Here is a 72,089-nt window from a genome sequence, read left to right as displayed (position 1 = left end):
GGACAGCAATCAGGCAAATAAAGGTCATAGAGCAACAAAATAGTTAAAGATCAATGAACAGGATCAAAGACAAGGATCATAAGTCAACATCAAAGATTAATGATCTGGATCAAATGTGAGTAATCAGGATCAAAGTTTAGCGATTGAAATCAAATACCAGCAATTGTAATGAAAGTTTAGTGATCAGCATCAATGTTGAGCTATTAGGAGCAATGATCAACTCAAAGAGAAGCCATCATGATCAAACATCAATGAACATAATCAAAGATTAAGCACAAGGATCATACATGATCAAAGATTCATGATCAATTGTAAGCAATCAGGGTCAAACATTAGCGATTGCGATCAAATATCAATTATCATGATCAAAGTTTAGGACTCATCATCAAAGTTGAGTTATTCAGATCAATGGTAAGCTCGAAGAGCAGCAATCGTTATCAAACATCAATAAACTGGATCAAAGTTCAAGCATAAGGATCATACATAATCAAAGATTACCAATGTGAGCGATCAGGATCAAATGTTCAGAGATCGGGATCAAATAATCAGTGACTGGGATCAAAGTTCAGCAGTCCGTATCAATGTTCAGCCATAAGAATCACAGGTCAATGGTCAGGATCCAGGTTCAAAGGTCAGTGAACAGAAGCAAAAGCCATATTCAAAAAAGGTCAATGATCACAATTTATGGTCAGGAGGAGGATCGAAGTGTAGTAATCAAGATCGAAGTTCAGTGATCAGGAATGAAGGTCAACAAATAGAATCAAATATCAGTGATCAGGATGACGACTCAATAATCAGTGTCAAAGTTTATCAGGTGTACTTTTAAAGGTCAGTTTTCAAAACTACATTTCAACAACCAGGATCTAATTTTAGTGATGAAAGGTGAGGAACATGACCTAAATTCATTGATTTAGATGTGAATTAAAAGAGAATGTGGGGTGGTGGATTGGACTCTTTAAATTGTCCATAGGTGTGTGTGTGGGTGGGTCTGTGTTTGTTTGTCTGTTTGTGGCCCTGCGACAGACTGGCGTCCTGTCCTGGGTGTACCCCGCCTCACGCCCTATGACTGCTGGGATAGGCTCCAGCCCCCCGTGACCCATAACTGGATTAAGCGGTAGAAGATGAATGAATGAATGAATGTGGGGTCTTGGCAGAGTTAGCAGAGGAATGCGCTCCACAGAGTGCCCTTCTAGCTTAAAACCGCTTTGGGGCAATTAGACTCCAGCAGTTCAAAGGAATGTTCATGTCACCCAGGGTTCAAAGAGCCTGTATATAAAAGTTCTGCAGCTCCACGAAGCCCCACAGTGGCATCCTCCTTTACCGTGATGCCTAAATTGTCACTGACTCCTATGGAGTCAATGAGTCGTGCTCTGTTTAATCACCGCACCAGCAAAAGCCGGGGCAGGTGTGACACACACAACTCCGACATGGGTCACTGGACATGATCCAGAACAGCATGAGATACTCCAACATGCTCACTGTGGTGTGTCTTCTCCAACAAGGGCCAAAACAAACAGTGATGTCAGGGAGAGACGTCTTGCACGTGTGAAGTGGCTGCAGTTATTAAAAAATTCCTTCTTCCTCTTCCTGACCTCCTGCTCAGGTCACAGTCAGAAGACTATTGAAAATGCACAAGTAGTCCATCCTGCAGTGTGCTGCAGGTAGGCGTCAGACGGGATGTGCATTATGCATATTTGTACATGAAAATGAGTTATTTCCATATGTTAAAACAAAATGGTTCCTTTCAGCTGAACTGGCGTCATATCCTGTTAATTCAACAGACAGGTGTGATCACGAACAACAGGATGACAGGCTTCACTGCCTCTGCTCCCTGCTGACTTCCTCTCACACCCCAAATCCACATTCAGCCACACCCTGAGCAGGCAGACATACATACAGTGTACAGTAAGCGTGCACAACATGAGCCAGCGGGCATGAACGCGCTGCGTAGGCCAGCGGGGTGAAAGTGGGCTCTCACTCCGGTTTTACTCTTAAATGCCTTCGCCGGCTCATCTGCTTAGGCAATCATAGTTAACCCCAAACGGTCACTGATAACCCCAAAACCTAACCTGTGACCTTTGACCCCAACCTCAGGGCTGTTCAAACAAGACACCGGCCTCCAGGGATTCAACACACATATCTTAATGGTTTTTTTTTAACCTTCTATATTGTGTTTTCTCATTCACTTTCGCTCTGTTTTTGTATGTTGTTCTCTGGTTTTAGAGTGAGCTCATGGTAATCCTTTGAGTCTGTTTCCTGCGGAGTCCATCCTGACTGAGTTTTCACAGAGAGAAAGGAGCCGGTGAAGAGGGACCTGGAAAAAAGTGCTTTAAAAATACTGACAACACCTCAGTTCTGTCATGACGTCATAGATGAAACAACAATTACCAAACTAGAAAATGATCTACCAATTTTCACTTTATCCCCATCACAACTGTGTGACATCATACGGTGAAAATATTCCCAAAACAAATAGAAGCACAGTCTATCTCACAATGTTAAAACAGCTGACAAAAGTGTGCATTTGAGGAAGATGTACTGTAGATCCCTACAAAAATGCAATTACCCTTGCTTTGACTGAAGAACCAAATCCACAAAATTTCATCCAGCCATTCATTTTCTGAGTTACACCGTCTCCAGCAGCATCTAACAAAGTAATTAACAACAAAACAACAAAAATGGGTTACTTGTTCATATGGCGTTTGACCTTAGTTGACCTTTGCAAGTTTGAACTCAGCTCAAAACGTTTAGAACCATTTTGGTTTAAACATGGCAGAAAGGTGTGTTTTTCAAAAATAAAATGGTTCACTTTTGGGCAGAAGATGATGCAGCTGACCTTTAATTTCATATTGCACATACTGAAACTACTTTCTTATTTTGATGGAAAAAAGTGAAGGTTTAACCAGGAATGTTAAACCAAGTCTACAAAAACGTCACAGTGTAGAGTAGGTAAACAGTTTGGATAGAATACAAAAATGAATATGAGTTATATGGATGTATAATAAAAAATTAGACAAAACAAGCATTCATTATTTGTTTTATATGACACCTAAATAGAATCACATGATTTTACTTATTTTCTTGATATATTACTTAACATTAGAGAGGTGTTTGTTCTCTGACCAGGAGTCAGAGAGCAGCAAAACCCACCAATTCACTCAGGCTGGCAGGAAGTTTAGCTGACACACTGCTGAACAGATCGAGAACCTGAGGAGCTTATAGCGGTGTGTGTGGAAGTCATACAGTCTATGGTGGAAACACACTTGCTTTCTTAAATCCAGTGAAAAGCTGTAGCAAGAACTCGTCCAGTTCTTTATCTGAAAGGGCTTCAACAGTCACTAAAGATGTCCTCGTGAACACTGTGGCTAAAATTTTTACGAGACACTAATGAGAATCAGAATATCTTTAATTGTCTGCATAAAATTGAAGTTGAGCCTCTCATTTCAGTGCTGTTTATGAGACACTAGAGATAAGAACAAATAAAAACAAACTGATAGCAGACAGACACAATATAAGTTAAAAAAAAAAAACAACTATATAATTAACATTAAAGAATATTGCACATCTGTATTGAGTGTTCAAGTATTATCAGGTTTGTTCAGCGTTCAGTGCAAAGACAGCCCTGGGGTCAAAACTGTCCTTCAGTCTGTTCGGTTTGGACATGATGGTTCTGAAGCATCTCCTTGAGGGTAACAGCTCAAACATGTGATGACCAGGGTGGGATGAGTCTCTGAGGATGCTGTGGGCTCTCCTGAGGCAGTGGGTGCTGTATATGGCCTCAAGAGCAGGGAGAGGGCAGCCAGTGAGTTTCTGGGCAATGTTGATGGCCTTCTGGAGCGCTTTACTCTCAGCAGCAGTGCAGCTGGCGAACCACAGCGTAATTCCAGAGCTCAGGTTCGACTCTATGGAGCACTTTGGAGCATTGCAACAGAGAGTAACAGATGTTGGGAGAAAAATGCACGGCAAATAGCACCAAAAATGCACACAAGTAATGTCACAATATGCAATAAGAAAAAAAAAAAAGAATGGCACGACACAAGGATTTATTTAGGTTTCATAAAGAATAGTGGTGGTGGTTCATCTTTCATAGGGGAAGACAACAATCTTCATTTGTCATCCGGCCCTTTGGTTGCATGACTTCAAAGGTGGCTGATGAGGCCAATCTGTGCCCAAACGTTCCTGGAACACTGTGGACAGGACAATGAGGTGAGCTGATGATGCAACATGCTTTGCTGTTTGATATGCTGAGCTTCATAGCTTCATAGATCCCTTCATAACTGCTTCTCTCCAAGCTGGTCAGTTGTTCAACAGTCCAGGGTCTCCATTGTCATATTTTGCACTTCATAATGCACCACATATTTTCAATGGGTGACAGGTCTGGACTGCAGGCAGGCCAGTCTAGTACCCGCACTCTTTTACTACGAAGCCACGCTGTTGTAGCACGTGCAGAATGTGGCTTGGTATTGTCTTGCTGAAATAAGCAGGAATGTCCCTGAAAAAGACGTTGCTTGGATGGCAGCATGTGTTGCTCCAAAACCTGGATGTACCTTTCAGCATTGATGGTGCCATCACAGATGTGTAAGTTGTCCATGCCATGGGCACTAACACACCCCTATATCATCACAGATGCTGTCTTTTGAGCTTTGCCCTGGTATCAATCTGGATGGTCTTTTTCCTCTTTTGTCCAGAGGACATGACGTCCATGATTTCCACAAACAATTTGAAATGTGGACTCATCAGACCACAGCACACTTTTCCACTTTGCGTCTGTCCATTTTAAATGAGCTCGGGCCCAGAGAAGGCGGCGGTGTTTCTGGATGTTGTTAATGTATGGCTCTCGCTTTGCATGGTAGAGTTTTAACTTGCACTTGTAGATGTAGCGACGAACTGTGTTAACTGTCAATGGTTTTCTGAAGCGTTCCTAAGCCCACACGGTAAGATCCTTTACACAATGATGTCAGTTTTTAATGCAGTGCCGTCTGATGGATTGAAGGTCACGGGCATTCAATGTTGGTTTTCGGCCTTGCTGCTTACGTGTACAAAGTACTCCAGATTCTCTGAATCTTCTGATTATATTATGGACTGTAGATGATGGAATCCATAAATTCCTTGCAATTGAACATTGAGAAACATTGTTCTTAAACTGTTGGAATATTTTTTCACACAGTTGTTCACAAAGTGGTGATCCTCGCCTCATCTTTTGGGGGAGAGGATCCAAAAGGCATCCCCAAAAGGCAAGGAGCCTTTAGGGGATGCTCCTTTTGTACCCACAGTTATGACACTCACCTGTTTCCTATTAGGTATTCTTTGAGCATTCATCAACCTTCCCAGTCTTTTGTTGCCCCGTCCCAACTTTTTTGAAATGTGTTGCAGGCATCCATTTCAAAATGAGCAAATATTTGCAAAAAAAAAAAAAAAAAAAAAAAAAAAAAAAGTTTATCAGTTTGAACATTAAATATCTTGCCTTTGTGGTGTATTCAGTTGAATATAGGTTGAAGAGGATTTGCAAATCATTGTGTTCTGTTTTTATTTACATTTTACACAACGTCCCAACTTCATTGGAATTGGGGTTGTACGTAATATCCATAATTTCTCAAAAATATTAGTCCTATCAACTTTCCGTTTTTGCGGCATTTATCCTTGACCCAAAATACATAAGCATAACAAACGGCAAATGTCAGTTGCTCCGTGATCGAACCCAAACCCATGCTCGCACAGGCGCACGCATACGAGACACTATGGCAGAGGCCATTTGGCTTTTAGTATATAGATAGCAATAGGGCAGCACAGTCTCATTTTGAATCCTGCGTGATATTGTGGGATTTGACCGCTTATGGGGACCTCCGCTCCCATTGTGCAATATATACACATAACCTCGCACGGATAAATGATATACTGTTTTGTTTTCGGCTGCAGTCACCGACGCAGTTGTGAAAAGTTTTTTTTTTTTTTTTTCGGTTTCCAGTAGAGAAGAAAAGGCTAGGCAGATGTCAGACATTGTGTTGGTAAGTGTTACCTACACAGCTAACCAGAGTAGCTCCGTTCTCTCGCCTGCAAAACCGCCTTGACACGTATGAGCTCCAGGCCATAACCAAACCACAGCACATGTCCACTTTCCACCGCAACGTCCTTTGCATTTTCACTTTGTTTGCATGTAATTTGTCCAAAAAGTCAGAGAAAATGTGTCCCCCCCCGGAAGTAGAGAAATTACTTCATATTTTACCCCTTTAGACTGTGCTGCCCAATTAACAAATTAGTCAAATTGCCTACTGCATATGTAGATAAGTGAGTGGTGACATTGTACAATATAATAGCACATATAATGTACAACAGCTGATGATTGTTAATTAATATGTGCACATCCCCTATAAAATGCTGTGGTATATTTAACATTTGTGTCCATCACTACCCTTTAGGCTCTCTTCCAAACACTCGGTAAGCCATTAGATCCCACTCAAAAGATTAAGTGGTTAATGAAGGCTCAAAGAGAGCGATAGAAGGTAATGGGGGCAATAACACTAATTGGTGCCGATTGCAGTGTTTCTAAAGTGCTATATGTGTGTGTGTGAGTAAACAGAGGCCTGTTTCTTTTCAATGAGCTCAGCCAGTGTTCTCTCTTTCTCACAGCTCAGCCTAGCAACAGGCTGTGCTTCCATTTTACTGTGTTTTGACCAAATAACTCAGCTGGCCATCACAACTCTGCATTGGTCACTCATCCTTTTGTTTCCCCTCCTTTCTGCCTCTGCCAGACAGAACTCCTTGTGTCAGGCGGAGAGGAAGGAAGGGAGAGGGCGGCACGTGATTTAAAACCCATGCTATCCTCCCCTTTATTTGACCTCTTTTATTTATTTTTTACTCCCCTCTTAAAGGCTTTGAGATCATTTATAAGTGATATAGATGTGTACGGGTCATGGCAGTTATCACCACATTTTGTTTGACGACACAAACTGGGGGCCCTTGTTCCCCAGGCGTTGTGCTCTCAGCGGCACTTCGGGTTATGCGTGACTCATTAGCTCCTGTCACCGCTATGACGTGTGCTCGAAATGTCCAGACGCTGCCCACAACAGAAGAAAGTAGGCCTGGATTAGGGATTTTGGGGGCCCAATGGTGCCTTGTTTTACCAACAGCTCCAGTACAGGCTGCATTGTTATGCAAGAGTTTATTGAGGATGAATGGATTTCAGCACAGGCTCACTGAATGCTCGAGCAAATGACTGAACGAAAGTAGCAGCTAGGTTAATCCCAAAGGGAGTCCCCTAGGAGCCCGGCCCGCTTAGCTCCTCCATGTTTTCTTTTCAGCCTTAAATGTTGGCTCTTGCAGAGGTGAGCAGGAATAGACAGGAGAAGGTTGGGTTCTGTTGGTCCAGTAGCAGAGCAGGGTGGATAATCCCCGTAGCTCAAAGGCCAACCAAAACTCCAGGGGGTACACTAATTTTTCTACTTTGTTAACCTCTCATCTGTTAATCTTCTTTTCACTCCATGTCTACTCTCCTCTTTACTAGCATAACCACCCCAGGCACTGGACCAAAGGTTCTACTGTCTCTCATTGAGTGACATCATTGCTTGGCATAGAGAAATAGGGGTGAATAATGAGGTTTATTTGGTTGACAAAACTGTGTATTTGTGTGGATATGCATAGTATATGTGTGTGCAGAGGGGAATTTACACGACTTTTGTGTACGTATTGTGGAGATGAAGCAAACAACAACAACAAAAACCCTTTCTTCATAAGTGACAACATTTAAGAAACGGCTTTAACTAAAACCCAAAACTACATTTGAGGCAACAGAATGGTCAAGTGCGCCATTATTATTAGCATTTGAATTGTAACACCATCAAAAATGCTTGCGATAAATGAAATGTCTGATGTTTCAACGTACGTGACAGTGTTAGATGCGAGAGTTTGGCAAATATACCCCACCATGCTTAGGTGTAGTAAAGGACAAAAAATGTTTTCCTGGTCTGTACAAAAGTACAAAACGGAGAAATGTGCCATGACCTGACAAACTGTTCAAGTTTGGAATTTGGGCAAATCTACGCATATTTGATGCTGAGTGCAGCTTTATTCAACCAAACAGCAATGCAAAATTTAAAAAGCTTGGAGGCCGACATGTATTTTTAGGATTTTTCTTTTATTTTTTGAGATTGCATTTGGCTCCATCTGTATGCTGAAAGAGGACGGATTAAGAAATGGCACGCATGTCTGTGATAGAAAACATACCTTCGATGAAGTGATCACTACAAACATGAGCTCCTTTGTGATTGTCTGGTTCCATCCTCCTGTTGATGACTCCCAACCAGTTTTCTCCTGCGCAAAGTCCTTTGGAATTCTGTGAAAATTCAGGCCTGTTTGTTTGTCTGTGTACATATTTGTTCATCCCCATTGTCCGTTTCAATACTGATCACAAAAACACGCAATGATGTGTGAATACTATTGATGATGGCTGTCGCAAGTTAGCTGTGTGGACAGTCGGGCTACACAGGAGCAGGACATCCCCGGAAGTGACGCTGCATCGAATTCTACAATAGACGATAAAGAAACATTTATTTCAAATAATGGTAACTGGTTAGTAATGTTATTCTTTCATTCTTTTATTACAAATTATAATATTTTCTGCAGTAACTTGGTCCTGCATTCACTTCCTGTTTTACTTTGAACATTATGTATAGAGGGTTTTCAATCACGTGACTGATTTGCTGCAGGACAGGTGTCATCTCCATTCTGGATTACAAGGAGGTGGCGCGTGATAGAAAAATGGAGAGAATGTACAGTTATTACGATGCTTTAAACCCTCGAGATAAAGCTATTTATCATGATAGATGTGTAGCAGTTGGTTCAGTGGATCCGTATCTTACATACCAGATAATGAATTTAGTGGTGATGTAACGAACTGGCCGACAGCGTCACACTGCGATATTGTGAACTAGGAAGTTGCCGACCAGGTCAGCCTCGCCGGCCTCCTGCAGAGCATCACAGCGGAACTCTGGAAGCGGAAGTCGTCTTGAAGTCCTGAGCGATTTCTCTCACCAGGCGCTAGAAGAGCAGCTTGCGGTGCGGAACAGCAGCTCGGTGCTCAAGGACCACAATGTAAATAAGCATCCGTATTGGAAGCGTTCTTGTGTTATCCTCAGCGGTATTTTTTATGTATTCTTATATAATTTTATTGCTGAATAAAATAAAATAAAATTCTGGGAGCAGTGGATTTCTGGTAGCGGCGGACCTTTCTCAGCGCCACGGTGCCGTGAGGCTTCTTCACACCGACGTTGAAGCTTCTGCAATTGTTCGCCAAATGCACGTAGTGTATCACAGCGGCCACCACGTTGTAATCCAGAATGGCCGCGGGACACAAAATGACGTGACCGAAACGTCACATGAAAACCCTCTATATCTATGAATTGCACAGAAAAATATTTGCTGGAAATTAAAAAGAGGTAAATATTATGCTACATACCTTAGAAATGTTTGATATCAGTCTCAACAATGTTTGATGGACAGACTAACACGTAAAGAGAAATAATGTTGGGAGTAGTTACCTAGTGCCAGCACAGCCTAGCTAACTGCAGCATTAGCAACAGACATTTTTATACCGCCTGAACGGATACATACTGTTATGTCACACAGCCCAATATGTAATGTTATTAAACAGCATTTTATTTGGTTCTATCCACTTCGGAACTGTTAATTTTAAGGTATGTATTTTACGTCGTCTCAATATACCCAGTAACACATATAAGCGATTAAAAAACACAGATACTGCGTGGGACAAACCGAAGTCTTGCTTAAACGATACATTAAAGTCAGAAATGTGTGAAATAATGATTGTGGTTAGGTTTACCGAGGGGGGGAGTGAAGAGCGGGAGGCCCCGCTTTAATAACTCACTGTGGAGGACATACATGACCACCCTAGCGAAGCCCGGGTGCTCGCTGCATTCCGTGCTATATGCACAGCCTACTTAGAGAAAAGCCTTTGTTTGCACGACGCGCTTTGTCAACCTCTATTTAGCAGCTTCTTTACAACAGACAAGGCTCTTTGAATATTGACTGTGTGATCACTCTTGCCACACAAGCAGCCGCTGTAGACCCCCTATCAACACAGCTCGGCTCTCCAGCGCTCTGCTTCAGGGATTTGTGCCCAACCACAGCTTGGTATACAGATACTTGTGGCTCTTCATGAGGTACTTACGGGGAAATGTAGTTTCCATTGCTTCACTGACATTATTTGTGAAGGTTTGATTCATTTAACATATGAGAAGTAATCAAATATGAAGGGGGGTGTTGCATTCTGTGGTACAGAGAAGACGAAACAGGCAGTTTTCTGTGTCACTGCGTTGTTGTAAGCTTCTGGTGAAGTGAGGCCATTTCTGCCGACAGTAATGTCTGTGGCAGCTGGAGCAGGAGAAGGCGAATGAGGGTGGGAGAGTCTGACATTGTGTTTTTGCAGGTCAATAATCCTCTTTATTAAGCCACAGGAAATCCTAATTAGAGTTAGAAGTGGCGCTAGTGGCCACATGTGTAAAGACAGACAGGGTTGACCCAACACCCAAAGACAAGTGATGGCAACCTCAGCTACCCTTCCACCATGTAACAAACAAAGGACAACCTGAGCCCGCTGGAAATGAGGTCAATGCGGAAGTGTAGTACCTTGACTGGCCCCTTCAGGCTGGCTTCAAAACAGAGCACTTTTCCATAGGACTCCATGTTAAAATGTCCAACTTTAGAGTAGAAATAAACTCATTTACAGCCTGGTACAAAAAGCAGTTTTGCTTTCTTTCAACAGTTTCTGCCTCCGTGGTGGTGGGGGGTTTGAATCTTTTTCTAACGTCTTAGTTTAATTTGTTTAAACCATAAAGTTCTGTATAACTGTGGGGTGTGGTCACTTTGATTGACAGCTGCTGAGTTGAGCGTCTCCGTGTCTCATCTTTAGCTCGTTGTCTGCTCAATGTGCCTGGTCGTGGAAACTGTGTCTGCTTGTTTGAAGTATTTGTTGACAAACACCTGGACTAATCTAGCTTGTTGTGCAGTGAAACGTCCTAACGGATCAGACGTCTCTGACACACTGACTGAATCTCTTGTCAGATTTAATGTTGTATGCTAACGGCGTTAACACTTTTAGCAGCTGTTGGTAGCTTCACCTGTTAGAGCCATGCATGCTCCACCCATTTCTGCATTAATGAGTTTGTTGTTTAGCTGCCATGACCTTGGCGCAGTACAGAACTTAGCCCAGACACTGGCTTTATTTTGGCTCTTCCCGTATCCAGACGAGATGCACTACCCGTCGAGATGAGCTCCACCGCGCAACTGCGCATGCACACGCATGCGCATCTCTCTGTACCCCAGACTTTAACACCTCACCCGTCGAATTGAGCAGTGTGGTGGACTCATCTTGATGGGACACCTCACCTGTGGAGCTGAGCTTCCCCACCGAAGAAAACCCATGTAAGTTTTGTCTTTACGTAAAAATAGAGTAATAAGTGTTGTTTCAATTCAACAAAGTAAAGGCTGGCATATACTTGTACACACTGTCTTTAGAGCAGAATATTGTCGTTAGATGACTGGGAGCTCATCTCGAAGGGGGAGTTCAACTCGACACACATAACTGTCAATTTACGCTACGGGGAGCTCAACTTGACAGAACACCGAGTCTCAATAGGAAACCAATAGGTGACACCACGCAGGCTCTGTCCATTATCAGTCTATGGTAACAACACAAGGGCAACTGACAACATCAATGCCAGGGATGATTCTGGAAAAGACGTAGCGTGCAAAAACAAATAAAATCATAATGAAAAAACATAAAAATATGCAAAAAAGTAGCAGTGTAAGTCAGACCTACAATATAAGTACACCCTGAGCTAATGTAACTGTAATCCCAAACTGAAACACTCAATCAATCAATCAGTCAATCAGTACTGTATTCATCTCAGAAAAATTCTGGGTAAAAAAAAAAAAAAAAAAAATCAAAAAATTGATATAAATAAATAATTAAATAAATAAAAGATAAAGTGCTCATCTTTCTAAATCCGTAACTCGAATCTGAACTTCAACCATAACCCCCTTTCTCACACATTATGTCTTCTTACCTTAATTATTATTCCCCCCTCTACACAGCACCTTCTTCCCCATTCTTATTAACCTTCTTCAACTTTTATCCCATTCACCATATGTATGGTTTTATTTTTTTATCCCCTTTCCCATCCTTAAGTGCAAATCTTTCCTCACTCTAAATATTATAATGGATTAGTTAATATATCATAGCAGAGAGGGACAAGGTGCAGGTGATGTTGATTGGTCATCTCTTCTGGATCTTCTTGTTAAAATTTGACATAATAATAGGCACTGGGGCAACTGTTTGTTGTGATTTGGCGCTATATAAAAAAATTGATTGATTGATTGATTGACTTTATGAATTGAAGGATGGTGGTCCTAATCCTCCTGACATTAAGGAAGTATAACATATATATATATATATATATATATATATATATATATACACTCAACAAAAATATAAACGCAACACTTTTGGTTTTGCTCCCATTTTGTATGAGATGAACTCAAAGATCTAAAACTTTTTCCACATACACAATATCACCATTTCCCTCAAATATTGTTCACAAACCAGTCTAAATCTGTGATAGTGAGCACTTCTCCTTTGCTGAGATAATCCATCACACCTCACAGGTGTGCCATATCAAGATGCTGATTAGACACCATGATTAGTGCACAGGTGTACCTTAGACTGTCCACAATAAAAGGCCACTCTGAAAGGTGCAGTTTTATCACACAGCACAATGCCACAGATGTCGCAAGATTTGAGGGAGCGTGCAGTTGGCATACTGACAGCAGGAATGTCAACCAGAGCTGTTGCTCGTGTATTGAATGTTCATTTCTCTACCATAAGCCATCTCCAAAGGCGTTTCAGAGAATTTGGCAGTACATCCAACCAGCCTCACAACCGCAGACCACGTGTAACCACACCAGCCCAGGACCTCCACATCCAGCATGTTCACCTCCAAGATCGTCTGAGACCAGCCACTCGGACAGCTGCTGAAGCAATCGGTTTGCATAACCAAAGAATTTCTGCACAAACTGTCAGAAGCTGTCTCAGGGAAGCTCATCTGCATGCTCGGCGTCCTCATCGGGGTCTCGACCTGACTCCAGTTCATCGTCGTAACCGACTTGAGTGGGCAAATGCTCACATTCGCTGGTGTTTGGCACGCTGGAGAGGTGTTCTCTTCATGGATGATGCGAAGGAGATGTGTTGCACTGCATGAGGCAAATGGTGGTCACACCAGATACTGACTGGTATCCCCCCCAATAAAACAAAACTGCACCTTTCAGAGTGGCCTTTTATTGTGGGCAGTCTAAGGCACACCTGTGCACTAATCATGGTGTCTAATCAGCATCTTGATATGGCACACCTGTGAGGTGGGATGGATTATCTCAGCAAAGGAGAAGTGCTCAATATCACAGTTTTCGACTGGTTTGTGAACAATATTTGAGGGAAATGGTGATATTGTGTATGTGGAAAAAGTTTTAGATCTTTGAGTTCATCTCATACAAAATGGGAGCAAAACCAAAAGTGTTGCGTTTATATTTTTGTTGAGTGTATATATATATATGTGTGTGTGTGTGTGTGTGTGTGTGTGTGTGTGTTTATATTAGTTTTATCTATCTCGGGATTATTATTTGCTTTACCCAGTGTACCTCTGATTATTTTCTGTGGAGTGTTTTTAGAGTACCCATTATAAACCAATAAGGAAGGCTGCTGGAAGTATGAACGTAACATTTTATCCAATAAAACTAAAGTCAGTGCATTATAATTTTCTAAGCCTCACAAAACATTAAGCCTAACCCAACCTTTATCCAACCCTAAACCTAACACAACCCTAAAACTAACCCAACCTTAGCCCTAACCAAAATACCCAGTTAGTGCCATGAAATCTTACACAATCATTCATCCATTCCTTTGATATTTTCTAATATTTGCTTCTCCTTCATGTACTTTTCTTGTAGTTACTTTTTCCTCCTGTTGCTGTGTATGTCACTGTACATTGTCCAAGCCACCCTTCCATTATGCTGGGTTTAATTTAACAACAATACACAACCACAACAACTGGCCATGTACACATTTTTAGACTGCAAAACAAAGAAAAAAGCCCGGTCTGTAGACAAATACTGCGGGACAGTAAAAGACTACAGAACACAGAGTGAGGTACAAGGTTCAGCTGTACCTCATCTTCCGTTAATCAATTAAAGAGCATAAACCGAAGCCAATACTGTATCAACGCAAATAGTCGACATACTTCATTTATCCACAATCAATCCAGGTGAAATGAAAGAAAGAAAAAGAAAGAAAGCCCTACATTGTGTGTGTGTGTGTGTCTGCTGTGAGACAGCCTGTTTTCTTTCCTCGATGAGTTTATTTGACTCACAGTCTGTGCTGCTATCGCTGTGTCTCCGTAATGTTTGTATCATCATCTAATGGCCTTTCTGTAAACCCATAAAAGTCACATTGTGCAGCAGCAGAGCGTGGAAGCATCCCTTTGTGTCATCTATATGTGTGGGAGTGAGCACGCTATGTGAAGTGGTCACACACATATGACTGATGCAAGTGCAAGGTCAGTGAATTTTGGAAAGGCAGGGTGAGATGAAAGCATAGACTGAACGCGTCTGTGTTGTTTGACTGGCTTTATCAGACTGCTGGTCTAACCAAAGCCAGAGATCCTTGTCAGGCTGTACTGAATAAATGCATGTGATGCGAACACATGGGAGGTATACTGAGAAGTGGGAACCTGGGTTTGATTAGGAACGTCTTAACAAACTTAACGTCTCACTCCAGCATCACGCTCATGTGTCTGTACCAGGCATGACCTGTTACGTCACAAATTACCCCAAGTATATTTTTTAGACAGGTTGTGTCAACTTTATGTGGGCGTCAATTTATTTTCAAGATACAAAACCATTACCCTTTTGCATTATGTCATCATAGTGATAACATAGATGTCCAACTGTGATTCTTTATATTCTGTTTATATTATCTCTCCAGTGAAGCAATCCTGCTGACTCGTTAATACAGCACATTAAGGGGTCATTTCATTGACATCAAAGTTCAAAACTGGAATTTTCAATCATTTTTTAGCAAATATACTCAAATATAAACTTGAGTAAAAGAAAACCAAAACCTGCTTTATGGAGTCAGTGAGTTCTGAGTGAGAGCGTAAATGCATTGTTGGTCAAAGGTCAAAACTGGTGTTTATGATTTTTTTTTTATTATTATTGAAAAATGTTCAGTGAACAAACAGAAACTTGGAGTGCCTGAGTGATTTAAGCCTTGGATCTGCTCTCTAGTCTCAGTGGTTACTGAGATACAGTGAAGGGAATTACCTTAGGGTCAAAGGTCAGCACTTTTTAATTGGAGCAAATAGAAACTGTGGCCTTGTTCAGACTGCCAGTGAAAATCTGATTTATGCACATATGAATCTGATTCTATGCTGCAAGTCCGAACAGTCAAAAACAGCATGAAATCCTTTTTTTTTTCATGTCGGTTTCGAGCCTCATTCTTAGGTTGTTTGAAATGTGATTCAAATCACATTTTTGCTAAATTCTTTTATTACACTCTACCTTTTCTGGATGTAACTTTTACAATGCATGTTCAGTTTGGATTTTTTTGTGTGTGCATGCAAACCGTGTCAAATGTTTTATAATGTATGAGCTTAAAAATATAAATACATATATACTCATCATAACCTTTGATCATTTTTGAATCCATATCCTGTGAATTATAGAATTCTCTGTGGGTTTAGTTGCAGAGTTTGGACAACAGTCATGTGACTGTTTCCATGTGTGTGAGAATTTCATTACAATAGCAATCAATGTGGATAAGGTGGCAGATGAGGACTGCCACATGGACACACAGAACAGATCTGGTTACTTGCTATATATAAGGTGCACAGTTTAAGCACATTTTTATGCCAGTATGCATGCATGTATGTATTACTTTTATTTATTTATTTATTGGGATGTAAAAGCCCATTTTTACTTTCATGGATATACAGAATATCCTGGAAGCTCGCTGTTTGTCTGTACCTTAGAGGGTCCAGCAGGATGTTTGTGATGAACCATAACCTGTTACTGTGCCATGGTATTGTCTTAACAGTGATGAGATGTTCAAAAATTCCTTTTTTTCTGACAAACTTTGACATACACTGGTAATCGCTTACATTTTACTGGCATTCATAATGTTGTCTTACATGCTGTGACATCACTAGAAACGGTTCCACAAGCACCAACGTTGTGCTAAATTAATATGGGTATATATGGGTGCGTTGCAGTTGTTTTTGCACATGTCATAGAGTAAATTTCCAGAAGTATACATCATCGAATGGCACGTTACATCACGTTTATGGGCAAGCATGATCTTCACACACCGGTTTGTCACTATGATGCCCCAGGATGCATATCTAAGCAATGGGGCTTTATCAGGGTAATGCTTCCATGAAGTGTTCCATTATAGTCTATACAAACTTGTGTCTTGCAGTGAATTCAACACCACACTTAAAACCATCTGACCAGCGGTTTCTTAGATATCACCTTAGAATACTGTGCACTTTGTGTATTTTCCTTAATTCAGGTTGTGTAATATATGTTTTGGACCTCACAGAGCCACAGTCTCACTGATCTATTTAGTCCAATGCGAAAATGGACGAAACAAAAGAAGCAGTGCAGACACAGCGTAGATGGAACACTACTAAACCCCCATGATGGTATGAAAGCAGGTTCAGATGGAATCGTCTTACATCCACTTTTACACACTTCTAAAATAGAACATCTGTGTAAAAAAAGGTTATACTTCTCCATTTCTCTGGTGTGAAAAGCTTGTAACGGAGCTCACTGGGCAAAACTTAATGATTACAGAATTGCAAGCAAAATTAAAGACATTTTTGCAATTGAGATGGAGTATGAGTGAACAGCCATTATAATGTTGGCATAAGAATAGCCTTGTGGAACTTCAAAGGGAGATTAGAGGAAAGAAGGTGAAGGGCTAACACACTTGAACCACCCCATTAAACTGGGGCACCAAGGGCTGATCTTCTAAAGACTTGTGCGGGTAGATGTCTCATGTTTGAGTCATCAAAGGTGGCATGTTTGCTGGAGACACCAGAGAAATTTCAGCTCATGATTGACCATTTAGGTGTTTCCCCAAATCCACAATAATAGATTATGTATTTTAAAAAACAGGTCCACAATGCATGAATGCTGGTACACCATGTGTGGTTGTGCTTGGGCCGTTTAGTTGCTTTGTGGACTATAAAGCAGCCGTTTCTCAACAGAGGCATTTCCTTGTATTCTGAGAAGTGCACTGTACTCAGAGACGTGAGTGACTGAACAGAAAGTGAAGTTTCCTGAGAGAGGTTTATTCTGGCAGGAGCACACTGTAACATGTCCTGCTGCACAGGTACACAATAGCTGGATCTTAGGGGTCGTAACCTCCTAATTACTGTAGTCACTGAATTGGTGACTGCTGCCTGTCAGCGGGGTCTGTGAAAAGGGCTACCTGAGCCGGACTCTGGTGCACTAGGTGACACGGGCCAGGAGCACTCCGGCACCTTGGATGAAAGCTGTGTTATGGGTTTACATCCTAGCACCTGGGTGATTTCAACACCTGACGGACTTCTAGCCTCTTGGCTTTCACCGACACCCAGCTCTTTCTCCCGCTCCAAGCTGATCATGGTTCAGGGAGGAAAGGAGGACATCTCTTCCTGTGTCTGATACCTATCTCCTCTCTCTCAGGTTCTCATTTGACTGATCAAGGCCTTCTACACCCATTCCAGATCACAGTTTGGCCTACTATGATGACTGAAACAGAAACTTACCATATCAAGTTGTCAATACTCATGTTAGGATTCCCAAACTCTTGCCAGCTTTACAGGTGAGAGTAGATTCTGACCATAGCCAACACTTCAGTATTTCTAAGTGTCTATTTTTCCATTGAGAATGTTACAGTTAAATGGTACCTCCCTGATTTCTACCTGTACTGGGAGTGAAGAAAACATTTTATGTTTCCCACAGCACAAGAACTAAAAATATATCCTGTGTAGGTCTTGATCTTGTTGCCAGTGCTTATCCTCAGATTCCATAGCATGAAGCAAGTGATAGTCTACAACTCCCACTGGATGGGACACCAACTCATCAAAAGTTACTTCCCCAGCCAAGGGTGGTACCCATTTAAAGCTGGGGGAACTGGGACAATGCAGATGAAGTGTCTTGTCCAAAGACACAGACCGGCTATAGCATGAACGGGAATAAAACTTAGGTCTACATATTGGTAACGCAACTCCTTATCCCACTGAGCTACCTGCTTTGCAGGAAGTGGATCAGTTTAAAATTTTAAGATAAGTTTGTGAACAATTCTTTACACCGACAATCTACTTTTTCATACTTCCTATGAGAAATATAGTCCAAAATGCGAGTTATTTGCTCAAATAATGCATCCATATTGATCTAGGTTTGGGGACATTTTAGTTGACTTAATGAAGCAAGGACAGAGGTTGTTGAGAACATGTGGCTGTCTGTTCTGATACTTTTTTTACTTTCACTTTTGATGCTCTGTGTGCTTCTTACCCTGTGTGCTGCTATTCAATGCTGCTGGAACCTCAATTTCCCTGAGGGAGTCTTCCCAAGGGATCAATAAAGTTCTATCTAATCTAATCTAATCTAATTTAATACCAGTGTGATACTGAAAATGTGACCCATTCTTGGTATTAATAGGTCACATACGTATATTGTTACATATCGTCACCTTCCTAAAATAATGGCCTAAATCATGTTTTGGAAAATATGACTTAGGCCATTATTTTAGGAAGGTGATGATATGCATTTATAATTTATAAAAATGCTCCTACTTCTATATACGGCTGATTTTTCGCAGCTTCACATTTCTGTTACAGATATGGTCCATAGTAGTCATTATCATTGATTTTAGAATTTGTACAACTACACTGTACAAGGTGAGGATTTAAGGAACATTTGTGGATACAGTAACTTTGAAAACTACAACAAATGTCGACAATAAGATGTGGCTGAACTTTTTGAACATTACAAATACCAGGTTGTTCCTGCAACTTCCATCCTGAAGAGCAACATGTGAGTGTCAGTCAACAGACAAGCCTCAACCCTGTTTGGTGGTGGGCTGTCAGGTGTTGTCCTGTTCACTAATTATTGCTTTTCACAAGTGTGCACTAGTGTAGAAATAGAGCTATTTTGCTATCACTGAAGGATGTGGGGCAGCATGTTGGCTTCGTGATTTGCACTGTTGCTTCAGAAAATTGTGTTATTATATTGGTGCACAATAAATTGCGGCTATGCTATGGCGTTCAATATGTCTTGGTAGCTGTTGATACACTGTCAACTTTAAAAGTAGATCTCAGTTCAAAAAAGGTTGGGCACCCCTGGTGTAGAGTTTGCATGATTTCCTCAGGTTTGCATAGATTCATTCCGGGTCCTCCACCTTCCTCCCACTTCCAAAGACATGCAGGTTAGGTGAACTGGTCACTCTCTAAATTGACCACAAGTGAGAGTGTGAATGGCCTGTTTGGGGTGTACCCCGCCTCTCACCCAATAATGACTGCTGAGTTAGGCTCCAGTCCCTCCATGATCCTTAATTGGTATAAGTAGGTAGAGAAAATGAATGAATGAATAAAGGGTGGTGAAGTGTCAGATATGCATGTAACAAATGCCAATATATACATATTTACCTGGTTGTTCCACCAGAGGGCAGATTAACACTTAAATGCCTCTGTCTGAAAGCATAATGTATTCCTTTAAAAAAAATTAAATAACTTAATAAATTTGTCACTGTATGCCTGCAACATATTCTTATGACAAGTTCCATGTGTTATCATGTTAAATTTTCCTTTAGCTTCTCCTGTTTTTGCCTGGAGTTGGTACAGCAGGTCAGGAATGGACCAGCATAGTGACTTGGCATGATTTACACCGGATGCTCTTCCTGACACAACTCCACATCACACAGAGAACAGGTGCATTTTGTTTACAGTAATAAGATGAATTTCTGCTGTTTTGTTGGATGGAAAATCCACCATCTTGCTTTCAGTAATGTCATCACCAAATCCCACATATGTTTGAATCCAACATATATAGATTAATTTTTCTGGATTACCTTTCGTACCCTCTCCATTCATTCATTTATTTATTTTTGTGAGGATAATCTGATCTTTGCATGATAAAAACCCCCAACTCTATGCACATACAGTAGTTTGTGATTAAAAAAAAATACATAGTGACCAGTGGCACTTTATTGTTTATCCTGTTATTATCATGTGATTGCATTTGTTTTATATAATGAATCAAATGAAGTCCAACAGCTTTAGATTTGTGTTCGTGTATGAGTTGTTAAAGAAATTGTGCATCTCTTTCAAATCCAAATGTGAGTCAGCGACACTGAGAAAATGATCTCATTTTCTTTCATTTTAAACACTTTTATCAATTTCATTATTGAAAAATCCTGAATAAGTTCTTGGGTCATTACAAGTCAACCCAGTAAACACTCCTGTCGAACGGGAGGCAGACTTTTATGTGCAATCTTATCTGTATTTAGTAAACCAGATAAAAACACTAAGCAAACAATCAAACATCTCGTCACATACTTAAAGGTAGAAAAAAGCTTTTAAAGCTTCAGATGATTGATCTCAACATTTTGCTCTATCTGTTCTAACATTTCAGAAATTCCTTCCCAATCAAAAATAATAAAAGCAAATCTTTAAAGACTACAAACTGACAAACTGGCAGTACGGAGTGCAATCCTAAACGAAAATCCCAAAATCCACCCCTGGGAAAGCGCGGGGACTACCGAGGGGGCGGGGCGGGGCAGGCAGGAGCGCGCCTGCGCGTTCACGGAACTTTGTGTATGTGTGTGTGTGTGTGTGTGTGTGTGTGTGTGTGGGTGTGTGTGAAACTTTGAGGAGTTTGAGAGAAAAGAGGAGGACCGCAGGAGAAGCCGCAAAAACACCGGCGAGCACCGAGGAGGACAAACAGGAGGTTTTCGTGCCGTTTCTGGAAATGTAAGTAAATGACTTCTTCAGACTCCATGTCTTTTTTTTTTTTATTGCCTCTCTTTCTTTAATTATTGCGTATCAGATCCTTTAATTTACTTAAAAATAATTTTAATGTCGGTTTTCTTCTTGATAAATTTTGAAAGTTGCACTAGCCGTTTGCTAAGACGTTTATCCTTAATTAAATGTCAGTGTGGACAGTGTAAAATTATCAATGAAATGATATTATACTTATAACATAACAGCTGATTTATTTAAAAAAAATAGCCTTCATTTCAGCAAGATTTTTCTCGTAAGATTTTGCTTTTAGAAACTATTTTTGCTAGATGAACATTAGTTTGTTCAGCGCCCCCATGCGGCGGTCAGTGGAATACCCGGGCGATCAAACTCATCTCTCAAAAGTAAAAAAACAAAACAAAACACAAAACAAAATCTACAGTACAAGTTGTGATTCATGTGTAGAACATGAGAGGATGTTTTTTTTCAGCTAAATCCAAACTCATGATTAAAGACTTTGCCTGGATTCAGACACCTGAACCCTCTGAGTCATTCCTGTATTACTAATCCTCTGTGGACTTGCTGGTGCAAGTGTGCACAACCTGGTTTTCGAGATGCTCGCCTCCCATGTGTAAAAGTCATATTTCTGGAGAATTGTGGTTAGCCAGTGCATCATCTTACCTGGCCTGCCTTGTCGTGTCTCTGTATATTGTAATTAGAAAGGAGAGGGCGTGATGGAGGTGTGGAGTACTTTCACAAGGTAGCGAGTGAAGTCACCCCACTGCGAGTCACCCCACTCCAGCTTTCCATTCTTATTTTCTGAAATAATTAAGAATGACGAGTTGAAAGTTAGGGACCTGCCGGTGTGATGTATGGAACTGGGCAGTGCGCCCCAGCTGTGTCTCCCATCAATGGGCTTTTTATCTGACAAATACATTCCGCTACCTTAAAACATCATCTCACTTACAAAACTTGAGTAAGAATGGTGTATTATGCCACTGGGGTGTATAAATAATTTATTACATGAACATATCGCAATTTAAATAATGTATTACCAGAGTGGGGTGACTTCACCTGGACTGGGGTGAGTTCACAGTGGGGTGACTTCACTATGAACCCTTTCACAAAAATGTCTTTAAGTTCCAAACAAAGTTGAAACAGTGTACCTGATCAGCTGGAGTCATGAGGGCAGCTGTCAGGTGGGCATCATGGTATTTGGATGAGGTCATCCGCTGAGATAAAACCGAGCCAGAGGCTTACTGTTGCAAAACTCTGGGAAAAAAATAACTGATTTCATGTCTGAGCTCAACAAGTTTAGATTGATTTTTGTGGCTTTGTTGTTTCCTAGGCTGGAATTAACCGACCTTTAAACTCATGTGGAGCTGAAGAAGGCCTCACTGATTCAGCAGAGACTAGACTCTTGTTGCTGTCTCTATGCTCATCAACCTGACAGTGGCCGTCAAGGAACCCCGCGACTTTCATGGGACTCAAGCTACCTGCCTCACCAGAGGGCCGGACACTGTGGGAGTGATAGTTATGGATTCGCTTCCGGTAGTGACTGCACCTCCACCACCTCTGGTAACGCCACCACCACCGCAACCACCACCACCCCCGCCACCCCCGCTGCCGCCTCCCCTGCCTCCATCCTCCACCTCAGCTATTAGCCATGCAGGCGGCGCCCATCAGAGCTGCCTCAGGAAGCTGAACTGGGAGCGTATCCCCAAAGAGAAGGTGGAGGGGAGGAAGAGCGTGTGGAGCGGTGCGGTGCCAGGCGAGGACGAGTTTCCCATAGACCTCCATTCTTTGAACGAGCTGTTTGGTCAAAAAGACAGTAAGCCTCGAAACAGAACCAACACTCTGAGACGCCGGTCTTCTCTGCTGGCCTGCAGATCCCCTCAGGACAGCACCGAGAAGGTCAGAAAATAAGCACGGGAATATTTTTGTCATTGTTAAACACGACTGGAGGAGGTGCCTCTTGCCCTTACTTCTGTTCTTTGCCTGTTTCCAGATCTCCTTATTAGACTCCAAACGCAGTATGAACATTGGAATATTTCTGCGGCAGCTCAAGATGTAAGTGCTTTTATTTTACCAACAGTGTGCTACACTTGAACACCATCGGGATTAGACCCTAAGCTCCCCTTGAGCACACAGTATTTTCATTTACTTGCGGTCACACACCAGTAGCCAAAAGTAGCAGGAAGCAGAAGTGTGGACAATTGCGCCCCGGGGACCAGTTCTTTGTTCTATTTGGACTCCAGAAGGTGACTTTATGTCAGAGAAGGGTGGGTGCATTATATGCTTTAAGTGTGACGTCTCAGCAGGAGGTGGTGTGGGGCAGAGGACAGAGTATATTGCAGGCGACAGGTGCAGGGGAGGGTGCGCCCAGAACAGCTGGACCAGGGGGCTTAAAGGAAAGGTGGTGGGTAAGTGGCCCTTAGAGCCACATTTGACACCTGTGGATACCCTTAAAGAGTGTGTGGTGTTCAAACCACCCCCTGTAGGGAAAGACCTCACTGGAGGCTTGTCATATTCATCCAACCCCTAAAGCCTCTTTAGCAAGTCTGTGTGTGGACAAAGGCTGCTGGTGGAGTCCTGGTGCTTGATTACATTACCTACAGCAGGGTAGTGTAATCACTCATGTGTTTGTGTACAAAATACCTCAGAGAACAGCTTTTCACCAGACTTGATAAGGCTATTACTTGGTTGAGTCTCTCAATCTGACTAACAATAGCGCATATTGGTCAAAGGCCAAAATCGTCAAAGACATAATTTGAAAACCTTCGCAACCAATAGGGTTAGACACATTATCCAAACCAGGTACTGATCATCTTATTGTGTGCCATCATGTGGTAAAATTGATGTCGATACCAATATTGTCTGAAAAAATACATCTCTTGGATCATGACTGTCTAGAACTGGGTTAGATTAACAGCGTCTAGTTTATTGTTACTGTTCTTGCTGTTACCTCTCCTACATCCTGACATGACTGTAATGTGTATTATGTACACACAGAGGCTCTGCATCACCCTTCTGGTGCCTTTCATTAAGTTTACAATGGTAGAAATAACAGCATATATGGTTTTTCGAGCACACATTTTGAGGTAATCGATGGCGTGTTGAAGTGGTTTACTGTGATGCCTTTGCAAGGCGATATTGTTGATCAGACAGCAACCTCCGATGTTGAAAATTGAAGACAATGCAGGGGTGCCCAAATTTGCAATTCCTTGAATAGCCACTTGAGGTTGACTCCAAAAGTGAGTCAATCTCCATCGAAGCTCTTGCAGTAACAAATATTACAGCCTGGTATAAAGAAATGGTTTTGGTCTTTATAGCTTCTCCATTCATGACAGGTGTTTGGGGGGAGATTTTATATATATATATATATATATATATATATATATATATATATATATATAAACTCATCTGTTTAATCTTTTTTAAGCCATAAAGTTGTGAATAATCCGAGCCATTTCAGGTGACAGCTAGTGTGCTTGTCAAAGGCCTCGCTAGCAGAGGTAGCAGGTACTGGCTGCTAGCTCCTGTGGACTTAATGGTGTTTGTCCTTTATTAGCATTTTATTACAAATAGTTGAGCTAAAATGGGTTGTTGTGTTGTTAACTGTACCAAAGGGCCACTTAGGATGTCTTGGTGAAGAATATGGAGCGGAGGCATAGACTGAGTTTTTTCAGTGAAAACTGATGTGTGTCAGGGATGTGTTCTGGCTACTACACTGTTCAGTTGGTTGTCTGGAATGGGTGTTGGGTAAGGTTGTGGAAACCAGTGACAAGTGCTTTTATTGATTAGGAAAGGTTTTCTAATCTCGACTTTGCAGGTGATGCTGTGATCTTGGTGGAATCAATGGATATCCTGATTGTAGCACTTAAGAAGCTGAGTGAGGAATCAGAGTGTCTGGGTTTGTGATTGTCCTGGATCAAGATTAAGATTCAGGCTTTCAATGACTTACTGGACTTGGCCATCAGAAGTGTATCTCTATGTAGTGAAAGTGTTGAACTTGAAGTGACATTCACTTTTCTTGGCAGTGATGTTCATGTCTCTGGGTCCTCGGTCTTTGAGCTCAAGAGACGCCTTTGAAGACCTCATGGAGTCATGAGGTTGCTGGACAGAGGTGTTTGGAGATGCCGATATCTTTGCAGGAGAACAAAAGCACAAGTCTTTAGGGTCCTGGTGCTACCTGTCTTACTGTAAAGTTGTGAGACATGGATGCCAACCAGTGAGCTCAGACAGGGGTATCCTTGGGTGCCACTGGAATGATTTTCTATCAAACAAGCGGTTACTTAGGAAGATAAGAGGTGCGTAGTATCACTTGTGTGATGAGGCAGAGTCAGTTTCAGCATTTTGGCCGTGTGGCGCATTTCGCTGTACATGATCCAGTGCATAGGTGCCTGAAAGTTGAGGACTCTGGAGAAGGTCAAGGGATGCCCACGCTTCACCTGGCTGCAGCAGGTAGATGGTTGTTTTAGAGATGTGGGGATGGACTGATTGTTGGGTTGGTGCCTGGCATCCAGGTCCAAAAGTGGTTCCGTGGAGTCATGGAGTCGTGGAGTTGCGCATGCTTCCAGACTTGAGTTGACGTTGCAATAAAGGGGGTCTTCTTACGAACAGGGCTGTCTTATATTCACACTTTAATTTTAAGCAGCTTGAAACCTGGTACTGGATTTAAACTTGCCAAATCTGACATTTGGTGTTTCAACGTTTCCCATAATCCCTCTACGCTTCCCAGAATACACTGTGGCGCCAGCAGAGTTCTGGCATCTCACACAGCGCATGTAAACAATGGCAAAGCGAGGATGTGAATGGCGCCGATTCAGCGATTCACGAGTGATTATGATGATGATACGTTCTCTCAAGTTGAGAGGATTATCTAGAAGAGGTGTGGCACTTGTGATAAATTTCTGCTGTGGCCCGATGTTGTCTTGTTTTCCATGCATCATGTGGTGTATTTACATTGTGCCCTGAACTGGAACTCTGCTGAAACTGACCTCTCGCATGAGTCATGGACCGTGAAATGGCTTGAGATTCACAACTGCGAAATACCCAATAAACTGGTTCGAGTCCATTGTAAAACAACAAACATTTAAAAAAAACACAACTTTTTTGTTCTTTGTATTTGGGGGTTGGTTAGTGGTTGCAAAGACGTTTCATGTTTTTTTTTTCATGTTTTTCATTTGCCATTTTCTGATATCATTGACGCTAAGAGCTTCATTGTGACCGAAAATAATGGTTAACTGCGGCTGTGCTTTAAATGTTGAGGCAGACTCAGTTGTGCTCATCTCACCTGCAGAGTGGGTGTCCTCTATACAAGATTTGCTGAGACTTGCAGGGAAAGCCATTATGTGACTCGGCTCATTGGGAGCGTATTATCCCTCTGCTGTTGAAATATGGGTGCAGTTTCAACAAAACGTTAGTTCATCAGACGTCAGTGTGCACGGAGTCACCGCCACATTTTCCTATTATGTATTTGCTTTATTTATAGGCTTTTGAATCAAGTATTTTGCTATCAATAAGAGTAGTTTGCCCAAAAGACAAGGGGAGATTAACCACATTTCCGTTTTCAGTCTTAGAGACATCGAACTGTTGGATGTCTGAGTCAATATTGCGCTTTATAATCTTTATAATCTATATGCGGTGAATGGTAGGAGCATGTTAAAGCATAAAGGCTGAACATGGTGGCACACACATAGAGGAGTATGAGCATGTGGGATGAGTTGTGCGATGAGGGGGAGTGCAGACGATAATGGAAAACTGCTGGAGTACAGGACAAATGTATCACTCGGAAGAAGTAAGTCAGAGGTCAAACATTCAGGCGGCTCCGTTTCTGCTATTTGAAACAGCGGCTTGATATCCTGAGGACCTTGAGACATTTTCTCTGTCTGCCTTTATTATTTGCACAGTGGATACGCCATGCTGTGTCGCCGGCGTGGCATCAATCACACTTCCCTCTTCAACATTTTGGCTGATAAGATGTAAACCTCAGTATTGTGTGATTATATAGCAAAACAAAGCTGCTTGTAGGGATGGACACTTAATCAAATTTTGATTTCAGTTCTGATTTTGGCTTCTAATAACTACAAAAGTAACTTAATCGAGATGAAACAATTGTTCTACTGGATTTCAATTTGCAGTAATGCTCTCCTTTTGCCATGTGTGATAAATTCAAGCGGTAGCCTCTGCTAGGCTAGCAGGTGGCTGCTAGCTGCTGTGGACTCAACTGTGTTTGTCCTTTCTAATTTTACTAGAAATATGTCAGATAATATGGCTTACTGTGTGGTTAATTGTATCAACAGACCATCTAAGTTGTCGGTGCTCCATTTTTTTCACCATTGAATGAAATCTTAGTATTTCATTTTTGTAGCTTATTACTAATTAGCAGGTTTGATAGCTTCACTGTAAAACCTGACAAGTTGACTTAACGTTAAAAAAATGTAGAAACCGATTGCCTGGAAAAAGATAAGTAAAGGACAAGTACTTTTTTTATGTATGCTAGTTTATTTTACATGAAAAAGTACTTGTCCTTTACTTATCTTTTTCCAGGCAATCAGTTCACACATTTTTTTAAAGTAAAGTTGACTTGTCAGGTTTTACAGTGTTGGTGATGTTATGTCCACAGTTGCTGAGGCAATATGCCGGTGTCCCCTCTAAAAATTGGTCCGCCCTGCCTTCACTGCGCATGTGTCATTTCGGAGCGTCAGCAGCAATTCACAGATTATCACCTCGTTTCTGCTTAAATCTACACTCCATTCATCATCTATCTCAGCAACAGGTATATGAAGCTTTTGTACAACAACTGTTTCCACATAAATTTATTTCATAATATAAAACAGGCGAGCGATCAGAGCACCACAGCAGTGCGTGAGACTGACTCTCTGAGGCTGACTCTCTACACCCAAAGCGATCAAAGGGAAGAATGTGATTATTAACCATCAGATGATGATTTAAAACCTCGTAAATCATTCTAAAATCAGTTTTAAGAAGAAATGAGGCTGTTTTAAGCAGAAATGAGGCGATAATCGGTGAATTGCTACTGACACTCCGAAATGACGTAGGCACAGCAGCACTTCAGCCTCAGACATGCCGCTGTGGCGCTCTGATCACTTCCCCTGTCTTTTATTATGAAATAATACTGAATTTATGTGGAAATGATTGTTATACAAAAGCTTTAGATATCTGTCGCTGAGATAGATGAAGACTGGAGTGCAGTTTGAAGCATAGACAAGGTGATAATCGGTGAATCGCTGCTGACACTCAGAAATGACGTAGGCACAGTGAAGGCAAGGCGGACCGATTTTTATGGGTGACCGTTCGGTCGGTGAAGAGGTAGTTACTTCATAATACCCTCTCCCAGTCCCCTCGTTATGAAAACAACTGCCCAATCTGCAAAAGTAAGTTTTAATCAAGCGCCTAAACCAAACTTAGCTTGTTAGCCTTAGCTTGATGGGTAACTATGATGTTGGGGGGTGGGGGTGGGGGTGGGGTGTTCAGGCTTCCTCAGTTCTGACCAGGTTATGCCAGTCTTGTCCATGCACCACCTCTTTTAATTTTTTTCCCTTTGTTTTTCAGTTCAGTAATATTTCAAATTGAAATTCTATTTAAAGAAAATTCACTGTTAAATCGCAAGGTTTTTTTTTTAGTTCAATAACTGCAGGTTGTTTCAAAAGTTAACGAGTAAGGATGTTAAATCATCGTGATTTCAGTTTAGCCAAAATAATTATGATTTTTGCCTTAATAGAGAAGTCCTAGCTGCTTGTTAAAAGATGTTTACTCTTGCTGAATGCTTGGGAAGGGTCATCTTTGCAATCATTCATTCTTTCATGATAACAAAACTTATGCATTTTCTTCTTCTGCAGACCGGCTAAGGAGATTATTGATGATATCCGGCAGGGTGCTGGTGACCGTTACGGAGCAGAGAAGCTCACAGAGCTCGGCAAATTGCTGCCTGACAAAGAAGAGGTAAATTGCTGTGTATCATCTGTGGCGTTCAAATGCAATCATGACAATCCCTTCGGTGCTCCTCCCACTCCTCTTACGTATTCGTCATCTGGGTCTGGTTAGGATGATCAAAGGTTTTCCATTACGCATTGTCGTATGATCCTGGGTAGGACATTGGAATGGACTATTAATGGCATGTTGGTTTTCAAAATTCCAGCCTTTTTCTCTCTCTCTCTTTCAAAGCTGCTTTTCCGATTTGATGTAAGTCTGTTTTCCCTCTCAGGAATCTCGTCTGAAGAGGTTCAGCGGGGAGCACAACTGGCTGGGAGAGCCCGATCTCTTTATGCTGCTTCTGGTGGAAGTGCCCAGGTATGCTCGCTGCTTTAAGCTCAAACTTTTTAAAGTTTGCTTTAGACGGGAATCTCTTGCTTGGTTTTGGGTAGTGACAGTCTTCTTGCAGAAATGCGTGCACTTAACGGCTTTTCCACATCATGTTGACACATGGCCGTTTAACTGATGATTGATCAGGACTGCCTTTTCATTTCCATCATCACTCATCCATCCATCCTTCTCTTTCCTCCGTTAGTTTTCGGCTGCGCCTGGATGCCATGATTCTGCAGCAAGAGTTCGACCCAGCTGTGACCTCTCTGTGTGTGGCAGCCAGATGTCTGAGGGAGGCAGCCAGAGGTAAAATAGCACCAGGGAGTCGTGTACACCACCGCTACAAAGCACATCAAGAGACACAGTTTAGTGGAGTGACACATCACGTATGTCCATGTATGTTTTGGCAGTTAAAATTAGTTTTTTTAATTATTTTTCACTTTCTATGACTCCATATGAGAGTTGAAATTAATTTCTGATTGTGATCTCTTGGTGTATATTTAATATGTGAAGTTTCACGTGATGTGGCATTGTAGCTTTTAAACTCAGAGTGAAAACTAATCACTACAACATGACGTAAATAAAAATAAGGTTGAAACAATGATGTACATAACTATGCGCACCGTTTTAATGTAACACAACAAAATCAACACTTTTTCAGCCAGTTTTGTTTAGTTAAGTCAGGGAATGGATACATGAACATTTTCAAGTCACTGAATATTGTCTTGGACTTCATTTACTTACTTATCTTTTAAGAAATACAAACAGTATGGTACTGTATAGTAAATTTATCTGTTGGAGGCAATTTTCCAAAACATGAGTGACCATGCAAGAAGGAGACGAGTGAGGAAAGCCACCAAGACACCACTGACAACTTTGTAGGAGTAATAGGCTTCTGTGGCAGTGACTGGAGAAGTTGTGCATAGTGCATATTTTAACTACTGCATCACTGCTCACAGCTTCAAAGTGGACTACAGTGCATTCGGAAAGTATTTTTCCACATTTTGTTATGTTACAGCCTTATTGCAAAGCGGAGTAAATTCATCTTTTCCCTCAAAATTCTACTCACAACACCCCATAATGACTATGAATTTTTTTTATGTTTTGCAGATTTATTAAAAATAAAAAACTAAGAAATCATGTGTACATAAGTCTTCACACCCTTTGCTCAATACTTTGTTGATGCACCTTTGGCAACAATTACGAACCTCAGGTCTTCTTGAGTATAATGCCACAAGCTTGGTGTGCGTATCTTTGGGCAGTTTTGCCCATTCCCCTTTGCAGCATCTCTCAAGCTCCATCAGGTTGGATGGGGAGCATCGGTGCACAGCCATTTTCAGATCTCTCCAGAGATGTTCAATCAGATTCAGGTCTGGGCTCTGGCTGGGCCACTCTAGGACATTCACAGAGTTGTCCTGAAGCCACTCCTTTGATATCTTGGCTGTGTACTTTGGGTCATTGTCCTGCTGAAACATGAACTGTTGTCCCAGTCTGAGGTCAAGAGCGCTCTGGACGAGGTTTCATCCAGGATTTCTCTCTGCATTGCTACATTCATCTTTCCCTCAATCCTGACTAGTCTCCCAGTTCCTGCCACTGAAAAACATCCCTACAGCATGATGCTGCCACCACCATGCCTGGTTTCCTCCAAACATGACGCCTGGCATTCATGCCATAGAGTTAACTCTTTGTCTCATCAGGCCAGAGAACTTTTTTTCTTGTGGTCTGAGAGTCCTTCAGGTGCCTTTTGGAAAACTCCAGGTGGGCTGCCATGTACCTTTTACTAAGGAGTGGCTTCTGTCTGGCCATTCTACCATACAGGCCTGATCGGTGGATTGCTGCAGAGATGGTTGTCCTTCTGGAAGCTTCTTCGTTCTCCACAGAGGAATGCTGGAGCTTGGTCATCTCCCTGACTAAGGCCTTTCTCACCGGAATGCTCACTTTAACAGGCAGCCATCTGTAGGAAGAGTCCTGGTGGATACAAATGTCTTCTGTTTAAAGATGACAGAGGTCACTGTGCTCATTGGGACCTTCAAAGCAACAGAAATGTTTCTGTACCCTTCCCCAGATTTGTGCCTCGAGACAATCCTGTCTCAGAGGTCAACAGACAATTCCTTTGACGTCATGCTTGATTTGTGCTCTGACATGCACTGTCAACTGTGAGACCTTATATGTAGACAGGTGTGTGCCTTTCCAAATCATGTCCAATCAACTGAATTTACTCCAGGTGGACGCCAATTAATTTGTAGAAACATCTCAAGGATGATCAGTGGAAACAGGAGACACCTGAGCTCAATTTTGAGCTTCATGGAAAAGGCTGTGAATACTTATGTACATGACATTTCTTTTTTTTATTTTTCATAAATTTGCAAAAATCTAAAAAGCTTTTTCACATTGTCATTATGCTGTACTGTATGTAGAATTTTGAGGAAAAAAAATGAATTTTATCCATTTTGGAATAAGGCTGCAACATAACAAAATGTGGGAAAAGTGAAGCGCTGTGAATACTTTCTGGATACTCTGTAGATCAAATCTCAGCTTGCATCTCACATGTCCCTTCTGGCAAATTAAGCTGAAATTTTGCATCTTCTTTTAAGAAAATCCACTGTGCAACAATAAATAAGAACAAGATTAAAAGTGCTCAGACAGCACAGCTGTACCACACCCAACTAAGAGCTTGAAGGATGAAATCAAGTACATATGACTCAGCAAGCCCAACACCATCTGGTGATCTGCTGATGTGACATGATGATGTCACCAAATGACATAATGTGACATGAAATGATTACAAAAGCGACATTTTCTGCAATAACGTTAAAACAAAGAGAGCTGGAAAGATGATCTCAAGTGCATATAAATCACAAAACAGATGCTGATTTGTACGTGATCCTTTTTTCTTTACTTTGATCCCCATTGGCTTCCACAGAGTGGTCGCTGTTCTTCCTGGGGTCCACACTGGAAAATTACAGGCAAACGTGATGTCATGATGAAGTCACTATTTGCTGTCATGTGTCAGTATATGATTGAAAAACCACATTATTCACAGTAACCCTGAGAGTACAAGTGATCTAGAGTGCATGTATATATACCAGAAAATAGAATACCATATTCTAATGTACATGTGATGTCGCAATGATGTCATCATATTACATTATTATGGTCTCATCTATAAGTCCGTTTGTAAACCAGTACTTAATAACTTCACTCACTTCTTTTGATGGTGATTTGTTGTGATTTGCTCAAAAATAATGTCCCATCGCTGCTACTGTGTTTGCAATGTTCACCAACATGGGGAGGGACTACTAGTCCTAGGATCCACTGGCCCTAACCTCTTTACATTATTTGACGGTGTATATTGCAACCCCAAACTGATTTTAAAGTTCAATTTAGAAAAATAAAACATGATTCTGTTGACGTACACCATTAATCATCTTTAGTTGTACTGTTGTCTATAAATCTGTTGAATTAAAAATCAACAAATGGTAATTCATCATAATTAAATGTATTTTTTCAGTTGTCACACTTTTGTAACATTACTTAACCTACTTTAGTGCAGCATATAGCCTAGCATAAATGTAAAAACAACTTCAACATGCTGTCCTTAATACTAGGACTAGTGGACTCTAGGACTAGTGGGAAGTTCTCCACCAACACGTATCAGGAGATGACTTTAGGCGAGACTATGAATTCTCTGAATGCTTTTTTCTTCCATTATTTATTTATTTTGACAGAAAAGGTCAGTTTTTCCAGTGTTTTGAAGTTTATCACCTCATGCAGCCTCTGTGGAACGAAGTTGCTGACTCATGCAGTATGTTAGCTGCACTCACAGCTCAGAAACTGTACAGCGACCTTCAGGTATATTGTTGAATCTCTTTGACAGAACTGCTGAGTTGTCCTGAACTGCACTCCATCCTGCGCTTGGTGCTGAAGGCAGGAAACTATATGAACGCTGTGAGTGCTTCTTTATTTTTAAATTTCTTTTCTTCACTTTGACAAAGCAGAATCACTCCTTTTTATCTGTGCACAATGATGCAGGGTCTGTTTTGTTGCAGTGCACCTGGGGTTTGGAGGATTATTTGTTTAAACTTGTCCCACCTTGTGTGAATATGTTACTCTGACCTTCTCAGGGTGGATATGCTGGAAACGCTGCTGGTTTCCGAATTGCATCGCTGCTAAAGTTGGCCGACACCAAAGCTAACAAGCCGGGCATGAATCTGCTGCATTTTGTTGCTATGGTAAGGAGGTGTCTTGTTTGTTTGCACACTGTTTAGCTTGATGAGACCACCAAGCCTGACTGCTCCACAGGTCACATGGTATAGTTAATGTAACCAAATGACGTCTTTCTTTGGTTGAAAACAATGGCTGCATAATTTGTTTGTCTTCACAGGAAGCTGTGAAAAAGGACCAGAGTATACTGTCATTTCCAGACCAACTGGGCCATGTTGGCTCTGCCGCCAGGTTAGTAGTGTGTTCCTGAACCATGCATCCCATCAGAAAACAAAGTTGAAAGGGAACATTCACATTTGTTATCCTGGACTCTGTTTTTAGATGGTTTTTGAATTAATCGTTTCACTCGGGACAAAAACTATTTAATTCAGTGCCATGTTGATTTGAAACCCAAAGACTCACGGCTAAACAGTTACACAGTGTCAGGGGTGCCAAAAGTGGGAGAATAAGGAGAAAGATTCTAGGGGCCCAGAGAGGCCCCTAATGGAATCACTGGCCTCGGATGATGTTCATTCAGTTTTTTAATTTTGTAGAAAAAAGCAGATCACAGACATGACACAAAACTAAAGTCATTTCAAATGGCAACTTTCTGGCTTTAAGAAACACTATAAGAAATCAAGAAAAAAAGATTGTGACAGTCAGTAACGGTTACTTTTTTAGACCAAGCAGAGGAAAAGAATATGGAATCACTCAATTCTGAGGAATAAATTTTGGAATCACCCTGTAAATTTTCATCCCCCAAACTAACACCTGCATCAAATCAGATCTGCTCGTTGACATTGACCCTATGCCATGACATTGACCCTATGTGTCTTTTTGCAAGGAATGTTTTCACAGTTTTTGCTCTATGGCAAGATGCATTATCATCTTGAAAAATGATTTAATCATCCCCAAACATCCTTTCAATTGTCCAAAATATCAACGTAAACTTGTGCATTTATTGATGATGTAATGACAGCCATCTCCCCAGTGCCTTTACCTGACATGCAGCCCCATATCATCAATGACTGTGGAAATTTACATGTTCTCTTCAGGCAGTCATCTTTATAAATCTCATTGGAACGGCACCAAACAAAGGTTTCAGCATCATCACCTTGCCCAATGCAGATTCGAGATTCATCACTGAATATGCCTTTCATCCAGTCATCCACAGTCCACGATTGCTTTTCCTTAGCCCATTGTAACCTTGTTTTTTTTCTGTTTAGGTGTTAATGATGGCTTTTGTTTAGCTTTTCTGTATGTAAATCCCATTTCCTTTAGGCGGTTTCTTACAGTTCGGTCACAGACGTTGACTCCAGTTTCCTCCCATTCGTTCCTCATTTGTTTTGTTGTGCATTTTTCGATTTTTGAGACTTATTGCTTTAAGTTTTCTGTCTTGACGCTTTGATGTCTTCCTTGGTCTACCAGTATGTTTGCCTTTAACAACCTTCCCATGTTGTTTGTATTTGGTCCAGAGTTTAGACACAGCTGACTGTGAACAACCAACATCTTTTGCAACATTGCGTGATGATTTACCCTCTTTTAAGAGTTTGATAATCCTCTCCTTTGTTTCAATTGACATCTCTCGTGTTGGAGCCATGATTCATGTCAGTCCACTTGGTGCAACAGCTCTCCAAGGTGTGATCACTCCTTTTTAGATGCAGACTAACGAGCAGATCTGATATGATGCAGGTGTTAGTTTTGGGGATGAAAATTTACAGGGTGATTCCATAATTTTTTCCTCAGAATTGAGTGATTCCATATTTTTTTCCTCTGCTTGGTCTAAAAAAGTAACCGTTACTGACTGCCACAATCTTTTTTCTTGATTTCTTATAGTGTTTCTTAAAGCCAGAAAGTTGCCATTTGAAATGACTTTAGTTTTGTGTCATGTCTGTGATCTGCTTTTTTTCTACAAAATTAAACAACTGAATGAACATCCTCCGAGGCCGGTGATTCCATAATTTTTGCCAGGGGTTGTAATAGTGACAAAATAATATGGTGTCTGGCTCAGTAAGATTTCTTTTCTTAGGGCCCAAAACCCCTGACGGGGCCCCTGCACAGTGTAATTGTATGGGGCAAGCTAAAGTCAAAGTCAACTTTATTTGTCAATGCTGCCATATGTACAGACATACAGAGTATTGAAATTTTGTTTCTCTACGGCCCACAGTGCAATAAAAAGTATAAAAGGTGCAACATATAAAAAGAACATAAAAAACTACAATAAAATGTGCATGATGATTTCAATATAGGTACATGAAGGGTTTTTAAAAAATATATTTAGATTGTTGTGTAAATCATACCATTAAAAACACTCACAGTAAACTGTTTCTTGCAACATTTGAACAGGCCAAAATGTCATTAGCATGGTAGAATAGAGATGACCAAGACAGAGATAAATGTATGTGTGCTTACCTCACTAAATGTAAAGAAACTTCTTTAAATGACCAATTATACACTTAACCACTTAACGTAGCCTCCTGCCTGTTTAGCGCCATTTACAGAGTTAAACATGCACACATTTACAAGGGTACTTCAAAAGGTTTTTGGCCTCACCCAGACACAAATGCATGTGGATGCTCAAAATATGATCTTCTTGCGTAAAGTAGTAGTGACGTTTGGACATCGGTGGACCAAGTGCATTGAAGTTTAGAAGATTATGAAAATGATGTTGAAAATTCATGCAAGAACACTCTTTCCTGTGGGTGTGGAAGAAATCTTTTTGATGTACCTTCATACCGTAGACTGTATATCTATTGGACAAAGACTGTGACATCACCCATTGGTGACTATATGAACCCCATGTCTGAGCTATGTTGCGGGCGTCTCCGTGTTCACAGCAGCTGCATAATGAACTCATTAATGCATAAAGGGGCGGCGCATGGGGGGCTCTGTGTGTGTGACGAAACACACCTGAACACCCCCCTCTGCATTCAGGCATTTATTGGGCAGCGCAGTCTCGTTTGAGGGCGGGCGCTAAAGTGGTAAAATATGACACATATGATGTAATTCCTCTACTTTCGGGGACAGAAACACAGCACCTTCTCTGAGATTTTGGGCAAATTCCACGCAAACAAGGTGAAAATACAAAGAAAAAGTGACAATGCTATAGGAAAGTGGATATGTGTTGCTGTTTGTTTATGACCCGGAGCTCAAACGTATCGAGGCGGTTTTGCAGGTGAGAGATCAGAACTACTTTGGTTCGCTGTGTAGTCTAACACTTACTGACACGACCTCTCCCATTTGCCTCGTCTTCCCTTCTCCACTGGGAACTGAAAAACACTGCACTTTTCTTGACTGCTTCAGTGATTGCAGCCGGAAAAAAACAGTACACCATTTTTCTGTGTGAAGTTGTGTATATACGAGGTCTGTGAGAAAAGAATCCAACCTTTTTATTTTATGCAAAAAATATATGGATTTGATTCATATGTTTTTACGTCAGCCAAGCTTGAACCTTTGTGCGCATGTGAATTTTTCCACGCCTGTCGGTTGCGTCATTCGCCTGTAGGCAAGCTTTGAGTGAGCACTGGTCCACCCCTGTCGTCGTTGTTTCATTGGGCCTCATGTATCAATGTGCGTACGGCGATATTTGAGCGTATATGGGGTGTACACCAAAACGGCTGCGCTACTTGGCATTTATCAATGTGGTTGTTGGCGTACGGTGCGCTGAAAATATACACCAGGTTGAGAGGTGGCGTAAATTATACACCAAAATGAACCAGCGCTGGAATCTACATAAAAATGTAAATGATCAACATGATAAACAGTGCCATTATACAAATCAATGCATATGTTACATAAATAACACTTTCCTGATTATACTACATAGTAATCAATACAAATCCCGCTATTGCGGGATTGCTGGTCTATCGAGCATGATCCGTGGCCACAGCGCTGACTGCAAAGAAAACGCTGCTCGCCTTTTTCTCCAGAGCCTGGAGCCAGAGCAGCGCTGAGCTTAACTTTATGTGGTGTGATTGTTTTAGACAATCAAATTGATAATTACAACTGTAGTGTTCTCATTCCCTTCACCCGTGCTGCAATCAGGTTTTGTCGTCTCCATTCGTTTGTCACAATAAAATAAATAAAGAAATACATTTTAAGAATAAAGAAATCCGAAAAATTAGGCGTGTCTTATTAATTGAGCGAGCAAATATCCACATGTCAAGAATTATTGACATGTGAAAAGAGAATACAGTGGTCCCTCGCTATAGCGCGGTTTACCTTTCGCGGCCTCGCCGTTTCACGGAGTTTTTAGTCCAATTTTTCATGCTTTTTTTACAGTGTTCTGTGTTCTGCGTGTCTATTTATAAGAATCTTCTCGCCCAGAAGAAAAAAGAGCGCCAACAACTACTCATAACTGTGTTTGTCACTCGGAAACAGACACCTGCAGCCAGGTGTGAGTGGAAAAAGGCGCGGCGCCAGGACGCAGAGGCGCGATCTGTGAAATACTGGTCAGTCACTATTAATAATTTCTTATGTCCAGCTCTCCACAATTTCTCTTATACTCACTCGACTGGTAAGCACTGTAAGCCGAGATAGGCATGTCCCAACTTGTCCTCTAACACTCCGAAACAGAGGTGTTCCTTTGTCTCGCTTCATCAGCGAATCGGTCGTGATACGCGAAGCCTCCGCGCAGCTTTCCATGACAAAATCTCTTGTTAAAAGTGAAATCTGCCGGAAAATGGCTGATGTCCAGCTCTTGTGATAACCAGAGAAATTGCACACGATGGTCCCGGCTCCACACAGCGATCCGTTTAGAAATGATGTGGTGGTTTCTGCCTCTCGATGGCGGCTCGGAGCGCGGCGAGCCGTGTGCCATTGTGGGCCTTCCTTAAAGCTGTAGTAACACTCCTTATTCTCTGTGAAGCCCGTAAAAGTTTCACCGAAAGCCAGATAAATTTTTCGGATGGTTTCCAGCTGCCTGTCTCTAACAGTTTCTGAAAAAATTCTGATGAAAAAAAGCCCAAATCATTCCGCCATTTCCTCGCAATGAAACGACGATGAGAGGGGTGGACCAGTGCTCACTCAAAGCCTGCCCACAGGCGAATGACGCAACCGACAGGCGTGGAAAAACTCACGCATGCGCACGAAGGTTCAAGCTTGGCTGACATAAAAACATATGAATCATATTCATATATTTTTTGCATAAAATAAAAAGGTTGGATTCTTTTCTCACAGACCTCGTATTGCGCAATGGGAGCGCCTGTCTCCATAAGTGGTCAAATCCCGGAGTGTTCAAACGAGACTGTGGTGCCCTATTAAATCATATGTTTGAGGACTGTATAGTGGTTTACTTTGTTGTGGGCATTCAAAGTTATGAGCTGCTTATTTTCTCAATAATCATGCATTAAGTGGATCTAATGAATCAGGCAACTGACAGCTGCTAAAAGAGCTAAAGGCGTTAGCATACAACATTTAATCCGATGAGAATTTCACTCAACACAAATATTGCAACAGAGATGTCTTAAATGATCTGTTAGGATATTTCACCACACAACAAGCTGTATTATTCCAGGTATTTGTAATAAAATACTCCAAACAAATACAGTCTCTACTACCAGCCGCATCATGCAGAATCTGTCACTCATAGCCACCACGCCCCAAAGTCACATAATGTTATGGCTTAAAACATCTTAAATTAAGAAGTTCAGAAAAAAAATTAACCCCCAGTACAGTTGTCAATGAAGAAGAAACTATTGAAACCAAAACCGTTTTTTGTGCCAGGCTTGGAAGATGTTTATTTCTGCTCTAAAGTTGGACATTTTAACATGGACTCCTATGGGAATGTGTTCTGTTTTGGAGCCAGCCTCAAGCGGCTTGTCAAGGAACTGCACTTTCGCATAGGTTTCATTTCACGCGGTTTCAGGGTGCTGCTTGCCTCATACCTCCAGAGGGACCCTCTCCTTGCTACCACAGTTATAATGATATTATTGCTTTTTTTTAGATTTGACAAAAAGTGGCTTCCTGTGACTTTTTATGGGTTGCCCACAGTATAGTGATGTTATGTAGCAATTTAGCCCGCTACTGTGTTTGTGTTGTCCATCAATACTGCACTGATTAAACGTGCTTTTGTCCCAAATGAAAAGATTAACCCAGTGCCCCCAACAGGATGAATTTATGCATGCAGCATTTGAAACTGTATGCCTGATCTTCAAGAATTAGGTACCACTGGACTCCTTGGATCAAGTTGAGTTTAATCCACCCTTGTGCACGGGACCAGATTTTCTCCCTCATTGAACTTTATGGAGCCTAAAAAAGAGATTGTAATTTAACTTCTAATGGGCGTTGCTTGTCCATTGTTGCTTGCAGCTGTATTCATATGTTATTGCTTTAGTTAATTTTGCTGTGAAGGCCTTTGTTTGAAAATCAGTGTGAAGGTTTTCCTCCCAAAAGTGAGCCTCACCCATTAAAGAACAATATTCATGCATGTCTACAACCACTTTGTGTAATTGTAGAGGAGTGTCTTATAGGGAGGTTTCGGGAAATGTCAAATTGTATGACGTGTGTGGAGTGCACGCTCGGCAATGAGTTGCCTCAAGTCGGTTTACGTTAGCACCACTTTTGCATATTTATGTGCAGTTTTTGTTGTGACGTTTCTTTCAGAGAAAGCTTGTTGTTGGCTGAAAGTAACTTGAAGCACATTGAGTACTTCGGGATGAAGCACTTTGGGATTTGGTGTCAAATGTAAAGTGCATTATAAATAAAATTTATTATTATTAACTGTATTGTATGTTGTCTTTTTTTCAGGTTGTCTGAGGAGTCTGTGTTGGATGAGTTATCAAAGTTAAAAAGCAAAGTAGTGCTTCTGAAGGCAAACCTCCACACTGAGCCAGAGATTCTGAAGCATGCACAACCTTTCTTGGAGGTATAACACATATTGCTTGATGCACCCAAATCAGAAAAAGTTAGGACAATACAATAAATGAAGAAGAAGAAAAAAATAAAAAACTTCTTGGACAAGTTCAAAGACGGCTAACCTAGGCCTATTTTAAGTGGTATTTTAATAGGTTAAAAAGTCATGTTCTGTTTCATTGTGTTCCGTTTTTGTTTTGAGTGGCGGAGGTGACAGCCAATCAGAGTAGAGCGGCACCGTGATGTCAGTGGCAGGTCTCTGTAAAACCTCTTCATTTATGTCTTTATATAACATGTTTCTCATATAGTCTGTAAAAGCTAGCAAGAAATAAACACTTCTAAAACTGAAAACACTGTTTTTGGAACCTAATAACACCTCTGAAGTGATTTACAAGACATTTTGCGGACGTTAGCGTGGTGATGTCATAGGCTAGCTGCAAACCATTTCGTTTGTGTGTAAATATAACCTCTTTGTCATATATTATGTAAAAGCTAGCGAGGAATAAACTCTTCTAAAACTAAAAACGATGTTTTTGTAACCTGATAACACCTCTGGAGTGATTTACAAGACATTTCACGGACATCAGTGTCCACACTAACGTCCACTAACTAAAAACTAACTTCTAACTAATTAACTTGTCAAAAGCTCATAAACGTAAATATTGTTTATGATTGATTGACTGATTGATAGAGGGCTTTATTGAACATGTACAAATTGTAAGACAATAGGATCTTAATAATTAATGTAAATAACTATATATTTTACATTATATTATATATTTTACATTTCTCTCTCTCTCTCTCTCTCTCTCTCTCTCTCTCTCTCTCTCTCTCTCTCTCTCTCTCTCTCTCTCTCTATATATATATATATATATATATATATACACACACATATATTATAAAAAAGACAATGCTCATACAGCCGAGGGTACTTTAGCATTGCGTTATATTTTTAGAGTTATGGTCCTACACACTCGTTTTAAACTTTTGGTGATCGATCGTGTCAAGCAGTAGCACCAAGATTCTTTATGCTGCACAGATTTCATTGATTCTTCAGCTGAAGACACTTTCATATAGACAAGCCTTTAGCTCCTCTTGTTTTTATGTTGTTTTTAATGTTGTTATCTATTTTTATCATGTTTTGTATATTCTGATATGATTTTAGTTTTACTGTATGTTGTGAAGCACTTAGTGATTTTTAATCTGGGATAAGTGGTATATAAATAAATCTTACTTATTTCAACACAGAAAGTATGAACCCAAGATATTTCATGTTTTCTGTGGACGGTTTCATCACATTTGTTAATATACATCTATTCCTGAAGCTTGCAACATGGAAATTGTTCTAAATATAAGGATTAAATCATCACTTTTACAGCTAGTTTTCTTGAGACAAGTCAGGAGATGGATACACAAACATTTCCAAGTTACTGAGTATGTCTTGGACTTCATTTAACAACAATCATTAAGAAATACTAACAGTATGGTACTAAATGATAAATCTGTGTCAGGTAGGTAATTCTCAAAAATTGAGTGATCATGCTGGAAGGAGGCTAGTGAGGGAAGCCACCAAGACACCCAGGGCAGCTCTGGAAAAAAATTACAGGCTTCTGTGGATGTGAGTGTAGAAAGTAGGACTGGTATAACATTTTCCTGTTGCATCCCCAACCACAGCCTCATTTTGGAGTGAAGTAGTAAAAGTTTGTAAAACAGGAAAATGGATCAAATCTACGCTCACATTTCCCATGTGCCTTCTGGCAAACTGCAGCTAAAATTTTGCATTATCTTTTGATAAAATCCTCCTCTATACCACTTCACCCTAAAGCTGTAGAACTGGTGATGCAACAGACAAAAGTTGCATACTGCACAGTTTATCCAACCACAACCACAGAAGCCTATAACACTTGCATATTTGTCAGGGTGTCTTGGTGGCTTCCCTCAAAAGTCTTGGCAAAGCTTGACCATGCAATACCATCCTGTTTGGATTTGTGTATTTTTTTTATTTTTTTTTTATTTTTCTGATTTAGGGTTGTGTCCTAACTGATCCTGAGCACTTTGCTTTGACGTTGTTTTAATTTAGTGCAAGAATGCAACATGTGGAGAAACTCTTTTAAAAGCAGGCTGTGTAAACTGAGTTATCCTCTCTCTGTGCACAGGTGGCTGAGGAGCGCCTGAAGGGTGCCGAGGATGAGGTGGAGGGCATGAGGATGTCCAGTCAGGCTTTGGTGGAGTTCTTCTGTGAGGATGACAGCACCTTCAAACTAGAGGAGTCTTGCAGGGTCTTCCATTTGTTTTGCCACCGCTTCCAAAGAGCTGTCCAGGTAAGGCCCATAAATGAATTGAAATGACTGCTTAAAAATGAAACATATCCTCAAAAAGAATTCAATAAAGATCTCAGCAATGAGTGTCACAAAACAACTTATTTTTTTTAATTTTAATAGGAGAATGCGGAGAGAGAGGTGAAGGAGCAGAAACGGCTTGAGCGTCAATGTGAGATAGGGGAAAAGCGTCGCTCTTTGGCTGTTTGTACGGGGCTGGAACATGGCCTAAGCTTTGCCCGAGATCCCCACAGTCAGGACAGGCAGGATGAGCTGGAGAAAATCCTACAGAAAAACTTGAGCCACACATGGGGTCGACGTAGCCTGAGAACTTCTGACCCCCAGAGGTACTCCCACCGCCTCAGGAGCTTCACCGAGCTGGGCAGTAGTCCAACTTCAGCCAGTATTCATTCTAGCAGTTCTTCTGACTGCGAGACCACCCCTGTGCCTTGTAGCTCCCCAGAAACAGACAGGAATGGAAGGTGTTCCCCAACTGAGCATGAACCAGCTGTAGATAGAAAGAGCAAGACTCAACTACATCAATACCAAACATCCAATAGAGCCGCGAAACTGATTCAGGACTCTCATGTTGCTACATTTAGTCATTCTCAGCATGGAAGGAGCTTCTCAGTTAAGCAACACGGGGCCGAGACCATCTCTTACATGCTGGAAAGCCAACAGACAATAGAAACAAAGGAAGCAGCAGATACGTCACGTGGACACATTTCTTCAACAACCACAGAATCATTACAGATCTCCTACACAAATTCTTCTGCTGTAATCACTGCTGCCCATGTCCAGTGTGTTCAAAACCCAACCCCTGCTTTTAGATGTAGGCTTGGCCTGTCAGGGACAGACAATGATCAATCTCTTCAGATTAAAGCTAATGGCGGTTCTCTTAATGAGTCTACACGTATGACTGGAATAATGTCTACGAATGATGCTAGAACTGAGTCAATCTACCAGGGCTCGGAGACTGACACACATCCATCCACAGATCCTCTGAATGGGGTCCAGTTGCAAAAAGAGGAGATACAGACAGTTACAGTCACAGTTAGTGCTGCAGTGCCTTTGCTTGATACACCTTTTATAAAAGAGAACGATACAGACGTGACTTTAATGCCTTTGGAAAAGTGGATGCCCTCCAGTTTACCAGACTGCAGCCAGTCTCAGCCAGAGGAGCGCTCTGATTTGCAAAATCCAGAGAGAAAGATGACCAGATCATACTCTCGTGTGGGTGAAATGTTGGAGTGCTGCACTCTGGTCAGAGGCCTTCGATCCTATGATGTCTTGTCACCTCCGGTTTCTCCCATTCAAAGACCCGCACCAAGCCTTTGCTCAAAGTGGAGGAAAGAAAGGGAGGCTGACCTTCGAGAAGGGGCCACTCCGAGGTCTCCTGTATCAAAGGAGGAAACTCAAACAGTGAAGCTTCCTGTACGGAGCGGAATTGGAGCCAAGAGAGGACTTGTTTTGCGTGCAGGTCCATCCAATGGCACAGGCATTCCCAGATTGCGTTCCAGAACTGAGGCTTCAAATGGTGTCCCAGTTCCTGCAAACCTACCGAGTTCACCTCAGGCCAGCCGCCTGTCCTCTCCCCGCAGCGTGTCCATGCACTCGTCTCCTATCACACGGCCTGTTACCATTCAAACTGAGGTAAAACGGAGTAATAGCACACGGAAGACACACACTGTAAGTGAGGGACAGGCTGCAGTTAAGTCCATCAACAGCAGCAGGACCTCAGAAACACCAGGACCAGAGAAGGTCTCAGGAAACAACCAGGGAGCTTTTGTTAGAGGAACTCCTCTTCGTGTATCCAAACGAGTCGCCCCAAAATCTGAGACTCGGATTGCATCCCAGTCTCGCACAACCCACTGCCCGTCTTCTGCTGCAGCTAAGACCATACGCACCGCTGTCATATCTGCAGCCCGAAATAAAACTGCCAAGGCAACGAGCACAAGCTCCACACCTGCTAACTCTAAAATCCCTACAACCACACGTATCCCTGGTCCCAAAATATCTCGACCTGCCACAGCTTAACTGATGTGACGGTGATGGAAGTGAGAAAGAACTTCTACAGTGCAACCTGACATTTTATACCTTTGTGTAAAATGTGTGTTTTGTACCAAGTGTTTAAAAGTTTGACTTAGTTGAGATGGATGTGCAATGAAAGCAGCACCATCACGCGTTCACCCACAGTAGTAGATCTTTTAAATTCTACCTCTATTTACATCCGTGTCCTGTGCAGGCAACAGGACAAAAGATGTATCTTTTCTACATATGAATGCGTCTATCAGTAAAATTCATGCAGCTGAATGAACTCCCCTTTGTTGCAGGTGAAAGCAAAATAATGCTGTTTATGAAAACGGTTCATTCTGGAAAATGTTTCATTCTTTTTGAGATATCTTTGTAATTTTACAAAACGGTCAAAACAACTTTATACAGTGCCTTTTCTGCAACGTATATTGTCACACTTGATTGCCTTACGGTCCAAACTAGTGGTACAATTTGGAATTGTTTTGTCTAGTGGTCTCATGTTTGTGATGCACTTTACAAATTCAGAAAGAGGCCGTGTGGACAAAATTGCTGTAATGTCTTTTGCAATTTTTATTTTGGATTATTGTATAAGTTTATTGAAGAGTTTTGATTGCTATTCACTGCAATATGTGCGTCTGTAAATGAGAGAGAAAATAAAGTGATCCAAATAGTGTCTGTTTTGTCAGCAAGACTGCACTTTCTTTCCCACTGATCTCAGCCCTCTGACAGCATCTGTTGACATACCCTCAGTTCTAACAGCAGTAGTAGTTGTCATGGGAATGTCACAGACACCCCCGGGGAATCTCCATGTAGAATAGTAGGGTGCAAGGGTTGGGGTGGAGGGTGACTGGGTGCAGGGTCCCAGTGGGAATTCTCTCTTTTTAGTCTGCAGTGGCAGCAAAACCTCTTGGGAAATGCAATAAACTGGTGCCTCTTTGTTTTCTTGAGTGTTTGGATGTCAGTCAGAGCTGGCCTCTTAACCTACTTTAGTGTGCTGAGGTGACATCAACGGGTCACCAGAGGGGTCTAAAGTACTCTCCATTTGAGCTGCTTGTTTGTATTGAACTCCAGTATGGGGGGCAGAGCCCTCCAGAAGCTGAAAAGCAAAATAAGGTTTATGCTTAAAAAAGGCCTGGGGGTCGGGGGGAGCTCTGACCCCCCAGAAGCTGAAAGGTTTTCGTCATGCTCATGCTCCCAAGAACCATTCTACTGAAAAAAGTCTGAAGGACCTAAAGGACATGGTTAGATGGTGAGCAGCTTTTCCAGGCATGTGAGGGGCAAATAAAGAAAAATGCTTAAAAAGGCAGAGCGCCCCCCCCCCCCAAGAAGCTGAAAGTTTTTTGCCATGCTAATGCTCCCCTGAAGCATTTACTCAAAATAAAGTCTGAAGGACCTAAATGACATGGTGAGATGCTGACGAGCTTCGTTCATTCATGTCTGCGACATATGGATATTAATAATAATAATAATAATGGCCATTTTGAAAGTAAGGTCGGTAAAACCAGACTGACCATTGACATGGACATGTGATCTCACACTTTGAAGCTCTCTTTCTCTCTCCTGCTTACCTTTGTTTAAAAATATAAAATTTAAGTCAGAAATCTTGCAGTTGAATGTAATTCATGAATGGAAAATATTTGTTTCTTTCTTCATATAAATATCAACATGGCCAAACTCACTTCTAGAACTGATTTCCTTTGAGAGCATTATTCAACAAACTTACAATTAAACTTAAGAGTAGGGACAAATGTTAAAGTTAATTTCACCAGGCTGAGGCTGAAATTTTCAAAAAAGAATATGAAAAGCTAAACAGCGGCATCTTGTGGCCAGAAAATGACAATCACCAAATAAAAATACAACTTCCAGAATGCATTGCAACCCTGCGTCAATTTTACGTATTGGACAGCTCCCCGGATGCGGCTGTGATTGACGATACCAGAGAGAAAAAAAAAAAGATCCCGAAATTCAAGTGGCGGTAAGTCACAAAATTCTTCAAAATTAACAATTTTATCACCTCACTACTTTAATTGCGTATTATAGAATAAAACAGAATTTTTAGAGCTACTCCGAATGCGTTGTCGGGTCAGGAACAAATATTTTGTAGAAGTAGTTTTCAAATGAACTTTTATCTTGTTTGCTAACTAGCTTGCTAGTAGACAAACGCGCTAGTTCCTTAGCCTGATGCTAATCAGGTGGGGGAACGCCTAGTAACGTTTGTGATCATTACGGATTATCGGCACGCTTTAAATCCTGTCGTTGTCCTTTGATTACTTAACCGGTTTCTCTGAGAATTTGTTACTCGGAGTACGGCTGTCAGTGTGACTGTTATTGTAACGTAAATCACGTTGATGCAGTTTAGCGGCGGGTAGTCGATTTGCTAATCTGAGTGAGAAGCTTGTTTACTGAAGATCCTGCTGTCACAGTTTAACCAAGTTTTTAATCATCCTGATGGAAAGCGCAGGTTAGCATCAGTACCTGTGCTGTATTCTTTTGGGGTTTTGCTCAGGTGCCTTGTCTCTGTTGTCAGGTGCTGCAGCCTCAGTGGTCGTAGGCAGGATGCAGACCATAAAGTGTGTGGTGGTGGGTGACGGTGCAGTGGGTAAAACCTGCTTGCTCATCTCTTATACCACCAATGCCTTCCCCGAAGAGTACATACCCACAGTGTTTGACAATTACAGCGCTCAGATCAGCGTGGATAGCCGCACCGTAAGCCTTAACTTGTGGGACACAGCAGGCCAGGAGGAGTACGACCGCTTGCGCACTCTCTCCTATCCCCAGACCAATGTCTTCATCATCTGCTTTTCCATCGGCAGTCCCTCCTCGCATGCCAATGTCAGGCACAAGTGGCATCCTGAAGTCTCTCACCACTGTCCCAATGTGCCCATCCTGCTGGTGGGCACCAAGAGGGACCTGAGAGGTGATGCGGAAACGGTGAAGAAGTTGAAGGAGCAGGGCCTGGCTCCTACCACCCACCAGCAAGGCAACAACCTTGCCAAGCAGATAGGTGCTGTTAAATACATGGAATGTTCAGCGCTGCTGCAAGAAGGTGTCAGAGAGGTGTTTGCTGAAGCTGTGAGGGCGGTGTTGTACCCAGTCACGAAAAAGAACACCAAGAAATGTGTTCTATTGTAATGAATAGTTCCCAGATTTGGACTGTGGAGAGGGATGATGGAGACCCACAGACTCAAAGGAAGGTCACCATCTAGCAGTCTCTGTGCCACCTCCAGCAGTGCGGACTTTGCTTTTAGCTCCCCTGTTCCTCTTCATTTGTCTTCAGGAGTATTTTATTTTGTTGCCATCATCACCACCAAAGTGACTAACAAAATGCGGGCAACAGACTGGACTGCTTCTCTTTCTTGGACTCTTGCATTTTAACTTTTGGTATTTACACATTTTTCCAATTTTACGTTTGTCCTAGAGTTGTAGCATTTCTGCCTTGTCTTATAGAGTGCTGTTCATGGTTATCACAAGCCATAATAACATCAATATCATCCAAGCTACCTTGTATGAACTGGAGAGGCCTGCCTTTGTTTGGGTAGAGAAATATTGACTACCTCATACTCTCACTAAAGTTGCATCTCATTAGTCTGGAGCAACTTCACCATCAAGGTCCTCCAGTTTTCTTATTTAGATGTCATAAACAGCCAGGGAGATGTTGAACAAGTTTTCTTTTCAAAGAGTTTAGGTATGCTTGAACGTGCTCCTGTTGTCTATACCATACACATGCACAGATTAGAGGTTAAACATGGCAGAGGTGCTCAGTCTAGCATGTTAGAGCTGTCTGTCAGGCTGCCCTCACAGCCTCTCGCACTGCTCTCTCAGATAAAAGCCTTAAAAGCAATGGATTATTTGCCCTATTCAGTCGAGGAACAGGGGTCATAAGGCTCTGACAAATTAACTCCACTGCTACTAGATTTTCACAGTTAGGTAGTAGTACAGTTTGACTGCCTGTATCTCACTCGTGAAACTCACCCCAAGTGCCATTTAAATCATGTAATGTCTAAGAATTGCTTCGTGTCAGGGTGGGGTTATAGTGACTGTGTTGTCTAATTATGTTGAATTTACTCTGTATTTTTTTTTTCTTTAAGCCATTAACCTACAAGCGTGGTAAAAGGCCAAAGTTGAATATATTTTTGTAATTGCCTTTATTTGTTGTAATACTCAGATTTGATAAACTGCAACTCAAGTCTTCCTGTGTTTCATTATTTCCTTACATTTTGAGGTCAGATGACATAACCTCTACATAACTGAGTCAATATTATGTGTAATAGAGTATGTTTTAACTGGCTTGTGCTAGATTATATTCTTTTTTATATTAGTGTAATTTTTTTGTAAATGAAAGCACAGTGTCCTAGCAGCCTTGTCAATTTCACTCTTCTACCATGTAACAGCATTTTGTAATCGAAGGAGTCTTATTTGGTCAGGTGCCTTATTTAAACCAAAGACCGTAGCAATGCTGCAAGTGCCACCAGATTTGATGATGCGGTTCAAATGCCTTTAGGTTTCGTAATTATTCAGAAGCTTTCTGCAGGAGTTCCTGCCAATGAACGCACTTGCCTTACCCTCTTCACACACAGGTGTTAAGCTGACATCTCTTCGCAGTGTGTCTGTCTGTGCATTTGTGAAAGTACTGGTGCACCACAGCTCTTGCAGATTGTGCGTTGACACTCTTGCATTTCACAGTGCAGTGGAACAAAAGGTATGAGTACAGTGTGCACATAAATGTTGCAGCTGTGTTGGTGGAAAGTGCCTTTTCACATCTGAGGATTTTTATAGTTTTTAAAGTTTTTTTTTTTGTTTGTTTGTTTTTTTTTTTAAAGATGGTTGCTTATTTGTGCTTACCACTGCCACTAATAACAGCAACTCATACTATCTTGTTTTCATGTATTCATGTGAGCGGGATACGTAAAGCTAGAATGTGACCTGTGTAAAGTATGACAAACAAGCAGGGATGAACGACATATGTGTGCATGTCTGATGGCAGTGACATGGTTTGGGATCTGCGTTTAGAATTGTAATATTTTCTCGGATTTGTGGAGGGTGTTCAATATAAATGCAAAGTATGTTAGACTGTCAGATGTGGCAACATTTTTTTTTTTTTTTTTTTTGTGCCATGTCCTGATTTCACTTAGATAATGCTGTTGAAGTGGAGCATACACCTGTGGGCTCTTCGTTGTCTGTGTTCTGGAGCTGTATGCTGCCGTGCGTGGTACTGCGCTTTTACACTGGGAACTTGATTTGTAGAATTCTGTAATTGTTTTATATATAACAAAAACATATTTGTATAAATGAACTAACAGTGAGATAATTTTTAAATTATGCCAAATAAAATGATTAAAACCGTGTGCTAGGTATGTACTTATTTTTTTTTTTTTTTATGTTGACAAAGGAGCAGTTTTGTATATTGTGGGAAGATGTACTGCGGTGGTTTTGAAAAGCTGAATTGCACATTCAGACTGATTGACTTGTATTTTAAGGTCAGGAAACCACAATACCTTTTTGCAGCAAACAAGTTTTATTTCAGTGCTGTTTCAGCTCCATTTCTGCACACTAGAGGGCCACAGCTGTCTAGATCATGCACTTTACCCAACATCAGTGTTATTCTTCAGCCCCCCCCCCCCCCCCCCCATGTTTTTTTTTTTTTTTTTTTTTTTTTTCGTCCTGTACATTTGGAGTTAATGGTCTATACCCATCTGCCTTTCATCATTCAACTTAGACACACAAGTTCATTCAGTTGCGGGGGCTTCACATCTCAGTATCCCATCTCAGTATCCTGTGTTGCCTGAAAGGTTCCCTTGACCTTTAGGGGTGGTGGCTCTGACAAATGACAGATGTGCTGAACTCCACCAAAGACTTGTTACACCACTGCAGCAACATTCAGAACGTTTCCTCTGTGGTCAACCTCTAAATGTTTTACAGTCGAGACGGTGCTGAATGAATGTTTTACAGCCTGTTAAACTGTGTACTTGTGCTGGTGCTTGACAGTTACTTCACTGATCTCTGGCAGAGATAATTTTTAAAAAAGGCACTGAGGAAAAAGTATGGTGGGTCATGTCTGAGTTGGGTGTTGACCAAATAAGACGTGTCAGGATGAGTGAGGGTTTTTGGCTTCATTATGTGTAACTAAGGCAGCTTAAATGGCACCCTGCTTAGCGTGCCGCTCTTGTTGGAGCGACATCTCTGCTATTTTGGCATTGTGGGATAGCTCGCCCACAGATTGAGCTCACCGGACTACTTTCACCCTGCTCAGCGTGCTGCTCTCGTTGGAGCGACAACACATAGAATGTGTCTCTTCCCAGATAGATCTCTTTCAGTGCAGCTTCTTGTTCTGACTTAAACACCAAGTTAACACCCAAGTCTTTCATCGCCAACTGTAAATGGTCATCGAAACATTCCAATCGTATCTTTCTGAACTCGTCCACATCAGACTCCATGGTGTCAATGTTTACAGTGTGCTAGAGCGATAACAGGTGAAGTAAGTTTCTTAAATATTTATTACGGCCACTCTTAAAACTTAAGTTATCTTTATAATTTCTTTACAGGTAAATTTTAGAATTGATTTAGATGAGATACGAGTATACTGATTATCTCACAGGAATATATCACAATTATCTGGGAACTACTTTTTGTGCAGGAATTCATCAAGCACATCGGCCGTGGGTGCGTACTAACACAGAATATCCAGAAACTGGAACTTGTTTGGCCAAAACGAGTGTGTACACTTTTAGCTTGCCATAAGCTAAGCTAGTGGCGCATGTGAGAGTTGATTTTTTTTTTTTTCTTTTTTTAAATGGCTGTTTTAAATAAACAAGTTACTCTTGTTTTTGTCTTATTATTTGAGTGGTCACATGTCATTGATCAACACGTATTCATCTGCCTTTGAGATATGGGTTTGGGTCATACCCCTGAAAGTGGGCGTCTCATTACCACAAAAGGGTAGCAAAAATTACTGCTCATAATTTACTAGGTATATGTCCATAGTTAATATTTATGTATGATAGCTAACCCAGGATGGCAGCTATTCCAAGATATAGGGGTCAATGAAGGATTACACACAGGTCAACATTTAAAAATGCTCCAGTCATATTGAAAAGTGGACAACATTGTGGAGTAAGCTGAGTAAGTTAATTGAGTTCCAAAAAGGAATAGTTTGCATGATCCAGTTTGCTTAGTTATCAAGTTACAGGAAATGTAGTTCAGGGGATCCAATGGATGTTGACCTTGTTACCTCCGCCAAGGAGGTTATGTTTTCGGTCACGTTTGTTTGTCTGTCTGTCAGCAGGATAACTCAAAAAGTTGTGAACGGATTTAGATGAAATTTTGTGGAGTAGTTGGAAATGACCAGAGGAAGAAGTGATTAAGTTTTAGTGGTGATCCGGATCACGATCCGGATCCCAATGCTAACGCTTTAGCATGTCTATGGCATTTTCAATGTTAAAAGTTAGCATTAAGCAGTTGCAGCTGTCATCACGTTCGGGTGCATTTGTTTTCAAATTGTAATATTTCTTAAATGTATTTTTGTTTATATATTAATAATCTAATGATTATTATATACAATTTTAGAGAAAGAGACAAAAAGAAATAGATCACTGTGCCAAGGAGGAATCTCTTCAGGGTCAGTGACTCTATGGCCTTGTTTAGAGAAGTGTTTCATGAATGTTAAAAAATTCATATATTTGCAGTTTAGTTCAATCAATCAATCAATTTTTTTATATAGCGCCAAATCACAACAAACAGTTGCCCCAAGGCGCTTTATATTGTAAGGCAAGGCCATACAATAATTATGTAAAACCCCAACGGTCAAAACGACCCCCTGTGAGCAAGCACTTGGCCACAGTGGGAAGGAAAAACTCCCTTTTAACAGGAAGAAACCTCCAGCAGAACCAGGCTCAGGGAGGGGCAGTCTTCTGCTGGGACTGGTTGGGGCTGAGGGAGAGAACCAGGAAAAGACATGCTGTGGAGGGGAGCAGAGATCGATCACTAATGATTAAATGCAGAGTGGTGCATACAGAGCAAAAAGAGAAAGAAACAGTGCATCATGGGAACCCCCCAGCAGTCTACATCTATAGCAGCATAACTAAGGGATGGTTCAGGGTCACCTGATCCAGCGCTAACTATAAGCTTTAGCAAAAAGGAAAGTTTTAAGCCTAATCTTAAAAGTAGAGAGGGTGTCTGTCTCCCTGATCTGAATTGGGAGCTGGTTCCACAGGAGAGGAGCCTGAAAGCTGAAGGCTCTGCCTCCCATTCTACTCTTACAAACCCTAGGAACTACAAGTAAGCCTGCAGTCTGAGAGCGAAGCGCTCTATTGGGGTGATATGGTACTACGAGGTCCCTAAGATAAGATGGGACCTGATTATTCAAAACCTTATAAGTAAGAAGAAGAATTTTAAATTCTATTCTAGAATTAACAGGAAGCCAATGAAGAGAGGCCAATATGGGTGAGATATGCTCTCTCCTTCTAGTCCCCGTCAGTACTCTAGCTGCAGCATTTTGAATTAACTGAAGGCTTTTTTAGGAACTTTTAGGACAACCTGATAATAATGAATTACAATAGTCCAGCCTAGAGGAAATAAATGCATGAATTAGTTTTTCAGCATTACTCTGAGACAAGACCTTTCTGATTTTAGAAATATTGCGTAAATGCAAAAAAGCAGTCCTACATATTTGTTTAATATGCGCTTTGAATGACATATCCTGATCAAAAATGACTCCAAGATTTCTCACAGTATTACTAGAGGTCAGGGTAATGCCATCCAGAGTAAGGATCTGGTTAGACACCATGTTTCTAAGATTTGTGGGGCCAAGTACAATAACTTCAGTTTTATCTGAGTTTAAAAGCAGGAAATTAGAGGTCATCCATGTCTTTATGTCTGTAAGACAATCCTGCAGTTTAGCTAATTGGTGTGTGTCCTCTGGCTTCATGGATAGATAAAGCTGGGTATCATCTGCGTAACAATGAAAATTTAAGCAATACCGTCTAATAATACTGCCTAAGGGAAGCATGTATAAAGTGAATAAAATTGGTCCTAGCACAGAACCTTGTGGAACTCCATAATTAACTTTAGTCTGTGAAGAAGATTCCCCATTTACATGAACAAATTGTAATCTATTAGACAAATATGATTCAAACCACCGCAGCGCAGTGCCTTTAATACCTATGGCATGCTCTAATCTCTGTAATAAAATTTTATGGTCAACAGTATCAAAAGCAGCACTGAGGTCTAACAGAACAAGCACAGAGATGAGTCCACTGTACGAGGCCATAAGAAGATCATTTGTAACCTTCACTAATGCTGTTTCTGTACTATGATGAATTCTAAAACCTGACTGAAACTCTTCAAATAGACCATTCCTCTGCAGATGATCAGTTAGCTGTTTTACAACTACCCTTTCAAGAATTTTTGAGAGAAAAGGAAGGTTGGAGATTGGCCTATAATTAGCTAAGATAGCTGGGTCAAGTGATGGCTTTTTAAGTAATGGTTTAATTACTGCCACCTTAAAAGCCTGTGGTACATAGCCAACTAACAAAGATAGATTGATCATATTTAAGATCGAAGCATTAAATAATGGTAGGGCTTCCTTGAGCAGCCTGGTAGGAATGGGGTCTAATAAACATGTTGATGGTTTGGATGAAGTAACTAATGAAAATAACTCAGACAGAACAATCGGAGAGAAAGAGTCTAACCAAATACCGGCATCACTGAAAGCAGCCAAAGATAACGATACGTCTTTGGGATGGTTATGAGTAATTTTTTCTCTAATAGTTAAAAATTTGTTAGCAAAGAAAGTCATGAAGTCATTACTAGTTAAAGTTAATGGAATACTCAGCTCAATAGAGCTCTGACTCTTTGTCAGCCTGGCTACAGTGCTGAAAAGAAACCTGGGGTTGTTCTTATTTTCTTCAATTAGTGATGAGTAGAAAGATGTCCTAGCTTTACGGAGGGCTTTTTTTATAGAGCAACAGACTCTTTTTCCAGGCTAAGTGAAGATCTTCTAAATTAGTGAGACGCCATTTCCTCTCCAACTTACGGGTTATCTGCTTTAAGCTACGAGTTTGTGAGTTATACCACGGAGTCAGACACTTCTGATTTAAAGCTCTCTTTTTCAGAGGAGCTACAGCATCCAAAGTTGTCTTCAATGAGGATGTAAAACTATTGACGAGATACTCTATCTCCCTTACAGAGTTTAGGTAGCTACTCTGCACTGTGTTGGTATATGGCATTAGAGAACATAAAGAAGGAATCATATCCTTAAACCTAGTTACAGCGCTTTCTGAAAGACTTCTAGTGTAATGAAACTTATTCCCCACTGCTGGGTAGTCCATCAGAGTAAATGTAAATGTTATTAAGAAATGATCAGACAGAAGGGAGTTTTCAGGGAATACTGTTAAGTCTTCTATTTCCATACCATAAGTCAGAACAAGATCTAAGATATGATTAAAGTGGTGGGTGGACTCATTTACTTTTTGAGCAAAGCCAATAGAGTCTAATAATAGATTAAATGCAGTGTTGAGGCTGTCATTCTCAGCATCTGTGTGGATGTTAAAATCGCCCACTATAATTATCTTATCTGAGCTAAGCACTAAGTCAGACAAAAGGTCTGAAAATTCACAGAGAAACTCACAGTAACGACCAGGTGGACGATAGATAATAACAAATAAAACTGGTTTTTGGGACTTCCAATTTGGATGGACAAGACTAAGAGACAAGCTTTCAAATGAATTAAAGCTCTGTCTGGGTTTTTGATTAATTAATAAGCTGGAATGGAAGATTGCTGCTAATCCTCCGCCCCGGCCCGTGCTACGAGCATTCTGACAGTTAGTGTGACTCGGGGGTGTTGACTCATTTAAACTAACATATTCATCCTGCTGTAACCAGGTTTCTGTTAGGCAGAATAAATCAATATGTTGATCAATTATTATATCATTTACCAACAGGGACTTAGAAGAGAGAGACCTAATGTTTAATAGACCACATTTAACTGTTTTAGTCTGTGGTGCAGTTGAAGGTGCTATATTATTTTTTCTTTTTGAATTTTTATGCTTAAATAGATTTTTGCTGGTTATTGGTAGTCTGGGAGCAGGCACCGTCTCTACGGGGATGGGGTAATGAGGGGATGGCAGGGGGAGAGAAGCTGCAGAGAGGTGTGTAAGACTACAACTCTGCTTCCTGGTCCCAACCCTGGATAGTCACGGTTTGGAGGATTTAAGAAAATTGGCCAGATTTCTAGAAATGATAGCTGCTCCATCCAAAGTGGGATGGATGCCGTCTCTCCTAACAAGACCAGGTTTTCCCCAGAAGCTTTGCCAATTATCTATGAAGCCCACCTCATTTTTTGGACACCACTCAGACAGCCAGCAATTCAAGGAGAACATGCGGCTAAACATGTCACTCCCGGTCCGATTGGGGAGGGGCCCAGAGAAAACTACATAGTCCGACATTGTTTTTGCAAAGTTACACACCGATTTAATGTTAATTTTAGTGACCTCCGATTGGCGTAACCGGGTGTCATTACTGCCGACGTGAATTACAATCTTACCAAATTTACGCTTAGCCTTAGCCAGCAGTTTCAAATTTCCTTCAATGTCACCTGCTCTGGCCCCCGGAAGACAATTGACTATGGTTGCTGGTGTCGCTAACTTCACATTTCTCAAAACAGAGTCGCCAATAACCAGAGTTTGATCCTCGGCGGGTGTGTCGTCGAGTGGGGAAAAATGGTTAGAGATGTGAACAGGTTGGCGGTGTACACGGGGCTTCTGTTTAGGGCTACACTTCCTCCTCACAGTCACCCAGTCAGCCTGCTTTCCCGGCTGCTCGGGATCTGCCAGGGGGTAACTAACGGCGGCTAAGCTACCTTGGTCCGCACCGACTACAGGGGCCTGGCTAGCTGTAGAATTTTCCACGGTGCGGAGCCGAGTCTCCAATTCGCCCAGCCTGGCCTCCAAAGCTACGAATAAGCTACACTTATTACAAGTACCGTTACTGCTAAAGGAGGCCGAGGAATAACTAAACATTTCACACCCAGAGCAGAAAAGTGATTCCACGGCGTGTAGATGTTATGGCGTCAGTGACCCCATGGCCTTGGCGGAGGTTTGCACTCTCTGAGTGCTTCTAGTTTGATCATTACTTTGGAGACCAATCATTCACCACAGTCAAAACTATTTATTAACATTTAATTCAATTTATTAAAACATTTATTAATTATATTAATAGATAATTTGCATCACTTTTTACAAAAATTGAAGAAACTTTCATTTTTGACCCCTGTACAAAATGAACCTTTAACACCATTTTTGTGTTTTTTACCCCATAACATTTTAATATTCAGTCATAGATAGTCTAACTATACCTTTTTGGAATACCTCAGATAAATAATGTGATATACTTCACAACACGATTGGAACATTTTAAAATGTTTCCTTCCTATGTAATCCATTGGGCCCTACCTGGCCACAGCTACCACTCTGGGATGGCTATCATACTTTTGTCAAGTCCAGGTGACCAAAATGCCATATCAAATGTTTTGCCACCCCGGGTGGTAGTGATGGACTAGCTCAAGCTATCAGCCTGAGAAGAGCTTATGGAGTTATGAGGTCACTGGACAGACGTATGTTGTGATGCTGATACCTTTGCAGAAGAACTTTGCAAGAAGGAGGACTTGTGGGGGAAACCACAAAGACAGCCATGCCACATCTGAAGGAATGAAAGACTTCTGTGGCTGTGAGTGCCGACTGCAATTTTTGTATATTGCATCACCTGTTATTCATAGTGGAGTGAATCAGAAATATTTTGTAAAAAGATGTGAAAATCCACCTAAAGTTTGTTTGAAAGCACAAACAAGATTTGTGCCTAGATTTGATCTGTTTTCATGTGTGAAAATCTTCCTCTGTTCCTCTCCACAATAAAGCTGGTTGTGTAACATGCAAAAGTTGTACTCTGCCCAGTTTCTCCAATCACAGCCAGAGAATCCTAGAACTCCTTCAGAATTGTCATGGATATTTTGTTGGCTTCCCTCACTAGTCTCTTAGTACAGTTAAATTGTTCCAGTGAGGAGATAATCTTAACAGAATTAAAAAAAAAAATGTTAGTTGAATAGATATCTTTCAATTTATGGTGACGTAATGCAGAAGTGTTTTGTTTTTTTTTAATTGTTGGGGATATTTGGCACAAAATTGCACTGTAGTATATCACGTGTCATCAAGAAAAATTATAGTATAAGTACACTGGAACTGGCCCTTTATCTGGATTCACCAGAAAAATAATGCTTTCTATTTCAGTGTTCAACCAAATTTTGTGTTGTTTTCAGTAGTATTTCTGTAAGTGTAGACATCTTCCCTATAAAAAGCAGATGTATGCATGAATGTATCTATATTTTTCCATGAATAACTTTCACATCATCAGTCACAGGCCAACAAAAGGAGACCTGAGCGTATGTCACACTGCTCCTGCCTATAAAAGTCTGGAGCCGGACCTGATCTGTTCATGGCAGCTGTCACACACAGCACACCGACAGTTTGTCTACTTTTATGCCGCATAATTACACAGGCAATGTGTTTGAACAAGGAACTGAGTCCATGTTCCAGATGGAAATGTGCATCAGAGCGTGAGGCCACCATATAACCTTTCTGCTGGAAACTGGACAATGCTGGGACACCAGCCTCCGCTCTGTCGTCCCCTCCTTCTGACTGTCCCTTTGATGATGTTCCGGCTAAAGCCAAAAAAGCAGAGTCAGTCCTGGTGCAATGGTGTCAAGGAATTGGTGAGATTCCTCCTCTTCTTCTTCTTGTCTGAAGATGAAAAAGGCCTTGATCTAATAGAAGCCCTGCAGCTAAACCAAGACTGAGGAAGCTCCAGTTCTGCATTAAAATCAGGCTGTTCCTGTCGACAGAGAGGGAAAATGGGATTGCAATGGAGCACAGAAGGCAGTGAAGACCGTGGGCTGTGTTTGCTACAAAATAGACCTCCTCAGATCAGAGGAGAAACAGCGCGAGACACTGATAGAAAGACATAAATGTCTGAAGAGAGTAGTTTGAGTTGTTCCAGTAAGTAAAAATGATGAAGACGATGACTCAGATGAGGAAAGCTTGATCGATATGACAGAGGAAGGTGACCTTACCCTGTAATCAGTGGCAGCTGGGGAAAAAAATTCTAAGCTGGGCTGTGCAATATGCAAAATACAATAAGTCACGTCACTGTGATACAGTGCAAACAGTGAGAACACAAATGAGAAGGTATTAAAAAGACAGCAACTTTTCACTACTTTATTCTAAAAATAATAATAATTGGACAAAAGTTGTTGACAAGAAAATACATAATTTACAACTTTGACAGGCAGAGCACTCAGAGTTTCTGATACAGTGTATTCGGTTTGGTGATCTGAATAGACAGTATCACATTAAAATGAATGATTAATGATGTAGGCTTTCATGAGAGTGATTTGTGTTTGGTGTGTTTCAGATGTAATCAAAAACTATATCCTCTCTCTAGTATATAGATATAGTAGAGAGAGACAGAGAGTGAGGACTTCAATACAAGAAAACAGGTCAAATGAAGTTTCGATGCAAAATGTAATCAGTTCAAAACCATAAATTTTTAGTTGAGTCCAACATGCACTTGGCTGCTTAGGTCAATATTAAAGAATTTGAACACATTTTTTAATTTAATTTTAATTCATGTAAATATGTTCATTTTCTAATGTGTTTTGGTGTGAATTCACATTTTCAATTGTATTTTTCCCCCCATTTGAGAAAAATGAACTTCTACTGTTTTGCATCTAAACTCTTCAAATATAGGTTTGAGTCTCCCATGTGACTTCTGGCAAGCTGCAGAGGAAATTTCACATCTTCTTTTGAAGAACATACGTCTCTGTTTCACTCCACTGTGAAGCTGTATAACTGCTGATGCAATCGACAAAAGCTGCACTCAGCACAGTTTTTTCAAACACAGCTACAGAAGCTTAAGTGTCTTGGTGGCTTCCTTGACTAGCCTCCTTCTTGTACGGTCGCTCAGTTTTGGAGAACCCCCTGACTCCAGACAGATTTATTATACATCATGTAAATGAAATCCAACACATATTCAGTGACTTATGACTTATTTAATGATGTTGAATTGATATCTGCTAGGAAATTAGTATTTTTTTTTTTCCCCTCAGTGGTTTATTTGTTTATTTCATTAGCAGTGTGAGTATTTGCAGTATAAAGGATATTGATAATAAGATGTGGCTGAAGCCACTTCCTTTTAGGTGAAATAAATGGATACAAAATATGTATTTTTCATTGCTACAAATGCCCTTGCTGTGTCTGTCTCTGCTGTTGTAAAAATTTAATAGTCTGTTCAATACATGAGATTTTTCTACTATGGTGATGGAAATTCCAATATCCTTGAAAGCATCGTCAATCCAGTTGGGCCAGTTTGTGAGATAAAGATATTATCCCCTATTTCCTCAAACTGGACTTCAGTGATTGGCTATATTTATGTTGCGAGGCACATGTTTGAGTCTGCAATTACCAAAAACAAACAAAACCTTTACTTTGGGTGAAAATATCCTTGTTCACACAGGAACTAGTAGATAGCAGATCATGATATATTTATTTATGTATTTGAACAAATGGAGGTGGTGGCATAAGGGTTTGCATGTTGGAGTGGGATGTGTTAAATACCATTTAACAGCAATCTGCGTTTGCTTCCTGATTGCAGCCAAGCTCCCAACTGGCACCATGAGCAGATGTGCTGGAGGGGAGGAATGAGAGATGCGTGGCGTGGGCCCTTCTGGAAACAAGCTGCTGACAAAGTGCTTTCATTGGCTACTCACATTAAATAATGAACCTCTCCATTTTTCTATCAAATGGTCATCACTGAGCAGATTTAAACAAACAAGTAAAATAAAAGAAAATTCTGTGTGTAAAAATGATCAATGGAAGGTTTTCAATGACGCCAGAATTTTTGGCGCGCTAGCCATTTCGCCCATGTCGGCGGCATCGGAGAGTAAACAGTAGATAGAGAACACATGCGTTATACTCTCTCCTTTGGCAAAGGTTTGTGAAAACGTCATGAGACACAGAGATACAGAGATGGACTCAGCAGTAAAGCACAATCTCGCTATGAGTTGAAGATCATTGGAGAGTGAGTTTCTGTCTAGGCACTCAGTTGTCCAGGTGGTTTCCATAGTAGAGAAGCTTGAATCTTCGACTGGACTGGGTTGCTTGACGCGAGGACGTTTCGCTTCAAATCACAGAAGCTTCCTCAGCTAAAATTCTTGCTCTGGTGGTCTGACTTCTGTCTTGACTCTTGTAGAGTGGGAGTTCACTGCCGAGTGTTGTGTTATGTACATGGACATTGTGAATTATTTATTATTTTCACCTGGACCTCTCAGAGGACTTGGAAAAGCTCAAAAAGCTTGAATGTCTATAACCAGTTTGTTTGTGGCTGGGTCAGAGAAAAAAATGTCACAAATTGTGGAGGTCAAATGGAAAAGTAAGGCTGTCAGCACATTCTCCGCCAGATTATCTTTGTTGTTCTCCCTCTTAATGTTTCCTGCTGCTCTGCCACACATACAGGTAAAATACTTGTTAAATACTTTTCAAACTAAAGTTAACTTGCTTTAATATCTGTCACTGTTAAGTCTCAAATGTGGGAGTTTTTGCTTTTACCACGTTCAAGGTCTATTCAGCTTAACGACGGTTAATTAACAGCCTGGAGTGCTGACGGGTTTAACACAGTTTAACAATGTTTGATTCATGGTTTGTCATCCAGATTTTAATGTTCAGTGGACAGATTTAAAAATGAAATGGTCTCCTATAAGATCCTATAAGATAATTATTATAAAGGTCATATTGTAGAAAATCACCTTTTATATTCTCACACAGTTTTTCCACAAACTTTCCCCTGATTTCTGATCACCTTCAGTAATCTACAGTAATGCAGGTCGGCTGTCTGTCTGACTGAGCGTGGCAGCCAATGATGTCATAATAATTCACCATAACAGCATTTGAATGCTAAATATAATGCAATGCTAAAATACCATCAGCCATATGAGTACAACAATAGGAAACAGAATGTGACCTTTTGACCTCTTAAAATAGGTCATGGTTAGCCATCTTTGAACTTGTCCAAGGTCTGTGTCCCAAGAATGTTCCATATGAATCTGATGACGCTAGCAGTAATAGGACTGGACTTATGCTGAGCACAGGCAGATGGACGGATGGATGCAAAGCCTTTGCAATACCCGATGGCATATTGTGGCCTTGGGTATAAATAGATGCAGGTATAAACAGAATTGATAGAGGTGTACCACTGAAATGGCCACTTCTGGGTTCATGACATCTTGTGAAAACACTCTATAGACTGGATGGGTGGGACATAGATTTTGTTGACGCCCACTGGGGGTCAGCCATCCTGGACCTATAACAGCGAGGTCGTTTGATCAAATGAGCTGATTATTGTTTGTAAGCTGTAAATATAATGCAATGCTAAAATATCCACGTTCATATGACCCTTGTCTTCGTTATAATTTACAGTCGTTTAATTGCTATCCAAGTTCATCACACACACATACATACATACATACAGTAGTGTTCAGAATAATAGTAGTGCTATGTGACTAAAAAGATTAATCCAGGTTTTGAGTATACGAGGTCTATTAGAAAAGAAACCGACAGTTTTATTTTTTTTAAAAACTATATGGATTTGAATCACGTGTGATTACATCAGCCAAGCTTGAACCCTCGCGCGCATGCGTGAGTTTTTTCACGCCTGTCGGTGACGTCATTCGCCTGTGAGCACGCCTTGTGGAAGGAGTGGTCCAGCCCCCTCGTCGGATTTTCATTGTCTGAGAAGTTGCTGAGAGACTGGCGCTGTGCTTGATCAAAATTTTTTCAAGAACTGTGAGGCACATCCGAGTGGAGACCATTCGAGAAATTCAGCTGGTTTTAGGTGTAAATTTTAACGGCTGATGAGAGATTTTGGATTGTTTCTATCGCTGTAAGGACTTCCCACGGAGCGGGACGTCGCACAGCGCTCCGAGGCGACATCGTCATCCTGTTTCAAGCTGAAAACCTCCAAATTTAAGCCTCTGTTGACCCAGGACGTCGTGAGAGAACAGAGAACTTTCAGAAGAGGTCGGAATCAGCAGTTTATCCGGACATTCCACTGTTAAAAGAGATTTTTTTTAATGAAAGACGTGCGGACCAAAATCCAAAATCTCTCATCAGCCGTTAAAATTTACACCGAAAACCAGCTGAATTTCTAGAATGGTCTCCACTCGGATGTGCCTCACAGTTCTTGAAAAAAGTTTGATCAAGCACAGCGCCAGTCTCTCAGCAACTTCTCAGACAATGAAAATCCGACGAGGGGGCTGGACCACTCCTTCCACAGGGCGTGCTCACAGGCGAATGATGTCACCGACAGGTGTGAAAAAACTCTCGCATGCCCACGAGGGTTCAAGCTTGGCTGATGCAATCACACGTGATTCAAATCCATATGGTTTTTTTTTTTTAAATAATAACGTTGGATACTTTTCTCACAGACCTCGTATTTCTTATTGTTACATGGGAAACAAGGTACCAGTAGATTCAGCAGATTCTCACAAATGCAACAAGACCAAGCATTCATGATATACACACTCTTAAGGCTATGAAATTGGGCTATTATTAAAAAAGTAGAAAAGGGGGTGTTCACAATAATAGTAGTGTGGCATTCAGTCAGTGAGTTCGTCAATTTTGTGGAACAAACGTGTGAATCAGGTGTCCCCTATTTAAGGATGAAGCCAGCACTTGTTGAACATGCTTTTCTCTTTGAAAGCCTGAGGAAAATGGGACGTTCAAGACATTGTTCAGAAGAACAGCGTAGTTTGATTAAAAAGTTGATTGGAGAGTGGACAACTTATACGCAGGTGCAAAAAATTATAGGCTGTTCATCTACAATGATCTCCAATGCTTTAAAATGGACAAAAACACCAGAGACGCGTGGAAGAAAACAGAAATCAACCATCAAAATGGATAGAAGAATAACCAGAATGGCAAAGCCTCACCCATTGATCAGCTCCAGGATGATCAAAGACAGTCTGGAGTTACCTGTAAGTGCTGTGACAGTTAGAAGACGCCTGTGTGAAGCTAATTTATTGGCAAGAATCCCCCGCAAAGTCCCTCTGTTAAATAAAAGACGTGCAGAAGAGGTTACGATTTGCCAAAGAACACATCAACTGGCCTAAACAGAAATGGAGGAATATGTTGTGGACTGATGAGAGTAAAATTGTTATTTTTGGGTCCAAGGGCCACAGACAGTTTGTGAGACAACCCCCAAACTCTGAATTCAAGCCATAGTTCACAGTGAAGACAGTGAAGCATGGTGGTGCAAGCATCATGATATGGGCATGTTTCTCCTACTATGGTGTTGGGCCTTGATATATCGCATACCAGGTATCATGGATCAGTTTGGATATGTCAAAATACTTGAAGAGGTCATGTTGCCTTATGCTGAAGAGGACATGCCGTTGAAATGGGTGTTTCAACAAGACAATGACCCCAAGCACACTAGTAAATGAGCAAAATCTTGGTTTCAAACCAACAAAATTAATGCCTCGCAGATGTGAAGAAATCATGAAAAACTGTGGTTATACAACTAAATACTAGTTTAGTGATTCACAGGATTGCTAAAAAAGCAGTTTGAACATAATAGTTTTGAGTTTGTAGCGTCAACAGCAGGTGCTACTATTATTATGAACACCCCCTTTTCTACTTTTTTTTTTTACTAATAGCCCAATTTCATAGCCTTAAGAGTGTGCATATCATGAATGCTTGGTCTTGTTGGATTTGTGAGAATCTACTGAATCTACTGGTACCTTGTTTCCCATGTAACAATAAGAAATATACTCAAAACCTGGATTAATCTTTTTAGTCACATTATAGCACTACTATTATTCGGAACACTACTGTGTATATATATGTGTGTGTGTGTGTGTGTGTGTATGTGTGTGTGTGTGTATGTACATACATACGTACATACACACACACACACACACACACACACACACACACACACACACACACACACACACACACACACACACACACACACACACACACACACACACACACACATATATATACACAGTAGTGTTCAGAATAATAGTAGTGCTATGTGACACTCTTAAGGCTATGAAATTGGGCTATTCATAAAAAAAAAGCAGAAAAGGGGGTGTTCACAATAATAGTAGCATCTGCTGTTGACGCCACAAACTCAAAGCTATTATGTTCAAACTGCTTTTTTAGCAATCCTGTGAATCACTAAACTAGTATTTAGTTGTATAACCACAATGTACAATCAGTCCACAAAATATTCCTCCATTTCTCTTTAGGCCAGTTGATGTGTTCTTTGGCAAATTGTAACCTCTTCTGCATGTCTTTTATTTAACAGAGGGACTTTGCGGGGGATTCTTGCAAATAAATTAGCTTCACACAGGCGTCTTCTAACTGACACAGCACTTACAGGTAACTCCAGACTGTCTTTGTTCATCCTGGAGCTGATCAATGGGTGAGACTTTGCCATTCTGGTTATTCTTCTATCCATTTTGATGGTTGATTTCTGTTTTCTTCCACGCGTCTCTGTTTTTTTTTGTGTGTGTCCATTTTAAAGCACTGGAGATCATTGTAGATGAACAGCCTATAATTTTTTGCACCTGCGTATAAGTTTTCCCCTCTCCCATCAACTTTTTAATAAAACTACACTGTTCTTCTGAACAATGTCTTGAACGTCCCATTTTCCTCAGGCTTTCAAAGAGAAAAGCATGTTCAATTGGTGCTGGCTTCATCCTTACATAGGGGACACCTGAGTCACACCTGTTTGTTCCACAAAATTGACAAACTCACTGACTGAACATGAATGCTTGGTCTTGTTGGATTTGTGAGAATCTACTGAATCTACTGGTACCTTGTTTCCCATGTAACAATAAATATACTCAAAACCTGGATTAATCTTTTTAGTCACATAGCACTACTATTATTCTGAACACTACTGTATATATATACACATTCATTCATATAATCAATCAGTCAGAAACAATATTTACATTTATGAGCTTTTGACAAGACCGGAAGTTAGCCTTGACTTAGCGTGTATGCTGACATCCGGGAAATGTCTTGTAAATCACTGTGGAGGTGTTACAGGTTACAAGGTTACAAAAACAGCGTTTTCAGTTTTAGAAGTGTTTATTTCTTACTAGATTTTATGTGATATATGACAAAGAGGTTATATTTACACACAAATGAAACAGTTTGCAGCTAGCTACCAGCCTGTGACGTCACCATGCTAACATCCCCTAAAGGTCTTGTAAATGACTTCAGAGGTGTTATTAGGTTCCAAAAACAACATTTTCAGTTTTTGAAGTATTTATTTCTTGCTAGCTTTTACATAATATATGAGAATCATTTTATATAAACACACAAAATAAATAGTTTTTTGAGAGCCCTGCCATTGACGTCATGGTGCCCTTCTACTGTGATGGCTGTCACCTCCGCCACTCCGCCACAGATTAAAACAGAATGTGACATTTTAACCTTGTAAAATACCTCTTAAAATAGGTCAAGGTTAGCCATCTTTGAACTTGTCCAAGGTCTGTGTCCCAAGAATGTTCCCTGTGAATTTGAAGACTGCTGAGCAAAGACAGACGGACAAACGCCAAGTCTTCCGTCAAATATTTCTCTTCTTCTCTTCTTTCTCTTTTTGCTCTGTATGCACCACTCTGCATTTAATCATTAGTGATCGATCTCTGTTCCCCTCCACAGCATGTCTTTTTCCTGGTTCTCTCCCTCAGCCCCAACCAGTCCCAGCAGAAGACTGCCCCTCCCTGAGCCTGGTTCTGCTGGAGGTTTCTTCCTGTTAAAAGGGAGTTTTTCCTTCCCACTGTAGCCAAGTGCTTGCTCACAGGGGGTCGTTTTGACCGTTGGGGTTTTTACATAATTATTGTATGGCCTTGCCTTACAATATAAAGCGCCTTGGGGCAACTGTTTGTTGTGATTTGGCGCTATATAAATAAAATTGATTGATTGATTGATTGAAATATGACCATCGGGTAAAAATCTGATGAGAGTGTGGAGCCAAGTGAATTCAGCCTGAACTACGATGGCCGTGAGAAAAAAGAACGGCAGCACGTCCACTCAGGTATTAATTATGTTGGTTTGCAGCTTGGAGGCGGGAAATTGCTGCCTATGAATCAGTGAAGTGCTGGGAACAGAAAGTCCTCAAGTGCTCTCCTCATGTTGTTACTCAAAGCCCTCCTGAGTACGTCTGAGAAAGCACATGCAGAATGAACCTGGGCTGATTAGATGTCCTCATCATTCATGCACAAAGCCTTTAATCCCACATGAAGCTGTTCACACGCTGTCGCTGGCTAATGCACGTATCACCACGGCGTGCACGGAGAGGCCAGATGGCACAGGGTGCCACAGCAACGCAGCTCTGACAATTTTCAAAAAACACGCCACCACGGAGCTCAAGGGATGAAGAGAGAGAAGGAACAGATGGAAGATCTTTGTGCAAGGACGAGCTGTGCTTAGATGGACATCAACTCTGATTTAGATTTCTGGCTCTTCATAGAGCATCAAATTTGGTCATTTCTAATTCCCAGTAGTAACTGTTTAAATATAACAAGATCCTGTTCCACTGTTCCGTGTAAAGAAATACATTTTTATGTCACGCTGACTTTTAGGGTTATTTGGTGCATCTTAAAAAGTATAATAGGATTTTGATGTATTGCATGATAGATACTTGATACTTACATCACAGGTGGCCTCTGGGGAGCAGATGAGTTGAGTTTTTTGCATAAATTTGTATATTAATACAGATGAGGACTGATTGTTTTATGTGTATTTGATGCTTATATTTGCGTATTAATTAGGAGTGAGTGATTTTTCAAGTGGGCATGGTAACTTAATAACAATATATGATATACACTTCATTCTTACCCCATATGTATACCCTTCCTAACCCTAACCCTAACCTTAACCCCACCCAGCCCATGGGATAGTAGGTAAGCTGAATACATTTTAGCATTGTTTAGTAGATATATTTGCACATTTATCATAAGGAGTAGTGGGCACAGATAACCAAAAAAATAACTTTGATAACAGATAACAAGATAACTGAAAAGTTATCTTTGATAAAGATAAACCGATAAACCACCCAAAAATGTATCGGAAGTTACAGATAATCGATAACCGATAAATTCCGGTGTTGTCTATGGGACATTTGCAGTTACTAAAGAGCTGAAATTGATTTTTAACACGATTGCTTTTGAAAACATCAAAAGTGGTAAATGACCTAAAGAACAAGCAAAAGTGTTTGACCATGCTGCCCTCTGCAGAAAACAGCACAGACAAATCCTGAGAGCACCCAGAAATCAACTCTTTACTAATCATAATCATTTTTCTTTCAACATTCTACCCCTGCAGGAAGCTCTTGTTTACAACAGCGCTTCTACCACAAAGACACACCAAAAACAGCCATAACACCAGCTCCCTATCAATTTCAACACTCCGGTCAGGCGGAGGTCTTGAAAAATAAAGTCATACTAACTTATGGTTTTTTGAAAATACTGATAGAATAACTCCATTAATGTCAATTCTGTCGTTTGTATAACATATATCTTTTAATGTTGAATAAGGCACTAATTCTGAGGTTTTGTAACAAACACGGACCGCAAAGCATTCTGGGTAAAAGTACTAAACAGTGATTGGTTCAGTAATCCATTATGTAAACCAACACGTTAATGTGACGTGTGTCGTGTGTTGGTTTAAAGATAAATGTGCTTTTGTAAAATATTCCATTTTTATTTGTAAAAACAGACATTTTTACGGAGCCCTGGAAGTGTCATCGCAATTGCATGTTTTAAAACTTTTATGATGTTGTAAAACGTGCACTCAATATTAGTAAGTAAGTAAGTAAATTTATTTATATAGTGCCTTTCACAGACATAAGGCCATGTACACACGTTGTCGGGTATTTGTAAAACCGAATATCTTACCCTTTCAGTTTGGGGAAAAAACTTCATCCACACTACGTCGTTTAAAAAAAAAAATCCATCCACATCGAACCGTATAAATGTGTTGTAATTAGTCTGCCAAACCTTTGGGTGGCGGTACTGATTAAATTCTATCCAATCAGGAGCCTTATTCTCTTGTCATCACTTCTACAAAACTAAAAACATGGCGCCAACCTTTGTTCGTGTGGAGTCGGAATTAAGGAGTAAATAAGGAATAAAATAAATTATAAATTATTATTACTTATTTATTAATAAATATTTATATGTATTATTTTATTATTTAAAATTATTATTATTATTATTCTTTGTCTTTCGGCTGTTCCCGTTAGGGGTCGCCACAGCAGATCAATCGTTTCCATCTCACCTTGTCCTCTGTATCTTCCTCTGTCACACCAACCACCTGCATGTCCTCTCTCAGCACATCCATGAACCTCCTCTTTGGTCTCCCTCTTCTCCTCCTGCCTGGTGGCTCCATCCTCAGCATCCTTCTCCCTATATACCCTGGGTCCCTCCTCTGCACATGTCCAAACCATCTCAATCTCGCCTCTCTGACTTTGTCTCCAAACTGTCCCACCTGAGCTGTCCCTCTGATATGTTCATTCCTAATCTTGTCCATTCTTGTCACTCCCAAAGAGAATCTCAACATCTTCAGCTCTGCCACCTCCAGCTCTGCCTCCTGTCTTTTTGTTAGTGCCACTGTCTCTAAACCATACAACATAGCTGGTCTCACTACTGTTTTGTAAACTTTCCCCTTCACTCTTGCTGATATTCTTCGGTCACAAATCACTCCTGCCACCTTTCTCCACCCACTCCACCCTGCCTGCACTCTCTTCTTCACCTCTCTACCATAATCTCCATTACTTTGAACAGTTGACCCCAAATATTTAAACTCATCTACTTTCACCACTTCTACTCCTTGTAACTGCACTATTCCACTCGGCTCCCTCTCATTCACACACATGTACTCAGTCTTGCTTCTACTGACTTTCATTCCCCTTCTCTCCAAAGCATATCTCCACTTCTCCAGACTAGACTCAACTTGCTCTCTACTCTCACTACAGATCACAATGTCATCTGCAAACATCATAGTCCATGGGGACTCCTGTCTGATCTCATCTGTCAACCTGTCCATCACCACTGCAAACAAGAAAGGACTCAGAGTTGATCCTTGGTGTAATCCCACCTCCACCTTGAATGAGTCTGTCATTCTGACTGCGCATCTCACCGCTGTCACACTATTCTTGTACATGTCCTGCACTACCCCTAACGTACTTCTCTGCCACTCCAGACTTCCTCATACAATGCCACAACTCTTCTCTTGGCACCCTATCATAAGCTTTTTCTAAGTCCACAAACACACAATGTAACTCTTTCTGTCCTCTGTACTTTTCCAACAGTATTCTCAGAGCAAACATTGCATCTGTAGTGCTCTTTCTCTGCATGAAACCATATTGTTGCTCACAGATCTTCACCTGTTTTCTAAGCCTAGCTTCTACTACTCTTTCCCATAACTTCATGCTGTGGCTGATCAGCTTTATGCCTCTGTAGTTACTGCAGCTCTGCACATCACCCTTGTCCTTGAAAACAGGAACCAGCACACTTCGTCTCCACTCCTCAGGCATCCTCTCACTTTCCAAGATTTTATTAAACAATCTGGTTAGAAACTCTACTGCCATCTCTCCTAGACATTTCCATGCCTCCATTGGAATGTCATCTGGACCAGCTGCCTTTCCACTCTTCATCCTCTTCATAGCAGCCCTCACTTCGTCCTTGCTAATCTCATTTACTTCCTGATTTACTCTCACCACATCATCCAGCCTTTTCGCTCGCTCATTTTCTTTATTCATCAACTCTTCAAAATATTCCCTCCACCTTCTCAGCACACACTCCTCACTTGTCAGCACATTACCATGTGCATCTTTTACCACCCTAACCTGCTGCACATCCTTTCCAGCTCTGTCCCTTTGTCTGGCCAATCGGTACAAGTCCTTTTCTCCTTCCTTACTATTCAACTTCTTGTACAGCTCGCAATATGACTTTTCCTTTGCTTTTGCCACTTCTCTTCTCGGCTTACGCCGCATCTCCTTGTACTCCTGTCTACTTTCTTCATCTCTCCGACTATCCCAAAACTTTTTCGCCAACCTCTTTCTCCTTATGCTTTCCTGGACCTCTTCATTCCACCACCAAGTCTCCTTGTCTTCCTTCCACTGTCCAGATGTCATACCCAGTACTGCCCTAGCTGTCTCCCTCACCACATCTGCAGTACTTTTCCAGTTGTCCAAAATTGCTTCCCCTCCAACTAGTGCTTCTCTCACCTGCTCGCTAAATTTCACACAACAGTCTTCCTCCTTCAGCTTCCACCATCTGATCCTTTGTTGAGCTCTCACTCTCTTCTTCTTCTTTACCTCTAGAGTCATCCTACAAACAACTATCCTATGCTGTCTAGTGACACTCTCTCCTGCTACCACCTTACAGTCTGTGATTTCTTTTAGCTTGCATCTCCTATAAAGAATGTAGTCCACCTGTGTACACCTTCCTCCACTCTTATATGTTACCCTGTGCTCCTCCCTTTTCTTAAAGTAGGTATTCACCACAGCCATTTCCATCCTTTTTGCAAAATCAACTACCATCTGTCCTTCCCCATTCCTATCCTTGATACCATATCTACCCATTACTTCCTCATCACCTCTGTTCCCTTCACCAACATGCCCATTGAAGTCTGCTCCTATCGCCACTCTTTCATGCTTGGGCACACTCTCCACCACCTCATCTAACACACTCCAGAAATCTTCTTTCTCCTTCATCTCACAACCTACCTGTGGGGCATATGCACTGATGATATTCATCATCACCTCTTCAATTTCCAACTTCACACTCATCACCCTGTCAGACACTCGCTTAACCTCCAACACACTTTTAACATACTCATCCTTTAAAATGACCCCAACACCATTTCTCTTCCTGTCCTCACCATGGTACAACAACTTGTACCCACCGCCGATGCTCCTGCTCTTACTTCCCTTCCACTTGGTCTCTTGCACACACAATATGTCTACCTTTCTCCTCTCCATCATATCAGCCAGCTCTCTCCCTTTACCAGTCATACTACCAACATTCAAAGTCCCCACTCTCATTTCCACCCTTCTAGTTTTCTTCTTCTCCCGCTGTTCGTGGCAACGTTTTCCTCCTCTTCTTCGTCGTCTTCACCCAGCAGTAGCCCAATTTCCACCAGCACCCTGTTGGGCAATAGCACCG

At 41.1% G+C, this 72,089-nt stretch overlaps 2 protein-coding genes across 2 annotated transcripts; both read left to right on the top strand.

Moving 5' to 3' along the window:
- Positions 1-20,965: 20,965 nt before the first annotated feature.
- On the top strand, positions 20,966-45,459 carry fhdc2 (FH2 domain containing 2). Its single transcript, XM_034181904.1, has 12 exons — positions 20,966-21,077; positions 22,414-22,979; positions 23,074-23,135; positions 28,931-29,033; positions 29,296-29,381; positions 29,599-29,699; positions 33,271-33,341; positions 33,518-33,625; positions 33,778-33,848; positions 40,344-40,461; positions 42,605-42,769; positions 42,890-45,459. The coding sequence occupies exons 2-12, from the start codon at positions 22,500-22,502 to the stop codon at positions 44,801-44,803; spliced, it is 3,279 nt and encodes a 1,092-aa protein (XP_034037795.1). The 5' UTR covers positions 20,966-21,077; positions 22,414-22,499; the 3' UTR covers positions 44,804-45,459.
- A 1,251-nt stretch (positions 45,460-46,710) lies between these two features.
- Positions 46,711-50,146, top strand: rhogd (ras homolog gene family, member Gd). The gene is made up of 2 exons (XM_034181330.1): positions 46,711-46,775; positions 47,328-50,146. The coding sequence occupies exon 2, from the start codon at positions 47,357-47,359 to the stop codon at positions 47,930-47,932; it is 576 nt and encodes a 191-aa protein (XP_034037221.1). The 5' UTR covers positions 46,711-46,775; positions 47,328-47,356; the 3' UTR covers positions 47,933-50,146.
- Positions 50,147-72,089: the final 21,943 nt, after the last annotated feature.

Source organism: Thalassophryne amazonica, chromosome 11, assembly GCF_902500255.1.
Source record: "Thalassophryne amazonica chromosome 11, fThaAma1.1, whole genome shotgun sequence".
NCBI lineage: Eukaryota > Metazoa > Chordata > Actinopteri > Batrachoidiformes > Batrachoididae > Thalassophryne > Thalassophryne amazonica.
This window is presented reverse-complemented; position numbering and strand designations above follow the sequence as displayed.

What these genes read in the sequence shown, in the direction of transcription:
- fhdc2 (XM_034181904.1), top strand. Translation starts at nt 22,500, where the DNA reads ATGCTCATCAACCTGACAGTGGCCGTCAAGGAACCCCGCGACTTTCAT. An exon ending in TGCTGCCTGACAAAGAAGAG is followed by an intron (nt 29,034 to 29,295) that starts GTAAATTGCTGT and finishes TTTCCCTCTCAG; the next exon opens with GAATCTCGTCTGAAGAGGTT. An exon ending in CATGTTGGCTCTGCCGCCAG is followed by an intron (nt 33,849 to 40,343) that starts GTTAGTAGTGTG and finishes TCTTTTTTTCAG; the next exon opens with GTTGTCTGAGGAGTCTGTGT.
- rhogd (XM_034181330.1), top strand. Translation starts at nt 47,357, where the DNA reads ATGCAGACCATAAAGTGTGTGGTGGTGGGTGACGGTGCAGTGGGTAAA.